Here is a 72,089-nt window from a genome sequence, read left to right on the forward strand (position 1 = left end):
TAAGTCGAGGAATACTCATGCCACGTGCACTTATATAGAGGGTGCGTCAAAAAACGGGAAAAGAACGGATAAATACACTGTAACATGACAGCAAACGTAATGTTAATAGCTTCAAAACGTCTCCACTTGTTCACCATCGTTGTCAACGCGTGGCCTGGAATCTTCTCCGGGTGGTCTCCAGAGCCCGGAGGCGGCACGTGTCACGTGGTGTTGTTGCAAATTCTCAGAATTCATCTTCTTGGTTCTTTCGGTAAAGTCACGTAGAAGGGAAATAATAAAATTATAAAAATAAAACATAATAAAATAATTCTCACGACGTTTCGGCCACAACGCAAGTAGCCGTCCTCAGGTGAAGACCAGGTCTGTCGGGGAGACAACGTCATTCAGACGCTGTCTCCCCGACTGAGGACGGCTGCTTGCGTTGTGGCCGAAACGTCGTGAGAATTATTTTATGTTTTATTTTTATTATTTTATTATTTCCCTTCTACGTGACTTTACCGAAAGAACCAAGAAGATGAATTCCTGCAGTCACGAAAGCTTTAAATCGAAAAATTATCAGAATTGTCAACATTTTTTTGAAGCACCCTGTACATTTTTTTTTATTTCATTTTAGTCATTTGCTTAACTTTCCTCTACATTGCACTCCTATCAGGGTTTTTTTGTATTGTAACTTGATGACCAGTCCCAGACTGGACGTCTGTGACAAAAACAAAGAGCTTCATAGCTTTTTCGATTTAAAGCTTTCATGACTGCAGGGATTCATCTGCTTGGTTCTTTCGGTAAAGTCAAGTAGAAGGGAAACAATAAAATAATACAAATTTAAAACAATACAATTCTCACGACGTTTCGACTGCAACACAAGCAATCGTCATCAGGTGTGAAAACCACGAAACAAATAATTATTGCTGTGTTTTTCACACCTGATGGTGATTGCTCGTGTTACAGTCGACACGTCGTGAGCATTTTATTGTTTTATATTTTTACTATTTTACCGTTTCCCTTCTACGTGACTTTACCGAAAGAACCAAGAAGAAGCTTCATAGCTCATCGGATTCCTCCTGGCCAAAATGCGGCTCTCTCCGCAGGGTTTTGCGGGCCTCAGGCTCCGTGATCGGTCGCCCGGGAGAGGCTCGGAGTCGAGCCTCTCGATCCTCCTCCTCGGGGTCGAGAGGAGCCGGTCGAGGTGGTTTGGGCACCCCGCTCAGGATGCCCCGCACAGACTCGCGCCCGGACCCTACCGGGCAGCAGCACGGCCCACTGGGTGAACACCCTGGACATTCTGGATATAGTGTAGTGTATAGTGTAGCGTAAAGTAGTGTATAGTAGTGTATAGTATAGTAGTGTATAGTGTAGTAGTGTATCGTAGTGTATAGTGTAGTGTATAGTAGTGTAGTAGTGTATAGTGTAGTGTATAGTAGTATATAAGGTAGTAGTAGTGTATAGTGTAGTAGTGTGTAGTAGTGTATAGTGTAGTAGTAGTGTATAGTGTAGTAGTGTATAGCCTAGTAGTATATGTGTAATAACAGCCATAGAGGGTTCACGTGGGGATTGGCTTGCCGGTCCTGCTTGTAGCCAATAAGGGTTGAGATAGGGACCATGGCCCATGCGTCATCACGACAGGTCATCAGGAGTGATTGGCCTGGCCATTCGGGGCCCCAGCTAATGGGGAGCCGGATGAGGGGCGTGGTCCCGGGATTGACAGGGAACCATTGAGAATGGTCGAAGCTGTCCATGAACGATGGGCTGGGGGAACCACGTGACGAAGGTATTAAGAGCGAGTGAGAGAGAACGATCGGGAGCAGACTGAAACTGACAAGAGCAGGGTCACGCGCGGACGGGGGCTCGGGTTGCCACGTGCGCGGTGGGGACTTAGTGCGTAGTCTGTCCTCTCTCCGTTGTCTGCCAGCAACGGAGAGTGAGTGAGCAAAGTGTATTGTGGAGTGGAAATAAAAGGACTGATTCCGAAGCCGTCTCCTGAAGGATTATTACATATAGTCTAGTAGTGTATAGTCGTGTATAGTGTAGTGTATAGTAGTGTATAGTGTAGTAGTGTATAGTGTAGTGTATAGTGTAGTGTATAGTGTAGTGTATAGTGTAGTAGTGTATAGTAGTGTATAGTGTAGTGTATAGTGTAGTAGTGTATAGTAGTGTATAGTGTAGTAGTGTATAGTAGTGTATAGTGTAGTCACTGTATGGTGTAGTGTATAGTGTAGTGTATAGTAGTGTATCGTGTATAGTGTAGCGTATAGTGTAGTGTATAGTAGTGTATAGTGTATGGTGTAGTGTATAGTGTCGTGTATAGTAATGTATAATGTATGAGTGTATGGTGTAGTGTATAGTGTAGTGTATAGTAGTGTATAGTGTAGTGTATGGTGTATGGTGTAGTGTGTAGTGTATAGTGTAGTGTATAGTGTAGTGTATAGTAGTGTATGGTGTAGTGTATAGTGTAGTGTATAGTGTATTAGTGTATGGTGTAGTGTATAGTAGTGTAGTGTATAGTGTAGTGTATAGTAGTGTAGTGTATAATGTAGTGTATAGTAGTGTATAGTGTATGGTGTAGTGTATAGTAGTGTAGTGTATAGTGTAGTGTATAGTAGTGTATCGTGTATAATGTAGTGTATGGTGTAGTGTATAGTAGTGTAGTGTATAGTGTAGTGTATAGTAGTGTATCGTGTATAATGTAGTGTATGGTGTAGTGTATGGTGTAGTGTATAGTAGTGTATCGTGTATTAGTGTATAGTAGTGTATAGTGTATGGTGTAGTGTATAGTGTAGTGTATAGTAATGTATAGTGTATGAGTGTATGGTGTAGTGTATAGTGTAGTGTATAGTAGTGTATAGTGTAGTGTATAGTAGTGTAGTGTATAGTGTAGTGTATAGTGTAGTGTATAGTAGTGTAGTGTATAGTGTAGTGTATAGTAGTGTATAGTGTATGGTGTAGTGTATAGTAGTGTAGTGTATAGTGTAGTGTATAGTAGTGTAGTGTATAGTGTAGTGTATAGTGTAGTGTATAGTAGTGTAAAGTGTATGGTGTAGTGTATAGTAGTGTAGTGTATAGTGTAGTGTATAGTAGTGTAGTGTATAGTGTAGTGTATAGTAGTGTAGTGTATAGTGTAGTGTATAGTGTATAATGTAGTGTATGGTGTCGTGTATAGTGTAGTGTATAGTGTAGTGTATAGTAGTGTAGTGTATAGTGTAGTGTATAGTAGTGTAGTGTATAGTGTAGTGTATAGTGTAGTGTATAGTAGTGTAGTGTATAGTGTAGTGTATAGTGTATAGTCATTCAGTGCTGGAGTCGCCAGGGAAAGGGAGGTGGGGACCACCACGACTCGCTGCTGCCGCTGCCGCAACCATCACCAGGACGAGCAGATTGAGAAACGAACAAACGGAATCCTCCTGCAGTATAAATACATCGATTACATCGATGACATCGATCCTGATTCTGAAGCGGCAGGCGGACGGGCAGCCAGCCTCGTGTGGTGGTCCAATGTGGGGGGGGGGCAGCTGTGATCTCTCCACTGCTGGATGAGGTCTCCCGCCCCCACAAATTAGTGGTCATCTCCCAAGCGGGTTCTGCGACGCGTCGGCCCGCCGCTCCATCTCCGCGTTGGATGTAACTTCTCAGGCGTGACCCCTCAGGCGTGACCCCTCAGGCGTGACCCCTCATGCGTGACCCCTCAGGCGTGACCCCTCAGGCGTGACCTCACCCCACCCCCTGCCCTCCCCTAAACTATAAACTAAACTATTTTTTTTTATTTTTAACCAGGTAAGGCCCGCACTGAGTTGTTGCAGTTCTTTTTGCAGAAGCGACCTGGACATCACAATCGATAGCTCAACCAAGTGGGCTCATCATCATCATCGTCGTCATCATCGTAATCATCATCATCATGGTCATCATCATCATCGTCGTCATCATCGTCATCATCATCGTCATCATCATCGTCATCATCATCATCATCATCGTCATCATCATCATCGTCATCATCATCGTCGTCATCGTCATCATCATCATCATCGTAATCATCATCGTCATCATCGTCATCATCATCGTGTGGAAATATCGCAGCGGCCAAATACTCTAAACGTGCGATGTTGATTTTAATGTGGAGTGAAAAACCGGAGGAGCCGGAGATAAATCCACGCGATCACGGGGAAAGAGACACGCAAACTCCAAATATACAGCAGCAGGCGTCATGGTCGTGATTGGACGCACGACCTCATGTACACAAGGCGAGGTAGTTAACATCTAGCCACCGTGATGATGATGATGATGAGAAAAAGACACGCAAACTCCAAATATACAGCAGGCATCAGGGTCGGGATCGAATCCACGAACCTCCTGCATACCTGGCGAGGTAGTTAACATCTCATAGCCACCGTGATGATAATGAGAAAGAGACACGCAAACCCCAAATATACAGCAGCAGGCGTCAGGGTCGGGATTTTAACCCACGACCTCCTGTATACCAGGCGAGGTAGTTAACATCTCCTAGCCACCGTGATGATGAGAGACACGCAAACTCCAAATATACAGCAGGCGTCAGGGTCGGGATCGAACCCACGATCTCCTGTGTACCAGGCGAGGTGGTTAACATCTCATAGCCGCCGCGGCTGCCACTCTATCTCGTGTCTCGACCGCTGGCCACCGCGGCCTCTCGTGTCCGTGCCTCGAGTCGCAGCCTGCGCCAGAGTCGTGGAGAGAGTTTCCTGTAGGGAGAGAGTTCCTGTGGGGAGCGAGCGTGGTGGAGATGGAGTGGAGACGCGTGGAGGTCGAGGAGGTCAGAAGCAGAGTGAGAGGAGGTGAGAGGAACAGGGGGTGTGGGGAGGGAGGAGGTGGTGGAGGGGTGGAGGGGAGGGAGACGAGGGGGGGGGGGGCTGCGTGCCAGAGGTCGCAACCGGGTACCCGATACCCGTACCCGTACCCGGCCGGGTACGGGTACCCGTTTGCGACCCTGGTGCGGCCGTGTCCGGGTAGGCCGTGAGTCACTGGTGAGTAACCGTTTGTCACTCATTTCCCAACGTCTTGTCTCTTCTCACAATTCAAGTTCCTAGAATCAACCCACCCGCACCTGCAACATGCTTCATCCCAGAGGTCGCAATCAGGTACCCGATACCCGTACCCTACCCGATACCCGGCCGGGTACGGGTAGGGTACGGGTACGGCCAGGTACGGGTACGGGTACCCGTTTGCGACCCTGGTGCGGCCGGGTACGGGTAAGGAATCAAAACCCGTTAGCGACCTCTGCTGCGTGGGTTGGAGGGAGGGAGACGAGGGGGGGGGGAGTGGAGGTGGTGGAGGGATGGAGGGGAGGGAGACGAGGAGGTGGAGGTGTGTGGGGTGGAGGGGAGGGAGACGAGGAGGTGGAGGTGGTGGAGGGGAGGGAGACGAGGAGGTGGAGGTGCGTGGGGTGGAGGGAGGGAGACGAGGGGGGGTGTGGGTTGGAGGGAGGGAGACGAGGGGGGGGGAGTGGAGGTGGTGGAGGGATGGAGGGGAGGGAGACGAGGGGGTGGTGGAGGTGTTGTGTGGGGTGGAGGGGAGGGAGACTAGGGGGGGGGGGGGTGGTGGAGGGATGGATGGAGGGGAGGGAGACGAGGTGGAGGTGTGTGGGATGGAGGGAGGGAGACGAGGGGGGGGTCTGCTGCTCCTGCTGCTGTTCCCCGTGACGGCTGTAATTTGGAGTCGTTCACGCGCGACAAACACCGCGCCCTTTAGCCGCCGCGCGCACTAAGTGGAGGGGGTGCGCGCGCGCGCGCGTGTTTGTGTGTTCGTGTGTTTGTACACGTGTGTTTGTGTGTATGTATGTGTGTTTGTACACGTGTGTTTGTGTGTATGTATGTGTGTTTGTAAACGTGTGTTTGTGTGTATGTGTGTGTGTTTGTACACGTGTGTTTGTGTGTATGTATGTGTGTTTGTACACGTGTGTTTGTGTGTATGTGTGTGTGTTTGTACACGTGTGTTTGTGTGTATGTATGTGTGTTTGTACACGTGTGTTTGTGTGTATGTATGTGTGTTTGTAAACGTGTATTTGTGTGTATGTGTGTGTGTATGTACACGTGTGTTTGTGTGTATGTATGTATGTGTGTACACGTGTGTTTGTGTGTATGTATGTGTGTTTGTACACGTGTGTTTGTGTGTATGTATGTGTGTTTGTACACGTGTGTTTGTATGTATGTATGTGTGTATGTATGTACACGTGTGTTTGTGTGTATGTATGTGTGTATGTACAGGTGTGTTTGTGTGTATGTGTGTGTGTTTGTACACGTGTGTTTGTGTGTATGTGTGTGTATGTACACGTGTGTTTGTGTGTATGTATGTGTGTTTGTACACGTGTGTTTGTGTGTATGTGTGTGTGTATGTACACGTGTGTTTGTGTGTATGTATGTGTGTTTGTACACGTGTGTTTGTGTGTATGTATGTGTGTTTGTACACGTGTGTTTGTGTGTATGTGTGTGTTTGTGCACGTGTGTTTGTATGTATGTATGTGTGTATGTACACGTGTGTTTGTGTGTATGTATGTGTGTTTGTACACGTGTGTTTGTGTGTATGTATGTGTGTTTGTACACGTGTGTTTGTGTGTGTGTATGTACACGTGTGTTTGTGTGTATGTATGTGTGTTTGTACACGTGTGTTTGTGTGTATGTATGTGTGTTTGTACACGTGTGTTTGTGTGTATGTATGTGTGTATGTACAGGTGTGTTTGTGTGTATGTGTGTGTGTTTGTACACGTGTGTTTGTGTGTATGTGTGTGTATGTACACGTGTGTTTGTGTGTATGTATGTGTGTTTGTACACGTGTGTTTGTGTGTATGTGTGTGTGTATGTACACGTGTGTTTGTGTGTATGTATGTGTGTTTGTACACGTGTGTTTGTGTGTATGTATGTGTGTATGTACAAGTGTGTTTGTGTGTATGTGTGTGTGTTTGTACACGTGTGTTTGTATGTATGTGTGTGTGTTTGTACACGTGTGTTTGTGTGTATGTGTGTGTATGTACACGTGTGTTTGTGTGTATGTATGTGTGTTTGTACACGTGTGTTTGTGTGTATGTGTGTGTGTATGTACACGTGTGTTTGTGTGTATGTATGTGTGTTTGTACACGTGTGTTTGTGTGTATGTATGTGTGTTTGTACACGTGTGTTTGTGTGTATGTGTGTACATGTGTTTGTACACGTGTGTTTGTGTGTATGTGTGTATGTGTAATGCGGGCGTAAACGACCTCCCGGAAGTGACGTCATGGGGGGAGGAGTTACGTCACGTGGGGGAGAGGGTAGAGGTCTATAAGGCAGTCCCTCCAGAAAAACGCGGAGTTTTTTGGTGATTGTTGCGGGCAAAAATCGTTGATTATGCGGCACGTTTTCTTAAAAAATGCGATGGAATATGCGGGATATTTATGCAATTTTATGCGATTAAATTGCGGGAACTTGCAAAAATTGCGGGAACTTGCAAAAATTGCGGGAACTTGCAAAAACTGTGGTTTGATGAAAAAGATAAAAAAAGTGATTCCCCCAACACCCTATTCACTAGGCTACTACTTTAATGTAAAGAGTCATTTCTTATTACTTCCTATGATAAGCAAGCATACTACATCACAAAGTGCTGGGAATATTTAAGTTCTCATCTTGTTTTATTTCAGACCTTAACAAACAGATGGCTCAAACTTACAAAACATTGAGTCGAACAAGTTCTGTAGCTTTACAAAATGAATATGCTACAACTTCTGTAAAAATGAATAAATAAAATATTAAAAAATAAAATGTGTGCTTCCTGTTTTACAGAGGTAGCTATACAAAACAGACATCTTCTGTTAAAATAAGTGTTTTCAGTGCACAGTAACGTAAGCAATACAGTAACAGTACAGTCTTACAGTAATGTAAATTTACATACTACTACCAAAAAAGTGCAATCTTACAACTGTAAAGTTGCATAAACTCTTCATCATGGTTTCATTGGCATCGCGGGGTTTGCAGCTTTTCAATGATGTCGTGTAATGAGTGACGTCACTTCATAACGTTCCCATGGCAACAGGGGAAATGGCTGCGCTTGTGTGAAGTAAACGCAACATTTTTCAACTTTCTGCTAAGATATATGTGACTTTTTGCAACGAAAATGCGGGGATTATGAAATCATGCAAGCCCGCATATTTTGCGCGCGGAAATCTGCAATTTATGCGGCGAAAGTGCGGCGTATTTGAAAAAACGCGCCCCCCGCATAAATATGCGGACTTTGGCTGATTTTGCGTGGAATCTTGCGATCGCATAATCGCGTTTTTCTGGAGGGACTGATAAGGGGGGTAACCGGAAGCAGTGGGGGGTGATCGGAGACTGGGAAAGTGTGAGGCCACGCAGGGCGAAGGGTGAGAGAGAGAGAGTGGCGAGATCGCCACACACCCGGGCCACGAGGATTGGCACCGTCGGCCAACGGTGACTGACCCCCGGGCAGCAGGAGCAGCGAGGAGGCTGCAGAGAGCAGCGGGTCTGCAAGGGAGGAGTTGGGCAGCAGGGGTCTGCGCGACGAGACAGCAGCGGGTCTGCTAGGAGGGAGTTGGGCTACGTGAGCGACAGCAGCCTGGGGCTGCAGAGCAGAGAGTATATAGGGGAGTGCCGTGAGGGAAAAGAGATCGAACCCAAATAAAGGACACAGGACAGAGAGAAGCGTCCGAGTCTTTTATTACACTGGTGTCAGAAGTGTAACGGCATGGCTAAACAACTGAGAGAAAAGAATATTCCGTCTCCGGCATCGGCTTCATCTTCCGACGACGATGACCTTCCTCCTGCGGTGGACCCGACTCCGGCAGAGGAGGAGATCCGTGCTGGGACGAGTGCGGGTCCAGGGGTCCAAGATGTCGCCGCGTCGGCGGACCAGTCTGCACCAAAGGACGCGGATTTGAGATGAAGTCAGATGGCGGAGCAACTTGAAACTCTCAAGAACGTACTTGCACAGTTGTGTGAGCTCGTTACGCCGAGGGCGGCGTCGGAAGGAGATGTTGGTGGTCCGCAGGAGCCCGGGTTGTCTTCGATGTCGACGCCATCAGCCACGCGGCACGAAGACGCCATCTTGGGCGTGGCGCACGACGAAAGGCGGGAAGCCGCCATTTTGGGCCCTCCGTGACGGAAGGCCGCCATCTTGTCGACACCACGCTGCGACGCCATGTTGAACATGCCACCGGATGAGTCAGCGGTTGGAGGGAGCGCGCCAAGGAGTCGCAGTCGTCACCTAACGACTGTCAAGGAATTCTCCTACGGGGGCGATTGGAGTGCGTTCGCCTGCAGATTTTTGGCAGCGGTACGCTCGGCGAGGTGGACTGACGCCGAGGCATTAGAAGTTCTTCCGACTCTCCTTGATGACGAGTCCGTTTGATTCTTTCACTCTATAAAAGCCGCGAAGAAGAAAACATTGCGTGGTGTGTTCGACGAAATGGCAGACGCTTACGAGCCGCCGGATGATGCTCATCGCCGGTTTGTGCAACGAGAACGCGCACCCGAGGAGTCTCCGGTGGCGTATAGGGGCGCGGTACTGGAGCTGGCAATGGCCGCATACCCGGAGATGGAGCCTGACCTGTTGGAACCTCTCATCCTGGGGAAGATGCTGGAGTTGTCCCGGGATCTCGGCATTCCCATGCCGGTGTGCGGTCACGAGAAGCTCACATCCCGGGCTGCGGCTAAGTGTCTGGACGCCCAGTTCAACCTGCGCAGGTGGAAGCAAGTTACGGCGTGGACGGGGGGGCCCTTCGTCGAAGGGGGAGCCGTGGGTTGGGACCCCAAGAAGGCGGTTTATGTGCCGGACGACAGGAGCCCGCAGGAGCTGTCGGCTGCCGCTGCTCCGTGGCCGGGGCCGCGGGCTGCGCCGCCGACACGGCCGCGTCGGGACGGGGCGCCCGCAGCAAGGCGCAACAACATCGACTGTTTCCGCTGCGGGCGTAAGGGCCATTATGCCAGGGACTGCTGGGCCCGCGTCCCGGGTCTGCCCCAGGAGGAGGCCTCGACAGCGGCCGCTCCAAGAAAGGATTCGCCAGCACAGGCAAGTCGGTGCGCACCAGACACCCGGCAAGGCTTGACACCTCACTCATCACCATTGTCATGCGATCCGGGTGTTGTTAATAACGGGAGGCCATTGACTGCGCCTTGTCGTTCGGTAACGCAGTGGCGTAAGTTGGCTCGGCGGGTCGTCGCGGCCGCTACCGGTTCGTCCACCGTACCTGGGTCGATACAAGGGGTGGACGTACGGATTTTGGTAGATTCCGGAGCGTCCGCGACCATTATTTCGGATGTAATATTCCATCTCTTCAACATCCCACCAGAGGCTGTGAGTCCGGCTTACGCTTCCTGCGTCGCCGCGAACGGGGGTAGCATGGGCATTGTGGGCCAGGTGTACGCTACAATCGCTATCGGGGGAGTGTCGGCCTCGGGAATTGTGTTAATTTCGAGGTCTCTTTCGGTTCCTTGTTTATTAGGGACCGATTTTCTGGCCAAAATGCCCATTCTAATTAGAATTAATGAGAACTGCATTCAATTACCGGAAGGCCGTAAAATTGCGTTTTTGCCGTCGCCCTGGGGGCGACCTGCTCCTGTCGCACAGGTGCAGGCGTTGTCCGAAGTGTCTGTTGATATTCCACCTGGCTCACAGATTCTCATTCCTTTGCGTTATCGGAAGCCTGTACCTGGTCGTCAAGGAGCGATTGGGGTTTTGTTGTCGCCGTCCGACACCATCACGGGTGGATCGGCGCTGGTTGGGGCACAAACTATTGTTCGGCCAGACCAGCAGCCGTTTTTGCAGGTGCTTAACGCGAGTGCCGAAAGCGTGTGTGTGCCAGCGGGTACCGTTGTGGCACATGCCACTACTGCGTTTACAGCTCATGATGATCTGTCCGGCCGGGAGTTTGTTGGAGGTGTTTCGGGCCCCGGAGCTGCAGATGACCGCTGGATTGCTGAATTGTGTGGGGAGAATTCAGCTCTTTCCGGGGAACAACGTTGTGCGATTCGTAAATAATTATCGAGCTATTCTGATGTGTTTAGCTCCGACGATTTGGACTTAGGACGCACCTCGTTGCTTTACCATCATATTGACACAGGGGACGCTGCCCCTATTCGGTTGAACTCGCATCGGATGAGTCCGGCTGAGCGAGAGCATGTTCGAGGGGCAGTGGATGACATGTTGGCTGCGGACATAATATCTCCGTCTAACAGCCCATGGGGCGCACCTGTTGTTTTGGTCAAGAAGAAAGATGGCAAATTGCGATTTTGTGTAGACTTTCGTAAATTAAATAAAGTGTTGGTGGCAGATGCGTATCCCCTGCCGCGTATGGACGACTCTCTCGATGCCTTGTCGGGGGCGAAGTTCTTTTCAACGCTAGACCTCTCTTCGGGCTTCTGGCAACTTCCCCTTGACGAGTCCTCGCGAGAAAAGACTGCTTTCCGTACGCCGCAGGGGTTATTCCAATTTAACTGTATTCCGATGGGGCTGAATGCGGCCCCTGCCACTTTTCAGAGGTTGATGGAGTTGGTATTAACGGGGTTGCAGTGGGAGACATGTCTTATATATTTAGACGATATTATCGTCTTCAGACGCACATTTGACGAGCATTTATCGCGGTTGGAGGCTGTGTTCATCAGGATGCGTTCTGCTAATTTGAAATTTAAGCCTAAGAAATGTCACCTACTGCAACACTCCGTGCGTTATTTGGGGCACATCGTCAGTGCGGACGGGGTGGCCACAGATCCGGACAAAACTGCGTGCGTCCGTGACTGGCCAACCCCTGCCACGGTGGGGGATGTGCGTCGGTTTTTGGGGTTCGCCTCATATTATCGGAGGTTTGTTCCAAATGTTGCTACGATCGCGAGGCCTTTGCATCTCCTGACGGGTAAAGGACACAAATTTGCTTGGGGACCGCCAGAGGAGGCGGCGTTTCGAGGCCTACGCGATCTATTGGCTACGGCACCGACGTTGGATTATCCGGATTTTGCACATCCCTTCATTCTGAATACGGACGCGAGTGACACGGGCATTGGGGCGGTGTTATCTCAGTCCAAAGGTGGTGTGGAACGCGTGGTGGCGTATGGTAGCCGGGTTTTGTCTCCCGCTGAAACCCGCTACTGCGTCACTCGCAGGGCACTTTTGGCTATTGTTTTTTTCTCCACCAATTTCTACCGTATCTGTACGGTCGTTCGTTTATTGTTCGCACGGATCATGCGGCCTTGCAGTATGCTCTTAAAATGGACCAACCATCCGGCCAGCTGGCGCGGTGGTTGGACACGCTGCAAGAATTTTCCTTCCAAATTCACCATCGGAAGGGAGTGCGTCACGCTAATGCGGACACACTTTCCAGGCTGCCGCAGCGATCCCCTTGCGCGTGTGCGTCGGGGACGCATAGGTGTGGCCCGATTCAGCACCCCCCTCCGCCTGTCGCGCTGGCAGTCGAAGTGCCTGAAGCTCCGCTTGAGCCGGGGCCGGCTGATGCGGGGCCGGCTGATGGGGGACCGGCTGATGGCATTCTACATCTCCCCCGGTCTGTGTGGATTCGGGAACAAATGTTGGATGATTCTTTGGTAACGTTACGTAAGCAGCCTGTGAAGGGGAGTGGGAGACTCTGTGCGGGAGGCGTGCCGGAAACCGCTCTTCGTGATGGCTTGCTGATGTGGAGGGAAGGGATGCAGGAACGCTGGCGTCTTGTTGTACCGGCATCATTGCGGTACAAATTGATTAGGACTCTGCATTGTGACACGCTTTTACATCTGGGGGTGCAGAAGACACTATTGACGCTGCAGCGAGACTACTATTGGCACGACATGACGACGGATGTCGTCGGGCACGTTCGCGCGTGTCCCGATTGTGCCCGCCGTAAGCCACCTAAACATCCATATGTGCCACCGATACAATCTATTCAGGTGTCTCGAGTTAATGAGTTGGTGGCGTTAGATATTTTGGGACCCTTTCCGCCATCCGCTAGGGGAAATAAATATTTGCTGGTAGGGGTGGAGTACCTCTCCCGCTGGCCGATGGCCTGGCCCTTGCCTGACCAGTCAGCGGCGTCTATCACAGACGCCTTTCTATTTGGGTATGTTATGGACAAGGGGCGCCGGAGAGGCTCCTTACAGACCAAGGCCGGAATTTTTCCTCTAAATTGTTGGGGGAGGTGTGTGCGGCTCTGGGTACAAAAAAAATACGGACATCTCCCTACCACCCACAAACGGATGGTATGGTGGAACGGCTTAATCGGACCCTGTCCGCCATGTTGTGCCATGCGGTTAGTGAAAAACAATCGGATTGGGATTTGCATATCCCTGGGGTGCTTTCAGCGTACCGGATGACGCCGCATGCGGCTACAGGATATTCGCCGTTTTTTCTAATGTACGGTCGTGAAAACGTACCGCCGATTAATGAACAGTTGGGAACCGGAGCAAGGGGACCTGTCAAGCTTCTTCCTGATTATATTCAGGACACCGTTCGCCGAGTTACTGAGGCGCGGGTAGGGGCTCGCATGGCTACGGCCAAAGCCCAGGCTCGGAACGAGCGGTGTGCGCGACATTCGAAAGGGGAATGCCCCTGGAAAACGGGGGACCTGGCCTGGCTCCATTGTCCACAGGTGCGGCCAGGTACCTCTCCTAAGTTACATAAGCCATGGCAAGGGCCGGTTCGCCTCATCGAGGTTCCCAACCCGCAGTCGGCGCGTGTTCGGTTTGGTTCTCGGCGTTGGTTCGTCCATACATCTCGGTTGAAACCATACGTGGCCCCTCGACCGGATGCGTCATCTCCTGAGGTTGCCTTGCCGGGGTCTGTTGCTGCCGACTCGCCCTTGCCTGTGCCTGCTGACTTTGCTAGAGCACCTGTCGTGCCTTTCACAGACGAGCCGGCCGTGACGCGGCAGGGGAAAGAAGACTCAGCTCGGGGTGCGCCTACCACGGCTGCGGAACCCTTGAGGCCCGCAGCCCTTCCAACCCCGCCGCGGACACGATTGCGGGACGCCTCTGATGCTGCGCCTTCGAGAATAGGGGACCGGGACGTTGCTAGGCTTCCAATAGCGACAGACGAACTTCAGCCTGTCGCTCTTAAAACCCTGTCACGTTCCCGCTCGGCGGGAGGGCCACCGACCGTCCGGGACGGCCCGGCGACCCGCACCCGCTCGAAATCCCTCACATTTCGTTAATTATTGTGTTGTGTTCTTGGTCTTTCGGTATATTATGGTGTGTTCTGTGTCCTTTTTCGTATTCGGTCGTGTTCGCTCGCATTGCTTATTGGAGTTGTGTTCAGCCGAGGTCGGCTGGATTTTCTCTACGGGGGAGGGTGGTGTAATGCGGGCGTAAACGACCTCCCGGAAGTGACGTCATGGGGGGAGGAGTTACGTCACGTGGAGGAGAGGGTAGAGGTCTATAAGGGGGGTAACCGGAAGCAGTGGGGGGTGATCGGAGACTGGGAAAGTGTGAGGCCACGCAGGGCAAAGGGTGAGAGAGAGAGAGTGGCGAGATCGCCACACACCCGGGCCACGAGGATCGTCACCGTCGGCCAACGGTGACCGACCCCCGGGCAGCAGGAGCAGCGAGGAGGCTGCAGAGAGCAGCGGGTCTGCAAGGGAGGAGTTGGGCAGCAGGGGTCTGCGCGACGAGACAGCAGCGGGTCTGCTAGGAGGGAGTTGGGCTACGTGAGCGACAGCAGCCTGGGGCTGTAGAGCAGAGAGTATATAGGGGAGTGCCGTGAGGGAAAAGAGATCGAACCCAAATAAAGGACACAGGAGAAGCGTCCGAGTCTTTTATTACATATGTACACGTGTGTTTGTGTGTTCGTGTGTATGTATGTGTGTTTGTACACGTGTGTTTGTGTGTGTGTATGTATGTGTGTTTGTACACGTGTGTTTGTGTGTTTGTGTGTATGTATGTGTGTTTGCACCTGTGTGTATGTGCCTGTGTGGGGAGCGGTGGCGCAACGGTTAGCGCGCTGCGTGACGAGCCCAGCAAACCCGAGTTCAATTCCCGCTCCCGCTCACGGCCACCAACACCGGTGATGACTATCTGAACCGGCCCTGGGCCTCCTCTAAGTCGACTCAGCCTGAAATGAGTACCTGGTGCGGTGCGTCGTAAACATCGTCACTCGGGAGACAAAGGCGGCCGGGCGTGGTGCTGGCCCGCCCGTTCGCCAACTGATTCCGTTTAAACCACGTGTTTATTTCACCAGGTAAGTCCCCACTGAGCTACATAGCTCTCTTTCAGAAGCTACCTGGTTATCATAAATGATAGCTCAACTAAGTGGAAGCAGCATTATCATCATGATCAACTCTAAACACGTCCATGTTGATTCTAAATATGGGACGGAAAACCCGGAGGATCTGGAGAAAAATCCACACAACCACCACGGAGAGAGAGACACGCAAAACTCCAGATCTACATATTCTTGGTTGTTTCGGTCAATTCACGGAGACAGAAAATGTTAAAATAATAAGTAAACATTTGAAATAAATTTCGATTTAAAGCTTTCGTGACTGCAGGGATTCATCTTCTTGGTTCTTTCGGTAAAGTCACGTGACTTTACCGAAAGAACCAAGAAGATTTTAAATGAAAGCAAAAAACCACGACGTTTCGACCTGAGGAAGACCGCTTGTGTTGCGATCGTGGTTGTTTTGCTTTTATTTTAAATTTTCATATTTTTATTTATTTAATTTTATTTATATTTTCTATCTGACTTGACGGAAACAACCAAGAATATGAATTTCCTGCAGTCACGAAAGTTTTCAGTCAAAATCCAAACGGACAGCAGGCATCGTTGGGGTTCGGGGTTGAACCCATGTCCTCCTGTGCACCAGGCGAGGGAGTTAACATCTCCTAGCCGCTGTGGTGTTCGCCTTGACCACCACTCGAGCTCACGACCCACGATGTCCGGATCACCTCTGCGCCACCGATGCCTCCCCCCACAACCTGTTTATTTTTCCATATGAAAGAGATAAAAAAAACTCAGTATATACTTAAATAACAATAATATTAATAATACATTACATTTACACGTGCATAACTATATTTGTGTTACTACGTACATGTACACGTGTTTATGGTTTAAAACAATAAAAAATATATCTCCATAACCATTTGTCAGCACGCGGATCTCATGCATTAAACATCCGTAATTCATAACCGCAACACATGGCAAAGCAATACGAGCCGAATCACCAGCCTGTGAATCACATTACTTCCTCACCGTTACATATTAGCTTCCTCCTCCCAGAACGTTGTGTGTGTGTGTGTCTGTACGTGGTGCTGGCCACCCAGCCCCTCTTGTGCCGTGCCGGCCTTCGTAGATGCTCGCTAACAGCACTTGCCCCAACAGTCTGTTACAGGCTACACGGGGGATCTTTGTCTTTGATGTGCGGTAGTGCATGCGGTAGTGCAGCGGTTAGCACGCTGAGCCGTCAACCTCACGACGATTCGCGCTCACGGCCAACACGAGTGGCGATGATTTGAACCCGTCCTGGGCCTCCCCTAGGTCGACTCAGCCTCAGCGGTGACGCTGCGCTACGAAACCTGTCGACCCGAGTTCGATTCCCGTTCACGGAGCCCTCAATTTGGGGTCGGCCTGAAATTGAGTATCTGGTGCGGTGTTTAAATAACCACCACCACCGTCACCACCGCCGAGGGAGACAAAGGCGGCCGGGCGTGGTGCTGACCAGGCATGACCTTCGCAAGGTTGCCAGCAAGCGCTCCCTTGCCCCACACGTGCCCTTGGGTTGGGGGGGGGGGGCGTGGGAGGGGGGGGCCTTGATCCGTCACTGCGCCCGTGCCGTGATGCGCGCTGCGTGTATGCGCGTGCACGCGTGCGCGTTCGACGGTAACTTATGGTAATGATTCCTTAGCGAGAGCCGTAAACAATGCAAGGATTATGAATGAAATAAACAGATTTAACGGGCAGATTTAATCCCCGAAAGACAAATTTACTCAAACAAGACGGAGGCACGAGGCGAGGAGGTGGTCACCAATCAACCCACTCAGCCGGGCAACGCAATCAGCAGGGGCAGCTGCACGCTCCCCTCACCTCCTCCTCCACCTCCCTCATCCTCTTCCTCCTCCTCCACCTCCTCCTCCACCTCCTCCTCCACCTCCTCCTCATTCTCCCCCACCTCCTGCCCCCCCTCCTCCTCCTCCCCCTCCTCCTCCTCCCTCCTCCTCCACCTCCTCTTCCTCCTCCTCCACCTGCCTCTCCACCTCCTCCTCCTCCTCCCTCCTTCTCATTCTCCCCCACCTCCTACCCCCCCTCCTCCTCCCTCCTCCTCCACCCCTTCCTCCTTCTCCACCTGGCTCTCCCTCCCCTCCTCCACCTCCACGCCCTCCTCCGTCTCCACCTTCCCCACCTCTTCCTCCTCCTCCTGCTGTTGTTTTCAACATCACTGTAAGAAAGAACAACGCTGATTAAAAACGCGTATTAAATAAATAAAGAATTCAATGAAAACGCTTTCTTTTACGTTCCACGTTTTTTATTTTATTAGAGCGGTGAGGTTCTGTTGCGACGTTGGCGTCATCACCATCACCTGCGTGTGACCAGGTGGAGGAGCAGAGCTGTTCGCGGCCAGGACGGGTTCAAATCCTGACAGCAGTCAACCCATGGCACCACCTGGGTCTGTCCCGTGACCTGCACCTAGCCTGGCACAGCAGTCAACCCATGGCGCCTGGGTCTGTCCTGTGACCTGCACCTAGCCTGGCACAGCAGTCAACCCATGGCGCCTGGGTCTGTCCTGTGACCTGCACCTAGCCTGGTACAGCAGTCAACTCATTGTACCTGGGTCTGTCCCGTGACCTGCACCTAGCCTGGTACAGCAGTCACCCCATGGTACCTGGGTCTGTCCCATGACCTGCACCTAGCCTGGCACAGCAGTCAACTCATGGCACCTGGGTCTGTCCCGTGACCTGCACCTAGCCTGGTACAGCAGTCAACCAATGGCGCCTGGGTCTGTCCCGTGACCTGCACCTAGCCTGGCACAGCAGTCAACTCATGGCGCCTGTGTCTGTCCTGTGACCTGCACCTAGCCTGGCACAGCAGTCAACTCATGGCACCTGGGTCTGTCCCGTGACCTGCACCTAGCCTGGCACAGCAGTCAACCCATGTCACCTGAGTCTGTCCCGTGACCTGCACCTAGCCTGGTACAGCAGTCAACTCATGGTACCTGGGTATGTCTCATGACCTGCACCTAGCCTGGCACAGCAGTCAACCCATGGTACCTGGGTCTGTCCCGTGACCTGCACCTAGCCTGGCACAGGAGTCAACTCATGGCACCTGGGTCTGTCCCATGACCTGCACCTAGCCTGGCACAGCAGTCAACCCATGGCACCTGGGTCTGTCCCATGACCTGCACCTAGCCTGGCACAGCAGTCAACTCATGGCACCTGGGTCTGTCCCATGACCTGTACCTAGCCTGGCACAGCAGTCAACTCATGGCACCTGGGTCTGTCCCATGACCTGCACCTAGCCTGGCACAGGAGTCAACTCATGGCACCTGGGTCTGTCCCATGACCTGTACCTAGCCTGGCACAGGAGTCAACTCATGGCACCTGGGTCTGTCCCATGACCTGTATCTAGCCTGGCAAAGCAGTCAACTCATGGCACCTGGGTCTGTCCCATGACCTGTACCTAGCCTGGCACAGGAGTCAACTCATGGCACCTGGGTCTGTCCCATGACCTGTACCTAGCCTGGCACAGCAGTCAACTCATGGCACCTGGGTCTGTCCCATGACCTGCACCTAGCCTGGCACAGGAGTCAACTCATGACACCTGGGTCTGTCCCATGACCTGTATCTAGCCTGGCACAGGAGTCAACTCATGACACCTGGGTCTGTCCCATGACCTGCACCTAGCCTGGCACAGCAGTCAACTCATGGCACTTGGGTCTGTCCCATGACCTGCACCTAGCCTGGCACAGGAGTCAACTCATGGCACCTGGGTCTGTCCCATGACCTGCACCTAGCCTGGCACAGCAGTCAACCCATGGCGCCTGGGTCTGTCCCGTGACCTGCACCTAGCCTGGTACAGCAGTCAACTCATGGCACCTGGGTCTGTCCCGTGACCTGCACCTAGCCTGGTACAGCAGTCAACTCATGGTACCTGGGTCTGTCCCGTGACCTGCACCTAGCCTGGCACAGCAGTCACCCCATGGTACCTGGGTCTGTCCCGTGATCTGCACCTAGCCTGGTACAGCAGTCAACTCATGGTACCTGGGTCTGTCCCGTGACCTGCACCTAGCCTGGCACAGCAGTCAACTCATGGCACCTGGGTCTGTCCCGTGACCTGCACCTAGCCTGGTACAGCAGTCAACCAATGGCGCCTGGGTCTGTCCCGTGACCTGCACCTAGCCTGGCACAGCAGTCAACCAATGGCGCCTGGGTCTGTCCCATGATCTGCACCTAGCCTGGCACAGCAGTCAACCAATGGCGCCTGGGTCTGTCCCGTGACCTGCACCTAGCCTGGTACAGCAGTCAACCCATGGCGCCTGGGTCTGTCCCATGACCAGCACCTAGCCTGGTACAGCAGTCAACCCATGGCGCCTGGGTCTGTCCCATGACCAGCACCTAGCCTGGTACAGCAGTCAACCCATGGCGCCTGGGTCTGTCCCGTGACCTCCTCCTGCCAGCACCAGCGCCAGCCTCAAGGCGCACCTAGCCTGGCACAAGCGCTGTGGTGACGTCACCGCCACTTCGTTGCTGCTGTTGTTGTTGACCAGATTTGTATTGTTTACTGACCCCGAGCCAGGGAGTGTTCATGGGTGCGTCTTACTTTCCGGAGCGTTGCACGATCCGGTGCAACGCGGCGATGATTCACGCCTTCTCTCTGTGCCTTTAACCCCCCTCACCCCTCCCCCCTCACCTACCCCCCTCTCACCCCCCTCACTCTCTCACCCCCTCCCCTCTCACCCCCCCTCCCCCCTCACCTACCCCCCTCTCACCCCCCTCCCTTCTCACCCCCTCCTTCCTCACCTACCCCCCTCTCACCCCCTCACCCTCTCACCCCCTCCCCTCTCACCCCCTTCCCTCTCACCCCCCTCCCCCCTCACCTACCCCCCTCTCACCCCCCTCCCTTCTCACCCCCTCCTTCCTCACCTACCCCCCTCTCACCCCCTCACCCTCTCACCCCCTCCCCTCTCACCCCCTTCCCTCTCACCCCCCTCCCCCCTCACCTACCACCCTCTCAGCCTCCTCCCTTCTCAGCCCCTCCCCCCTCACCTACCCCCCTCTCACCCCCCTCCCCTCTCAGCCCCCTCACCCTCTCACCCCCTCCCCTCTCACCCCCTCCCCTCTCACCCCCTCCCCTCTCACCCCCCTCCCCCCCCTCCCCCCACCCCCCTCACCCCCCTCCCCCACCTCGCCACCGCGGCAATGAATGTTTAAATGGCTGGTAAATCGTGAATGAAACAACCTCAACTCATCACGCGCCCTGTTGCAGCTCTGACGACCACACGGCGGAGTCAGCGGATGTCAATCAGCGATCCCCGCTCACGGCCACCAACACCGCTGACGATTTACCCGAACCGGTCCTGGGCCTCCCCTAGGTCGACTCAGCCTCAAACGAGTTAGCTGGTACGGCGCGCGCATTTGTATCGCCCACTGGGGAGACAAAGGCGGCCGGACGTTGTGTGTGCTCAACCAGCCCAATCGGCGTGATGAGAGCACCTTGCCCTAACAGGCTGCTGATAGTTCTTGACTTGACGCTTTCGTGACTGCAGGAATTCATATTGTTTGGGTCTTTCGGTAAAAGTCACGTAGATAGGTTCAAAAATAAATTTGTATTTTTGAACCTACGTGTCTCTCTCTGTGTGTTTCTGTGTTGTCTCTCTCTGTGTGTCTCTCTCTGTGTGTCTCTCTCTGTGTGTCTTTGTGTTGTCTCTCTCTGTGTCTCTCTCTGTGTGTCTCTCTCTGTGTGTCTCTCTCTGTGTGTCTCTCTCTGTGTGTCTTTGTGTTGTCTCTCTCTGTGTCTCTCTCTGTGTTGTCTCTCTCTCTGTGTCTTTGTGTTTGTCTCTCTCTGTGTGTATCTGTGTTGTCTCTCGCTGTGTGTCTCTCTTTGTGTGTTTCTCTATGTGTCTCTCTCTGCTTGTGTGTCTGTCTGTGTGTCACCGTGTCTGTGTTTTGTCTCTCTCTCAAATTTAGCAATCTTTGGAAGCATATAATCAACCAGGCGGGGTGTTGACTGTTATGTTAGCCGACTCTCTGTGTTGTATTGCATTATATTTAAGTTTACCAGGTTACATATTTTTTATTTAAAGCGTTCGTGACTGCAGGGATTTATATTCTTGGTTCTTTCGGTAAAGTCACGTAGAAGGGAAACAATAAAATAATATAAATATAAAAAATCCAATTCTCACGACGTTTCGATTTCAACACAAGCAATCATCATCAGGTGTGAAAACCACAAAAAAAAATTCTTGCCGTGTTTTTCACACCTGATGATGATTGCTTGTGTTGCAGTCGAAACGTCGTGAGAATTGTATTTTTTATATTTTTACTATTTTATTGTTTCCCTTCTACGTGACTTTACCGAAAGACCCAAAGAACAGGCTGATAATATCTGCTTGACGGGGCGTCGGGGAGGGGGAGGGGTTTTGGGAAGGGGGATCTTTGTCTTTGTAATTACCCATTAGAGTTATCCAACACGATGATGACTGTGTCCGCAGGGGGCCACTTTGACCAACACGGGGAGCACGCGGTCAGGGGGGAGAAGACGGCGCCTGACTCATCAGCCGCGCCAGCCTCCTGCCTCGTCCCGCCACGGATGTTCGTCTTCGCTGAGAGGGGGGGGGGGAGAGGCACAACTCACCACCACCAACCACCACCAACCATCAAAGACAAAGGTCCCCCGGGTAGCCTTTAGCAGACCGGTGGGCAAGTGCTGTTCGCGAGCAGCTACCTATGAAGGAGTGCACGGCGCAATATTGACACCACCCCCCTGCAGCATACACACACAGACAAAGATCACCCGTGTAGCCTTAACAGATTGGTGGGGCAAGTGCTGTTAGCGAGCTCCTACGAAGGCCTGCACGGCACACGAGCGGGTGGGTGGCCAGCACCACGCCCGGCCGCCTATGTCTCCCTAGTGGCGATGTTTTACACACCGCACCAGGTACCCATTTGAGGTTGAGTCGACCTAGGGGAGGCCCTGCAACGCTTCAAATGTCGGGTTTGCATCAGGACTGGCTGGGCCCCAGCGCCACTCCTGGTGGCGAGGAGGCGAAACGTCGCCTCTTGCATGGCAGGATATCGATCTGGAGGCGAGCAGACAGACAGAGTGGGTAGCAAGAGGCGCAGTCGACACCTCTCAACACCCCCCCCTCCCTCCACCCCTCCCTCCCTCCATCCCTCCCTCCACCCACCCCTCCCCTCCCTCCACCCCTCCCTCCCATTCTCCCTCCCTCCACCCACCCCTCCCTCCTTATCATCCCTCCCTCTCTCACCCCTCCCACCCTACCTTCTACCCCTCCCTCCCCTCCGGCACTCCCTCCCTCCACCCCTCCCCTCCCACCCACCCACCCTCCCACCCCTCCCCTCCGTCCCTCTGCTCCCTCCCTCCGCTCCATCCCCTCCCTCCCTCACTCCCTCCCACCCCTCCCTTCCCTCAAACCCTCCCTCCATACCTCCCTCCCGTCCCCTCTCCCTCCCTCCACCTCTCCCCCCCTCCCTCCCCTCTCCTCCCTCCACCCCTTCCCTCCACCCCTCCCCTCCCACCCTCCCACCCTCCCTCCCTCCCTCCTCACCACCCCCCATACCGCCCCCCACCGTACCCCCCGTACCCCCCGTACCCCCCCCCCCACGGCTACCAATCCCGGAGTCGTTAAGGATGGCGTGAATAATGCACGGGCTTCAAATCACGCGGCGCTAACAGACGGAGAGATATTCCTCGAGTGTAAGAGCCGGTGTATAAAGGCGACTTATGTAACGGCATATGGAATTAATTGAGTGATTGTAAAATATTAATTATTTCGCGCCGGGAAAATTCCGTGAAATATGTATGACTTTATTTCTGGTTAATTCCCCCCCCCCCACCACGACGCGTTTCATTAATAGGGAGAAATTGTAAATTGGTCGCAGGATGTATTTGTGTAATTATCAAACACGCGTGGTGTTTTGTGTGTGTATGTGTTTATGTGTGTGTATATATGTGTATGTATGTGTGTCTATGTGTGTTTGTATGTATGTAAGTGCGTGCTTGCGTGTGTTTGTGTGCATGTATGTGTGCATGTATGTGTGTGCTTGTGTGTGTATGTGTATGTGTGTGTATATGTGTGCGTGAATGTATGTATGTGTGTATGTATGTGTAGGGGTGTCAGGGGAAGGATTCCCACCAATAGATGGGTTAGGGGGAGGGGTGATCGAGGTGATATAAGGAGAGAACGGGCGGGAAAGGGGGGCCTTTGGCGGAAACGGGATTGGGACGGCTGGCGACAGGTGTGAATGGAAGGAAAGGAATAAAGGACGAGACCCCTGCAATCTCGTGTCGGCTCCTCTCTACATTTGGTGGCAGCGGTGGGATACTAATGGCTACAAAGAAGAATCCTCGCGGGAGGGAGCCGAGGGAGGAGGAAGCAGGGGCCGGGGATCCTTCACATCCTGGGCAACAAGGGGGCCTGCTGTCAGAAGCAGCAGAAGGGGGCCCGGATCGCCTGGAGGATCGCATGGAGGACCGCATGGCCCGCGTGGAGAGGGCGCTCCAGGAGCTCTTGCAGAGGCTCCCTATGGGGGGCCCGCCGGCACCGGGACCCCCACCCCCACGCGTACTACGGGAGGAGAGGCCACGGGAACCGGACGCCGACCAGCCGACCGGGCAGGAGCCGCAACCAACCTCGTCACGCCAGCCGCCGCCGCTCCCGCCAAAACCCCCAGGGCTAAACACCCAACACGGAGAGCAGGTGGCCGGACGGCCGCGTCGGCTGGGGCCCGTCGACAAGTTTGTGGCTGAGGAAGAAGATTGGGAGGAGTTCGTCCGCCGATTCGAGGCTGCCTTCCACGCTCTCGTGTGGACAGACGAAGAGGCCCTACGAGCGCTGCCATCTGTTCTGGGCAAAGAAGCACTCTCCTCTTACACCTCCCTTCCCTCGCACAGCAAGTCCACGCTACAGGCGGCCTACGAGGCTTTGGGGGAGATCTATTGCCCGGCGGAAGGAGCCTTTAAACGGTTCCAGGATCGCCAGCGAGGGGCTAAAGAATCCCCTTTAGCCTACAGGGGGGCGCTGCTCGTGTTGGCGAGGAGAGCTTTCCCTCGCCTGGCTGAAGAAGCGCTCGAGGACCTCGTGGTCGAGCACCTCATCGCCTACGCTTGCCGCGCCGGCGTTGTAATGCCCGTAGTGACGCCGGAAGAACGCACCTCGCTGTGGGCTGCCCGGACCATCCAAGCCCACGAGCAGGTCATGGGCCGGGCGCCACCCGTGGGCCCGGTGGCTGGCGCGGTGGGGGGGGAACAGCCGAGCCGTTGCCGCGGCGCTACTTGGTCCAGCGACACTAACCGCCGAACCTGCACCGTCACCACAGGCTGCCGGTGGGGCATCTGGGGACGGACCGCCGACGTCTGAGACGGAGCCATCGCTGCGGGAGGTGTACGCGGCGATCCGGGGACTGGCGGAGCAGAGGGACCAGCCGCCGCGTCGCTGGCAGCCGCCTCTACAACATCGCGCCGAGCCCCCCCGACGCAACGCCCCGTGGGTCTGCCACCGTTGTGGTCGCGAGGGGCATGTGGCGAGGGGGTGCCGCACGGAGCCGGAGGCCGCCAACGTCACCTGGAACCTGCCGGGGCCGAACGCCGACAGGAGCCAGGCGAGTGACGCCGTCCCACCCGGCCTCTCGGGCGGGCCGGGTAATTACAATTCCGACGCCGCGAACTCACCGGGAGTCTCCTCGGGGTGGGCGCCGGTGGTGTCGTTTCCCGGTCCCCGCTGTTCTGGTCGGGGGAAGGGGATAGCGCCGGGGCCTGTGGTCGCATCGCGACCCGGAGTGGCGTCGCGAACGGACGTGACGTTGCGTCCGGAAGTGACGTCGCGGCCGGAAGTGGTGTCGCGGATCGCGCCGGGAATTGCGCCGGGGCCGTGGACCGCGCCGGGAATCGCGCCGGGGCCAGGGACCGCGTCGGGGATCGCGCCGAGGCCGGGGACCGCGCCGGGAGTTGCGCCGACGCCGGGAGGGACGTCGCGGACGGAGGTGACGTCGCGGGCGGAGGTGACGTCGCGGGCGGAAGTGACGTCGCGGCCGGCAGCGACGTCGATGCCGGGCGTGACGTCGCGGGCGGGCGGGGTTTTGCGGGCGGGCGTGACGTCGCGGGCGGGCGGGGTTTCGCGGGCGGGCGTGACGTCGCGGGCGGGCGTGACGTCGCGGGTGGGCGTGGTTTCGCGGGCGGGCGTGGGTTCGCGGGCGGGCGTGACGTCACCGGCGGGCGTGACGTCGCCGGCGGGCGTGACGTCACCAGTTACCTGCAACGCCGGCGAGTTGCCAGGGGCAACGGCCCGGGGGCGGAGGCAGCCCACACGATTGACATTGCGCCCTGGAGCAATTCCACGACCCGCCTCACCACCGCTTTGCGACAGAGCGAGACGGAACCAGGGGGACCACGCCCCCGTGACAAAGGAAAGGGAGGGGCTCACGGGAAGGCCCACCCCCCAGTCCCCACCGCCCCCTACAATGGGGGGGCCCCCCCACACCACAAGGGGGGCCCATCCTACGTCACCTAGGGGGGGCAATTTGCACTACATAGAGAGCCCAGCCCGCAACCCAGGGGTAAGCCCACACTATGTAACAAGGGCGCGTTCACCCTGCTGTGACGCACTCCAAAGGGAGGAACCCCATCTTCAGTCCATCCACACCCATCCCCCATCATTTCACCATGCACCACAGGATAACGAGACGCCGCCTGGTCAGTGGCCGGACTCAGCCACACAATGGAGGAAGCTGGCAAGGCGGGTGGTAGCGGCCACGTCAGGAACCTCGGTCCTGGTCGGTGAAATCGCGGGAGTGTCGGTACGTATCTTGGTCGATACGGGGGCATCAGCCACGATCATCTCGAGCACCATGCATGAGATGCTGCCGGATAAAATCCGACCTTTAGTCCCCGTCAAGACAACGTTCATTGCAGCAAATGGAGGCAGCATGGGCTTCCTGGGCCAGGTTGAAGCCCCGATACAGATTGGGCAGCTTTCGGTAGCAGGACCCATCCTTGTCTCCGCAACGTTGCCCGTACCCTGCCTGTTGGGGACGGACTTTCTGAGGCGGATGCCAATGAAAATCGATCTGGCCAATGGGCGGGTGGAAGTCCAGGGAACGCATCTCCATTTCCTAAAGGCGGAGGGGGCCAGCCGGGGTGTACCCTACGTGCAGGCTCTGGTCAGTAAGTCTGTCTCCATTCCCCCGGCAGCCCAGATGCTGGTTCCGCTGCAATATCGGTCCCCCCTCGTGACAGCCCGACCAGACTCACCCATCCTGGTGTCTCCGGCGTCAGCGGCCATGGATCGTCATGCGCTGGTGGGGGCCGAAACTATTGTACAGAGGAACCAGCATCTGTTCATTCAGGTGCTGAACACCTCCGATAGAACAGCGACGGTGCAGGAGGGAACAGTTCTGGCCCACGTTAGTCCCTTGTCACTAGGAGCCCCAGGGACAGAGCCCGAGCTTGTAGGCAGCATCAGCCAGTCCGAGGACAGAGGGGCCAAATCGTGGATGGACCAGCTGGCGGGGCCTGAGCCGGGATTGCCGCCCGACCAGAAACATCAGCTGCACTCGTTATTGCAGGAGTTCTCGGACGTGTTCAGCCGGGGACCGTTCGACCTAGGGCGCACAAATCTGTCACAGCACCACATCAACACGGGAGATGCCGCACCCCTGCGCCAAAACACATATAGAATGAGCCCAATGGAAAAAGGGCACATTCAACAAGCGGTGCAGGAGATGCTGCGGGCCGACATAATTTCTCCATCCTCGAGTCCCTGGGGGGCACCGGTGGTCCTAGTCAAGAAGTCAGATGGGTCACTGAGATTCTGTGTGGACTTCCGACGCCTCAATGCCGTCACGCTGGCCGACGCATATCCCCTACCACGTATCGACGACTCATTGGATGCACTGGCGGGAGCAAAATTTTTCAGTACGCTGGATTTGTTGTCCGGGTTCTGGCAGGTCCCACTAGACGCGGACTCCCGGCCTAAAACAGCATTCCGGACACCACAGGGCCTGTTCGAGTTCAACTGCCTGCCTATGGGCCTCCAGACGGCGCCGGCAACGTTCCAACGCATAATGGAGTTGGCCTTGGCAGGCCTCCAATGGGAAACGTGCCTCATCTACCTGGACGACGTCATTGTTTTCAGCCGATCATTCGAGGAACACATTGACCGATTGCGTCAGGTGTTCCTGCGGTTCCGGAACGCGAACTTGAAGCTCAAGCCGTCGAAGTGCCACCTTATGCAGTCGTCGGTACGCTACTTGGGCCACGTCGTCAGTGAGTCGGGAGTGGCTACAGACCCGGAAAAGACGGCCTGCGTGAGGGCCTGGGCTGTTCCCACAACGGTTCCGGAGGTACGCCGGTTTGTGGGTTTCGTTTCTTACTACCGCCGGTTTGTGCCCAACTTCGCAACCATTGCCAAGCCCTTGCACGTGTTGACGGCGAAGAACCAGAGGTTTTATTGGGGCCCTCTGGAGGAAGAGGCATTCCAGCAGCTGCGCTCACGTCTGACAGATGCACCACCATTGGCATTTCCGGATTTTGGCCTCCCCTTTATCCTGGACACGGATGCCAGCGATGTGGGCATCGGCAGTGTTTTGTCGCAAGTCCAGCAGGGTCGGGAGGTGGTTATCGCCTTAGGTTAGTCGCGTGCTTTCATCAGCGGAGCAGCGCTACTGCGTCACACGTAGGGAACTCCTGGCAGTCGTTCACTTTGTGCAGCAATTCCGACCCTACCTGTATGGTCGCAAATTTACGGTCCGCACTGACCACGCGGCCTTGCAGTATTCGCTCCGCATCGACCAGCCTTCGGGCCAGCTGGCCAGATGGATAGAACGCCTGCAGGAGTACAGGTACCAAGTAGTGCATCGCAAAGGGACCAGACATGCCAACGCAGACGCATTGTCCCGACTGGTGCCCCAGGGCCCTTGTGCATGCACCACAGGCGGGGCACGCTGCAAGGAGGCGAGGCCGGAGGGGACGGTCATCGCTCCCGTACGCACGGCGGAGGGCGCACAGGGTGAGGTCCAGCTGACCGACCACGACCTGGGGCTGACCTTGGACGATTGGAGACGGCTACAGCTGGAGGAAGCCCCACTGCGAACACTACGTGCCTCAGCAGAGGCAGGGGGGGAGGAGTACATCGTATGGGAGGATCTCCTCATGCGATGGGACCCGACAGGGCGCCGGCGATGCCTGGTAGTTCCGGAGTCGCTGCGTCAACAATTGGTTATGGACGTACACGGCCGCCAGCTGCTGCACCTGGCAGGGCGGAAGACACTGCACACATTACAGGGTCGGTACTTTTGGCCAGGTATGACCGCTGACGTGCATCGATGGGTCGCTACCTGCGTCGAATGTGCGCGGCGAAAGCCGCCACCCCGGGTAAGCCGGGCGCCCCTACAGCCCATCACGGTGACCAGGGTCAACGAATTGGTTGCGTTGGACATCTTGGGACCGCTGCCGGTCACGCCACGGGGAAATAAATACCTGTTGGTCGGAGTCGAGTACTGCACGAGGTGGCCGATGGCGTGGGCCCTCCCGGACCAAACGGCACAGACCATCGCCGATGCCTTCGTGGGAGGCTATGTCCTTGATAAGGGGGCACCGGAGCGGTTGCTCACGGATCAGGGCAGGAATTTCTCCTCACAGCTATTGAAGGACGTCTGCTCTATCCTGGGCACTAAAAAGGTCCGAACATCTCCATATCATCCCCAGACCGATGGGATGGTAGAGCGGCTTAACCGCACCATAGCGGCCATGCTGTCCCAAGTGGTGGACGAAAACCATTCCGACTGGGACCTCCACATTCCATCGGTCTTAGCGGCGTACAGGGTGGCCCCACACGCGGCGACGGGGTTCTCGCCGTTTTTCCTGATGTACGGACGGGATCCCGTTCCGCCTATTGAGGTGCAGCTGACGGACATTCCGGCAAGAGCCGACGCATGGCCGAAGGCACTAAAGACCTCCCTCATTTATTTGAGAGAGGCCCGCCAAGCAGCCGAGGCCGCATCGGCCGCGAGCCAAGAGAGTAATGTACGGATACGGGAGAGGACAGTGACAGCCAAGCCCTTTAAAGTCGGGGACCAGGCATGGCTACACTGTCCTCAGGTGCCGGTTGGCCTCTCACCAAAGCTGCACCGACCCTGGAAAGGGCCGGTCGAGGTCATCAAAGCACTCCGACCGCAGTGCGTCCAGGTCCAACTGGGTAAGCGACGATGGTTTGTACACCCCACCCGCCTTAAGCCATACATCTCTCCGCCGTCATCTTCACCAACATCACCACCAACATCACTGCCAACATCATCATCATCCCTACCCAGGCCAAGGTCGCCGACCACCACGCGCCGACCGGCAGGGGGTTCGGTGCCCTGTGTTCCCTTGTCACCTACAGCACCCCATGTGAGGCCTGACGGAGCGGCGGCACGAGCGGGGGCCGGAGAGACAGCGGCGCCAGGCAAGGCGACACCGGCACCACCGAACCAGGGACCGCGACGAGAGGGCCTTCGAAGGAGGGGGCCGCCACGGTCATCTGCTGCCTGTGGATGTCCGGGCTGTTACGGGATGCTGGCTGGAGACCTGGGCAGGCCGCGCAATTGATTTGTTGTGTTATATTGCATTGTATGGTTGTGGGGGGGGGGTAAGGGCTGTCGTCACTGTCAGTGGTGGGAGGCATGGGGAGACTTAAATGGTCCATGGGGGAGGCAGAACCGAGGACGGTTATTTTTTTCTCCGGGGGGGGGGGGGGTGATGTAGGGGTGTCAGGGGAAGGATTCCCACCAATAGATGGGTTAGGGGGAGGGGTGATCGAGGTGATATAAGGAGAGAACGGGCGGGAAAGGGGGGCCTTTGGCGGAAACGGGATTGGGACGGCTGGCGACAGGTGTGAATGGAAGGAAAGGAATAAAGGACGAGACCCCTGCAATCTCGTGTCGGCTCCTCTCTACATATGTATGTGTGTATAGCCCGCATGCCCAGCCACCGCATGCCTAAACAGCTTTTGTTCGGCCGGATCGAGGGGGCTAAACGGGCGCGGCACGGGATAGAAAAGAGATGGAGTGATATGGTACAGGAGAACGTGGAGCTGAGTGGACTTGCCGATGACTGGTACCAGCGGTGTCAAGATCGGCCTCAGTGGAGGAGGCTCGTGAAGGACGCTACTGGAAAGTTGGAGGCAGTCGCCCTCCAGCAACAACGGAGGGCGGAGGAGCGACGCTCACAACAACGAGCGGAGCGCCGGGTGGCTAAAGCACAGCAAGTTGGCACAGTAGGGGGCAAAGGTGGTGCATCAGCCAGTCATCTCGGTCATCTCGGTCAGTTGACCCGTGGCACCTGCTGGGTCTGCCCCGTGACCTCCTGCCGGCGGGCGTTCGACACTTCACGTGGCTTCAAGGTGCACTTGGCCTGGCACAAGCGTCGTGGTGACGTCACCGCCACTTAGTGGCGATTGGCGGTTGTTGTTGTTGTATATGTATGTGTATGTATGTGTGTGTTTGTGTGTGTTTGTGTGTATATGTGTGTGTGTATGTGTGCATGTATGTGTGTATATGTGTGTGTATGTGTGTGTATGCGTGTGTATGTGTGTGTATGTGTGTGCATGTATGTGTGCATGTTTGTGTGTGTTTGTGTGTGTATGTATGTATGTGTGCGTGTATGTATGTGTGTATGTATGTGTGTATGTATGTGTTTGTGTGTATGTGTGTGTTTGTGTGTGTATGTATGTGTGTGTATGTGTGTGTATGTGTGCATGTATGTATATGTGTGTGTGTATGTATGTGTGCATGTATGTATGTGTGTATGTGTAATGCGAGCGTAAATGGGGTTTGCTGCTGGGCTCTGGCCCAATCACACGGCCCGGGGTATTGGGGGGCGGAACCCGGTATGGGGGGCGTGTGGGAGGGGCCGCCGTTCACCTCGGGTCCAATGGGAGGCAAGCTGAATGGGGGTGGAGCCAGCAGGGCAGTATGGGAAGGCCGGATCTGACGATCCGGAAGGGGAGGAGTCAGGGTCACGTGGGGGAGAGGATATAATTGGGAGCCCGGAAGAGATCGAGGTCAGTTGGGGGAAGTTAAGAGGCTGAGCCACGATTGGTGGTGAGAGGAGATCCGCGCCATCGGCCACGTGGCCGAAGGACCTTCAGCACGCCGTCGGCCAGCGGTGTGCGGAGTGCGGGAGTGGAGGAGCTAACAGAGGAGCGTGCGCGGCACGCGAGAGGAGCTGACGGAGGAGCGTGTGTGGCACGCGAGAGGAGACGCTGGTCCCTTGTCAGGACCAGCGGGGTGTGAGGAAGAGTGGAGGAGCTGACGAGGGAGCGCGTGCGGGGCGCGCGCGAGACGACGCTGGTCCGCGGACAGGACCAGCGGGGTGCGGAGAAAGAACCCAAATAAAAGACCAACGGAGACCAGCAGTGCCTGACGGAGTCTTTTATTACATATGTATGTATATGTGGTAGCATGGGGAGCGGTCGTGTCGTGGTTATCGCGCTGCGCTGCGAACCTGGACGACCCGGGTTCGATTCCCACTCACGGCCAACATCAGCGACGATTATCTGAACCGGCCCTGGGCCTCCCCTAGATCGACTCAGCCTCAAATGAGTACCTTGTGTGGTGTGTAGTAAACATCGCCACTGGGGAGACAAAGGCGGCCGGGCGTGGTGCTGGCCACCCACCCCCTCGTGTGCCGTGCCGGCCTTCATAGGTGCTGCTCGCTAACAGCACTTGCCCCTACAGTCTGTTACAGGTTGTATGGGGGATGGTGCCGTTGCGTCTGTTGTTACCTCCTTACGGTTTTAGCAGAGGCGACACTTTTCGTAATGTGACGCGCGTTGGGCAAAGTGCTGTTTGCGAGCACCTATTAAGCCTCACGCGGAGGATGGTGCAGGCAACATCGTCACGCACGGCCGTCTTTGTCTCTCCATTGTTGATTGTTGTTTTGCACCCCGAACTAAGTGCGCATACTAAGCCGCGGCCTCGCACATTTATACGAATCGTAATAATTATTATTCCTTAAACTATAAACTAAACTAGTTTTCATATTCTTTGGGTCTTTCGGCAAAGTCACGTAGATAGGTTCAAAGAAAATAACAAAAATAACAAAAAGCTACGACGTTTCGATCGCAACGCAGGCGGTCACCATCAGGATTTTCTTTGAACCTATCTACGTGACTTTACCGAAAGACCCAAAGAAGATGAATTCCTGCTGTCACGAAAGCTTTAAGGGGCCGTCCATAAATGACGTCACGATATTTGACCCCCCCCCCCATCGTCACACGGCGTCACAAAAAGTCAGACCCCCCTCAAATATGACGTTACAAAGCTCTGCCCCCCCCCTAAAAAAAAACATGCTTCAAATCGCTTTAAACTATTGTCATTGTAGTGCGTATTTAATGTGGCGCTGCACTCTGATGTTGGAGGAGAAAACATTGATTATAAAGTCAATTTAATTAAGTAGAACGTGTTTATATTTATTTAAAGTTGCGCATTTTGATGTGACGTCACATTTCTCAACCCCCCCCACCCTCGTCACACATCGTCCCACATCGTTACATATGTCTGACCCCCCCCCCCCTATGTGCGTGACGTCATTTATGGACGGCCCCTAAGTCAAGATTTAAACTAGTTTTTATTTTAACAGGTAAGGGGCCCACTGAGCTGCGTAGTTCTTTTTTCAGAAGCCATCACACAAATAACAGCTCAAGGTAAGGGCTTTTCATCATCATCATCGACACGTTATATTTACAGCAGCAAACAAACACTCTGAACGCGTGGCGACGTCGATTCTAAATGTGGAGGGGGAAACCGGAGGACCCGGAGAAAAATCCACGCGACCACGGGGAGAGAGAGAGAGAGAGACACGCAAACTCCAAATATACAGCAGCAGGCGTCAAGGTGGGAATCGAACCCACGACCTCCTACACACCACGGCGACCCAGATAGATACATTTATGTATCTTAGGACTCTTTTTGTTCATTACATGGTGGGTTTTTTATTTTTAAAATGTGTTTTCAGGACACCTAAACAAACCCTGGAGAAAACCCCACGTCTTGTGCGAGGGGACAACGCTATATCCCCGCCGCGTACAGATGGATTGAACAGAGGGAAATTGGTCCACAATTTTCCGTGCCGCCCTCTCCTGGCAGAGCCAGGGGTACGTCTCCTCTTCGACCCCCACCCACGGGTTAGGAATGGGGTTTTACAACACCATCTGTGTCTGAGCCACCAACCCCTCGCTGCTGCCTCCACAGCGCTGGGTTACAGGCAGCCCCTTGCAGCAGTGTGGCCACCACCGCCACCAACAACATCAACCGCCATTCGCCACGAAGTGGCGGTGCAGGCTGATGCCACGTGAAGTGTCGAACGCCCGCTGGCAGGAGGTCACGGGGCAGACCCAGCAGGTGCCACGGGTCGACTGACCGAGATGACCGAGATGACTGGCCAATGCACCACTTGTGCCCCCTACTGTGCCAACTTGCTGTGCTTTAGCCACCCGGCGCTCCGCTTGTTGTTGTGAGCGTCGCTTATCCGCCCTCTGTTGTTGTTGGAGGACGACTGCCTCCAACTGCCCAGTAGCGTCCTTCCCGAGCCTCCTCCACAGAGGCCGATCTTGACACCGCTGGTACCAGTCATCAGCAAGTCCACTCAGCTCCACGTTACGACACTCCATCTCTTCTCAAGCCCAGGCCGCGCCCGTTTAGCCCCCTCGATCAGGCCGAACAAAAGCTGTTTAGGCATGCGGTGGCTGGGCATGCGGGCAACATGACCCAGCCAACGCAGCCTTGCCTGCCGGAGGAGCTCACCGATGGGACTTTGTCCAGATCTTTCAAGGATTTGTGAGCTCCTCACAGGGCTGGATTAAGGCTGCAGCCCAGGGGCCTCCGCCAGCTGGAGGGCTTCGAGAGATGAAGTGAAAAGTTATTTCATTTGTGAATCCTGAATTATATTTGTTGTTAGCCTTGTAAAAATAAATTTCATTTTGCTTAAATTTACTTTTCCTTTTGAAAATATTACTGGGGGCCTCACAGTACATGTAGCCCAGGGGCCTACAACATATTAAACCGGCCCTGGCTCCTCACACAATCCAGCCTGGTTAAACCCAGTATGGATCGTAGGCAGGCCAGCCTAAATGTATCTAACCGGCAAAGATGTTCCATTAGGGGGGTCCACGTTTCGCAAGCGTAGAGAAGGGAGGGAATGACTGTGCCGAGAAGACCTGAAGCTTCGTGCGGAGCGACAGACCAGGTAGCATCCACACAGCGTTACGCAACCGATGAAAAGATAATGCTTTTCGACTGATTCGGGATGAGACCGCTGCTGTTAAACCGGAGCCCGTCATGAGCACACTGCCTAGGTAGGGGAAACTCTCCACTCTCTCCACAACTGCCCCATCACCAATTGGGAGTTGTGGGGGTGGAGTGTCCGATGGTACAAAATATCCAGGCAGGTGCTTAGTTTTGGTGGCGCTGATGGTAAGCTGCACCTCTTAGTGGTACACTCCAGGTTCTACAGCAGCGCCTAGAACTCCTCCTTTGAGTGAGCAGCAATCACCAGATCATCGGCATACATAACGTGGTTGAGCAATAGGGAGCCATCCCTTGATCGCACTCGGGTATCGATGAGCCTCCCATTGTGTCTGTACCAGATGTAAATTCCTCCAGTACAGCTATTGAAGGCTTCACGAACTACGTGGTCGAAATAGATGTTACATAATTTGGGAGCCAAAGGACATCCCTGTCGCATCCCAAAGTGAACAGGGAATGGCTCCGACTCCCGTCCACGTAGTTTAACCCGGGCCCGCTCACCATCATGAAGGTCCTTAATGATCGTGAGCAACGGGTCAGGGACTCTGAAAGCACGAAAAACAACACAGAGCCTAGGCCTACTTATGGTATCATTGGCCTTGACCAGGTCAATAAAGCAGATATGTAGATCTTGTTGGAATTCCTACACCTCTGCTGTAGCAGACAGACAAAATATCTCATCTGTGCAGGACCGCCCTTTCCTGAAACTGAATTGGGGCTCCGCAAGCCTCTTGCTTGTGTAATATCGTTGAGGACTCTTGGACGCCGGGGTTGGAGGCACACATATTTATTCCGCGTTAGTTGGCACAATCACGGACATACAACACTGGAGGGGGTATCGGCCCCCTCACCCGGCTAGCTGGGGATACACTTGCTAGCTATGCCTAACCTACCTCCTAGTCCTCCACTAACGGGCTAGGGGAGGCTATCTGGCCCGACACTGGTAAGTCGGGCTTACGGTACCCGGAGTCCCAGACCAGCTCTGATAAGAGCACCGGCTCTGGCTCTCGAGACCACGCCACTGGCTCGGTCCTGTGCGGCCCTGATAAGGGCGGCGATCCAGGGGAGTCCAGGGCTCTATCTGGACGATCTTCGGTCTTCACTGGTTTAGCTTAACATATCTCCCCGAGCCCTCCGGCTCATCCCCTTTTATACCAAACCCCCCGCTGAGGGGTGGGGCCCCGGGGGATCCCAGCTCCGAGTCAGCCCCCCAGGCTGCCCGATGCGGACGTCGCTGGGAGCACCTGCCCGTGCACCGACATAGCCACGCCCACTGTGTTTCTTTCCCATCTGATCCCATTGTATACAGCCCCTCCGTAACACCCCTACATCACCCCCCCCTGTACAGCTCGCAGCCGTCCCGGCTGCAAAAAAACAACAATAAAAGTGTATTTTACCCCTTGAACCCGCGTGTGCCTCACAATTTTTTTTCAACAATAACAATAACAAGAACACCAATAAGAACCGCAACAGCAAGAATAGAATTAACCCGGCGCACACCCCCTGAATAAATACGAATACCGTAAGAGCACCCTATATCCAATATGTAGGAGAACACACCACACACACAACACACAATGAACACAACATATGTACAATCCAGTGGGCAGGAACCACACCACCCACACAACACACAATGAACACAACATATGTACATTTCTCCGGCCCTCACAAAAGTCTGCGCATTTTTGCGCGTGTTCTTGCAGCGGGCCCTTCACACGGGGCAACCCCGGATGGCGGACTGTCTGGTGGCAACTGTCCGTCTCCGAGTGAGTGTCTTTTTGATGCCGCGAGACCCTCGGCATCCCCAGGAGGGGTTGTCGGGCGTGAGTCCGTCACTCCTGGTGCACCTGGGGGCGGGACAGCCGGCAACACGTTAGGTGAGAGCAGCGGAGACGGACCCTGTGAGTCGGTCGACCCCCCACATGTTTGGCCACGCGTGTGTGAAGTGGGAATTCGTACCGCAACGAAGGGTTTTAATCTGGACGGGTGCACAAACCACCGCCGCTTCCCCCATTTGATGCGTACGCACTGAGGCCGCAAAACCTCAACCACCTCCACAGGGCCCCGCCACGGCCGCACCAGTTTAGTGGAGGTTGCAAGTGGTACCTGTGGACAGTGCAGCCATGCCTTGTCCCCCGGCTTCCACTGCAGCACGTGCGCCCGTCCCAGTCTGAGCCTCTCATTAGCTTTCTGACGGAGGTCGGAATTTTGCATGGCAGCATCCCGTGCCTCTGTTAATTTAGCAAGATTAAATTTAACATGGTCGGCCAATTTAGTTTTACCATGCGGCGCGGGGATCTGCAGCTGGGCCCGAACAGGCGGGTCAGGTTCGCGGCCATACATCAGGAAGAAGGGGGAAAATCCCGTTGCCGCATGGGGGGCCATTCTATATGCTGCCAAGACCCCTTGAATTTGCAGGTCCCAATCGGTCTGTGAGTCCGAAACCTGCTGTGACAACATCGACGTGATGGTTCGATGCAGACGCTCGACCATCCCGTCAGTTTGCGGGTGATACGGGGAGGTACGAATTTTTTTCGTGCCCAGGAGCTCACAGACTTGTTGGAGTAGTTTGCCGGAAAAATGTTTGCCCTGGTCGGTCAGCAGCCGCTCCGGAGCACCTTTGTCCAGGACGTATCCCTGGGCAAAGGCCTCCACAATGGCTGCTGCCGACTTGTTGGCAAGGGGCCAGGCCATAGGCCAGCGCGTAAAGTATTCCACACCGGTCAACACATATCTATTGCCCCTGGGGGTGGCGGGGAATGGGCCCAGAATATCCAGCGCGACAAGCTCGTTGACTCTGGAGACTTTGATAGATTGCAAAGGCGGGTTAGACTCCCGTGCTGGTGGTTTCCGTTGCGCACACCGAGGGCATGACCCCAACAGATCCGCGACATCCCTTGTCATGCCCGGCCAAAAAAAATCAAGCTGGAGCAAGGCGAGGGTCTTTTGGGTCCCCAGGTGGAGGAGGCGCTCATGAGCGGCCCACACCACCTTACCCCGCAACCCAGAAGGGACCACCAGCCGGTGTCGATGGGATCTCCCGTCCCAATGCATTAGCATACCCTGGACCATTTCCCATGAGTCGGCATCACCCCTCCCCCGTCCAGCACCCCCGACGCGACGACGCAACGCGAGGAGGGAGGTATCCTCCATCTGGAGGCGCCCCCATTCAGTGACAGGCAACCCCAACAGGGAATCTTTTCCCTGTTGTGCGATCGAATTCGTCATTGACGCTGCGTCGTCGGCGGCCGCCAAGACCGGAACGGATATCTGACCCGGAGGCCTGCAACGTCCCGACCCCAGGAGGCATGCGCATTCGGAGGTGGTTGGCATGCGCGACAGAGCGTCCGCATTGGTGTGGCGAATGCCCTTACGGTACGTAGTTTCAAAATCAAAGTCCTGGAGAATCACCAACCATCGAGACAATTGTCCCGATGGTTGTTGAACTTGCAGGGCGTACTGTAGTGCCGCATGATCTGTACGGACGGTGAAACGCCGACCGTACAGATACGGGCGATACTGTTGGATGAAATTGACAATTGCCAACAGTTCCAGATGGGTGACACAATATCTTTGCTCTGCTGGAGACAACACCCGACTACCGTACGTGACTACCCGTTCTACGCCGTCAACCACCTGGAAAAGCACGCCCCCAATACCCGTGTTGCTCGCATCGGTGTCGAGCAAAAAGGGTTTAGAAAAATCGCGGTAAACCAAGGGAGGAGCTTTTACCAGAGCGTCCCGAAGGGAGATAAAAGCAGCCTCCTCCTCCTGTCCCCAATGAAACCGGACCCCCTTTGATGTCAAAGCGTGTAGGGGCTTCGCAATTGTCGCAAAATCCGCAACAAACCGTCGGTAATACGACGCGAATCCAACGAAACTCCTGACCTCTCCCACAGAGGTGGGAGTCGGCCAGGAGCTGACACACTGCGTTTTGGCGGGATCGGTAGCAATACCTAAGCGTCCGACGATATGTCCCAAATAACGCACAGATTCGCGTAACAGATGACATTTTTGGGGTTTAAATTTCAAATTAGCTGCCCGCATTTTGAGGAAAACCGCCCGCAACCTCTGGAGATGTTCGTCAAATGTTTTGCTAAAGACGATAACGTCATCTAAATAAATCAAGCACGAGTCCCATTGCAATCCAGCCAAAACCAATTCCATCAATCTCTGGAAAGTTGGCGGCGCTGAGTGGAGTCCCATCGGCAACCAGTTGAATTGGAACAGGCCGTGCGGTGTACAGAATGCAGTTTTAGGCTTTGAATCATCGTCCAGAGGAAGCTGCCAGAATCCCGAAAGCAAATCCAATGTGGAGAAGAATCGCGCTCCCGCCAAGGCGTCAAGCGATTCGTCTATCCGTGGGAGCGGGTATGCGTCGGCAACAAAAATTTTGTTGAGGCGACGAAAATCGACGCACAAATGCAACGAGCCGTCCTGTTTCTTAACCAGGACGCTCCCCAAGGGCTGGTAGAGGGAGAAATGATGTCGGCGGCTAACATGTCATCAACGGCCGATTTGATATGGTCCTTTTCGGCGGGACTTAACCAAAAAGGATTCTGGCGTATTGGCGTGCTGTCACCTGTATCAATATGGTGACGCAGCAGATGAGTACAGCCCAAATCGAATTTGTTCCGACTGAAAACGTCGGAAAATTCACACAGCAGTGTTTTAAGCTTTTGACGCTCTAAATCCGACAGGTCCGTCGATCCCGCACAAAGCGCCTCGAGCCACCCTTCATCGCTGTCCGAATGTGGTCGCGGCAGAGGGACAGTGCTTACGTGATTCGCGACGGGTTCCTCACAGGGCACCGGCGTTGCGTGAGCAAGCACGGTCTCCTGTGGAACCACCACCGTCTGCGACCCCACATTGAGGACCGCGATGAAAGGATCCCAGTCCCCTTTAACGATGGTCTGGGCCGGAATTAAATGAGGTCCGCTAACCCCGGCCCTTGACGGCCCCAGCAGAACCCCCTGGTCCCCAATGCCTTTAGCGAAGGGCCGACGAAGTTTAAGAGGCACCAACATTTGTGCCCCCGGCGGTACGCGTACCGTTCTATCGAGGAACGCCGGTACCGTCGCGAACGCCGTCCGACCCGCAGCGGGGGACGGCAGAAACGCCATGCGTCAGCCCGACGGGAGCTCAATGCAGCCCTGGTCGATCAAAATACGAATCGGCATTTTGCCCAGGAAGTCCGTCCCCAGCAGGCACGGAACCGCCAGCGAGGAGGAAACAAAAATCGGGCCAGATAATTTGATATCACCGATACAAATTTGCGCTCGAATTTGTCCAATGATGCCAAGTGAGCCCCCGTTAGCAGCATAGAATGGAACGTTAACGGGCAGCAAAGGACGGCTCTGGACAGGAAGAATATTGTAAATTAGTTCTGAAATGATGGTCGCCGATGCTCCTGTATCGACCAGGATGCGCACCTCAACCCCGTCGATGTGCCCCACAACGGCTGACGACCCCGACGATGCGGCCACAACGCGATGGGCCAACATGGACCACTGGCTGGGTTCGATATGAGTCCCCACAGTGGTGCGTGTTGGCGCGACGGTGTGCAATGTCGGCCCCCCGTTCGCTGCGGTGTGCGAGTGTGTGACGGGTATGTGCGTGGGCCAAACATGAGGGGTGCCGCGACACGCCGGGTTATGTTGATGGAGCTTGGGAGGAAGGCCGGCGTCCTGTCGAGGCGTCGTCCCGCGCTGCCGAGGAGAGCGGCACCCCGAGGCGACATGGCCCCGGATGCCGCAATTGTAACAGCGCGGAAGCGCTGGCGACGACGATGGATGGTCGAGGCGGCTCGACCCTTCCCGGCCCGCCCGTACTCCCGCTCTCTGCTGCAGTTGACGATCGACGGCGCAAATTTCCTCTGCCGGGAGTGTGGCTGCAGCCACAGCACGCCCGGTCGCTGCCTTGCTGGCCTTCCGTCGCTGCGAGAGTAGGTTGGCGTGGAGGAGTCGTGCAGCCTGGAGGGAACACATTTCTGCGTCGTCCTGTGCCACGACGACGATGTCTAAGTCGTCCGCCAGCAGGAGGATCTTCTCGGTTACCATAGCGTCCACGCCTTCGTTGTCCATTCGTGGGAAGGCCGTCTTTGCTAGTGCCAGGAGACTCGTACGATACGCCAGGGGCGACTCCTTTGCACCTCGCTGGCGATCATAAAAGAGCTGCCTGTAGTCCGACGGTGGTCCGTAGACTGCAGCCAGCAGCTGCAGTGCCATCTGCAGCGTGGAGCGTTTGTCCTTCGATGCCGATGTAAGGGTGGCGAGGGCGTCGCTGTCGAGGAGCGCCGGCAGCGCGCGGAGAGCCTCGGCATCTGTCCACTGCGCCATTTCCTAGTGCGCGAGGAAGCGCCGCTGGAAGCCGCCCCAGTCGCCATCCTCGCCAACAAACTCCTTGAGTGGAGGTAGCCGTTGGTGCAACGCAGCAGCCGCCGTGGAAGGTCGCTCTTCGTTGTCACCGTCACTCTGCTCGACTTCGGCGCGAACGACGGATGGCATCGCCGGTCGCACCAGTGGTGACGCTCTGTCCGCTGGTGATGACGCGGCAGCCACTGTACATCCGACGTCGGACGCGAGGCTCAGGCCGGCCACGCCCTCAGCAGCTGCTGCGGCGATGGCGGGAGATTCGAAGTCGGGCTCCGTCGAAATGGCGGGAAGGAGCACTGGTCGTCGGCTGTCGTCGCCCCGTGGCGGTCCACCAGCCCCCAGCCGTGTGATCTGTTCCAGCGTGGCGGCAGCAGCGTACAGCAGCTCCGCCAGTTTTGCGTGAGCCTGCCTCAGTCCATCTGTCGACGGATCTCCCTCATCCCAATGCTGCGGTGTGGATGCATCCGGCCCCGGCTGCTCGATGCCTTCTTCAGCCGTCTCGTGCTCCACAACTGCATCGGTGTCCTCCGCCTCCGGTACCCTGGCTCGAGCTGTCCGGCGCGTGTCCATGTTCGTGGTTGTTCACTTCTGTCACCAGATGTAATATCGTTGAGGACTCTTGGACGCCGGGGTTGGAGGCACACGTATTTATTCCGCGTTAGTTGGCACAATCACGGACATACAACACTGGAGGGGGTATCGGCCCCCTCACCCGGCTAGCTGGGGATACACTTGCTAGCTATGCCTAACCTACCTCCTAGTCCTCCACTAACGGGCTAGGGGAGGCTATCTGGCCCGACACTGGTAAGTCGGGCTTACGGTACCCGGAGTCCCAGACCAGCTCTGATAAGAGCACCGGCTCTGGCTCTCGGGACCACGCCGCTGGCTCGGTCCTGTGCGGCCCTGATAAGGGCGGCGATCCAGGGGAGTCCAGGGCTCTATCTGGACGATCTTCGGTCTTCACTGGTTTAGCTTAACATATCTCCCCGAGCCCTCCGGCTCATCCCCTTTTATACCAAACCCCCCGCTGAGGGGTGGGGCCCCGGGGGATCCCAGCTCCGAGTCAGCCCCCCAGGCTGCCCGATGCGGACGTCGCTGGGAGCACCTGCCCGTGCACCGACATAGCCACGCCCACTGTTTCTTTCCCATCTGATCCCATTGTATACAGCCCCTCCGTAACACCCCTACACTTGCAAGGCGATGTTGAATAATCCTTGCCAGGACCTTTCCCGGCACACTGTGCAGTGAGGTGTCCTTGTAGTTGTTACAGTCTGTGCACTCCCCTTTCTTGAAGAGGGGGGTCACCAGGGCATCCTTCTAATCCTGTGGAACCCGTCCACTGGTCTAGACTGTTGTTATGATATAATGTAGGGCAGTATGTGCACAAACGCTACCCTCCCTAAGCATTTCACTTGGCAGATCATCTCTGCCCGGTGCCTTTCCTGGTCTCAGGCTCTGGATCGCCTTCAGTACTTCCTCAACAGATGGCACCTCAGCCAGTCACTCAAAGGGGGTGACTTCTTCCAAATATTTGAGGCACTGCAGCCTCAGCAGGGTCATCCCCACTTCGTCCCACGATGTTTTCCAGGTTGAGGGATTTCCCCTCCCCCAGGACCTCACAGAAAAGCTCAGCAATTTTGCAAACCTGTTCCTGGGGGTCGGAGATTGGATCACCATCCTTTCCCCTAATGATGGTAACAGGTGTGGCGCTGCAGGTTACTTTTTTGATGAATTAAAGAGCGATTTGTGATCGCGAACCATTGAGGCAGACTCAATCTCTTTAGCAACCTGCGACCACCACCCATCCTTGCAACGCCTCACGGCTCTCCGAACCTCCGAGCGAAGACTGGTAAGCCTCCTCATTCTCTGACATAGGATGCTGTAGACGATGAGAGTGGGCCTGTCGCTTTTTTTCAGCCAGCCTGAACACCTCCTCTGTCAGCCAGGGTATCTGAGGAGGTATATACCGTGTACCCAAAGCAGCCATTGCAGCTGCATGAGCCACAGTTCTAAACCTTTCCCATTTCCCCTCGACGTCTGGAGGAGTGGGGGACAATGCCCACCCCGATTATGACATTATCGCTTGCAACTTTCATCAGCTAACTGAGACCATGTCACTATGGGTTTGAATTGGGTCCTGGGTGTACACCCAGGCGTATCTTAGAGATGACAAGTCGATGGTCAGTGGGCAGATCAGCTCCACGGTAAGTCCTGGTGTCAAGGACATGGGCCCGCACCCACTGTTCCATCACTATGTAGTCCAGCAGATGTTCTTGCTTGGACCCGGCATGCATCCATGATGTTGTGTGGATGCGCCGATGCTGGAACAGTGTGTTGGTAATTACAAGCTCATGGGCTGCACATAAATCGAGTAGCCTCCTACCGTTGTTATTGAGCTAATCGGGCCCATGTCTTCCAATCACTCCAGACCAGGTGCTAGCATCATGACCAACTCGGGCATTGAAGTCACCCAACAAGATGACTCTATTCCGATGGGCCACTTTAGTCAGCACCTGTGACAGGAGGTCATAGAAGGCATCTGAACCATTGGCCTTGCCTGCATCCTTCCACGGATGTTTGTCTTCAGTGGAGGCATAAGTAACTACGACCACCACTCCTCGCCACTGGTTGATGGGAAGGTCAGCCCAAAGTTGCCTGGGGCTTACAGCTTCCCACACCTCACCACCACGCTCCCACGCCCCCTTCATTCTTTTGTTCAGAAGAAGAGCCACTCCCTGTTGTTTGGCAGTCACCTGCCCCGTGTAGAGGACTGTCCATGGTGGCAGGAGCCAGAGCTGGTCCACCGGACCTTCTGAATACCACAGAGATCCAGGTGGTACCGGTTCAGCTCACGACAGAGGAGTGGCAGCCTCTCCTCTGCAGTGCGCGTTCGAACATTCCACGTGGCCATCCATAGTGCATTTGAGTTGTTTCTGGAGGAGCCCCGAGAGTAAGGATTCAGTCTCCTGGCTCTGCCAAATGGGGTTTGGCCAGGAGACGTCATAGACGCCTGTACCCCTGGGGCCTCCGGCACAAGATTAGTTACATTTTTAAATCGTGGTTTGGTGGTAATTAATTGAAGGTGTTACCAGCCCCTCGCACCCGTCCAGAGCCCCCATTTAGCCGCTGTGGTGGTTACAAATGCCATGCAGGGAAAGGCCAATCTAAGTTGGCCCTCCCCCCACGGCACTGCCCACCACAACGTTGCCGTCCAGCACCACGAGGAGGTAGGGGGTTGTTTTTTCCAGACACCGCCACCACCACCACCACCGCCACCCCCGCCACCACCACCCCCACCGCCACCGCCACCGCCACCACCGCCCCCACCACCACCGTCACCACCGCAACCACTACCACCACCACCGCCACCACCTCCACCGCCACCGCCGCAACCGCTACCACCACCACCGCCGCCACCACCTCCCCCGCCACCACCACCACCTCCACCACCACCGCCACCACCGCAACCGCTACCACCACCACCCCCGCCACCACCACCACCTCCACCACCACCGCCACCAACGCAACCGCTACCACCACCACCGCCACCACCACCATCCCCGCCACCACCACCGCCAGCACTACCACCACCATCGCCACCGCCACCACCGCCACCACCACAACCAACACCCCCGCCCCCGCCACCATCACCACCGCCACCACCACCCCCGCCACCACCAGCCGCACCACCACCGCCAGCACCACCACCACCGCCACCACCACCACCGCGGCGCGGCCACCACCACCTCCGCCACCACCACCACCACCCCTGCCACCACCACCACCCCCGCCACTACCACCACCTCCGCCACCACCACCACCACCGCCACCACCGCCATCACCGCCCCCGCCACCCCCGCCACCACCCCCGCCACCACCACCACCCCCGCCACCACCACCACCACCGCCGCCACCACCACCCCCGCCACCACCACCACCACCGCCGCCACCACCACCCCCGCCACCACCACCACCCCTGCCACCACCACCATCACCGCCACCACCACCGCCACCACCCCCGCCACCACCACCACCCCCGCCACCACCACCACCCCTGCCACCACCACCATCACCGCCACCACCACCGCCACCACCACCACCCCCGCCACCACCACCACCCCCGCCACCACCACCACCCCTGCCACCACCTGGCTCGCAATTAAAGAAACTCAGTCACAGCCATCGGAATGGTGATCATCATCAGCAGCAGCGGTAGCAGCGCCGCGCGAGTCGGGCTGTCACTCTGAGCCCCCTGTAATTGCGCAGCTTATTTTTAGAGGAGCCGTATTTATGGAACGAGTCAAAGGGTTTGACAAGAAATAACGAGACAAAGATCCCCCGTATCGCCTCGAACAAACAGTTGGGGGAAAGTGCCGCTCGCGCCTGGCACCTGTGAATGCCGGCACGTATGTGTGTTGAACTTCTTTCGTACCGTACGTAGCCAACCGTGCCCACCCAGCAGCGCGTGCACCCGCCCGCCTTTGTCTCCCCAGTGGTGATGTTTACCGCACACGGCACCGGGTTCTCGTTTGAGGCCGAGTCGACCTAGGGGAGGGAGAACCAGGGCCGGTGTCAGGGAATCGTCACCAGTGCTGGTGGTCGTGAGCCGGAGTCGAACTCGGGTCGCCGGGTTCGCGGCGCTAACCGCGACACTACCGCTCCCCCACAACACGAAGACAAAGATCCCCCGTGGGACACGTGTACACACACACACACACGGAACACACACACGGAACACACACACACACGGAACACACACACACACGGAACACACACACACACGGAACACACACACGGAACACACACACACACACGGAACACACAAACACACGTGTACACACACACAGGGAACACACACATGGAACACGTTTACAACAGCAACAACCGCCATTCGCCACTAAGTGGCGGTGACATCACCACGACGCTTGTGCCAGGCTATGTGCACGTTGAGGCCACGTGAAGTGTCGAACGTCCGCTGGCAGGAGGTCACGGGGCAGACCCAGGTGCCACGGGTCGACTGACTGAGATGACTGGTTGTGGTGATAGTGGTGGTAGTGATAGTAGTGGTAGTGGTGGTAGTGGTAGTAGTGGTGGTGGTAGTGGTGGTAGTGGTGGTAGGGTTAGTGGTGGTAGTGGTGGTTGGTTGTGGTGGTGGTAGTGGTGGTGGTAGTGATGGTAGTGGTGGTGGCAGTGGTGGTAGTGGTGGTGGTAGCGGTGGTAGTGGTGGTAGTGGTGGTAGTGGTAGCGGTGGTAGTGGTGGTAGTGGTAGTAGTGGTGGTAGTGGTAGTGGTGGTAGTGGTGGTAGTGGTGGTTGGTAGTGGTGGTGGTAGTGGTGGTAGTGGTGGTGGTAGTGGTGGTAGTGGTGGTGGTAGTGGTGGTAGTGGTGGTAGTGGTGGTGGTAGTGGTGGTAGGGTTAGTGGTGGTAGTGGTGGTAGTGGTGGTTGGTAGTGGTGGTGGTAGTGGTGGTGGTAGTGGTGGTAGTGGTGGTGGTAGTGGTGGTAGTGGTGGTAGTGGTAAACGAGATGGAGACGTGGCCTGATTAGTGGCGGTGGTGGCCAGCAAGGGCTGGAGTTGGTGAGTCCCTGATGCATGTTGTTGTTGTTGTTGCTGCTGCTGCTGTTGTTGTCGCTGTTGCATCGCGAGCTAATGAATGCTCCAAGTAAATACCAATGGGCCATTACGCGGCCGTGCCTCGCGCTCAACCACTTCGTTTTTCCTGTCGGGAGCAGGCGGAGGGAATGGGACATCGACTCGTCACGTGTTGCCACTTTCACGACCTGAAGCCATCGCGATCAGGGGGGCATCCCCCCCACCCCTGCGCCCCCCACCCGCCCCCCCACGCCCCCCCCCTCCCCTGCGCCCCCCCTCCCCCTCCCTAGCGCCCCCGCCCCGTCACCCCCCGGGGTCGCATCGATCGCGTGGCCCCCGCGGCGATCGATTGGTTTGAGCGAATCTCGAGTGGAGCTCTGCCCCCCTCCTAATGAACCCCGCAGCTCAACGAGTCGACGCGCTCCGTGTCAAGGGACAATGGGCGACGTTTCGGGCGACGCGCCCTTCCGATGTGTGCACGCGATGGAGACAGCGCCACGAGGAAGCGGGCCAGGCAGGTAACTTTCTAGCTGTCTGCCTTCTTTCTCTCTCTGTGTGTCTGTGCTGTGAATAAGGCCCACTGAACGAAACGTCGACTTTGTTTTTGGTGGTGTTCCTTCTAAGGCCACGCACAATTGTTGATCCGGACCGTTGTTGAGTTGGTTGTTGTTGTTGTTGTTTGTGCACCACTGTAAATGCAGCAGCGACTTACGAACACAACGCAGTCCCCGACCTACGTACACAATAACGAAGAACACAATAAACCCCGGCTTAAGAACACACCACAGGCCCCGACCTACGAACACAACAAATACCGACACCAACACAACGCACTCCCCGACTTACGCACACAATAACGAAGAACACAATAAAACCCCGGCTTAAGAACACACCCAATGCCCGTTTTACGTTAAATAACAAATCCCGAATTACGTGACGTAACAAATCTCGGCTCACGAACACAACAATCCAGTCGAGGTGACCCCAGGATTGGTCGTAGGCAGGCCAGCCGGAATGTTTCCAAACGACGCAGATGTTCCTTTAGGGAGCTCTCCGACTTGCAAGCGTGGAGAAGGGAATGCATAAGTGTGGCCGAACTGACCCGGAGCTTTGTATGGAGCGACAGACCAGGTCGCTTCCACACAGCAGCAATACGCAGCTGATGAAAAATATGGCACTCGGCTGATTCGGAGTGAGACTTCCAAAATTGAGCTGGTCACAATCACTTCTCCAGTCTCCCCAAAACTGCCCGATTACTCGTGGGGAGTTGAGGGAGGGGAGAGTTTGATGACATCAATTACCCAGGCAGGTGCTTTGTTTCGGTGGGGCTGATGGTAGGGCCCCACCTCTTCGTGGCACGCTCCAGGTTCAGCAATAGCATCTTCAACTCCTTCTTAGAGTGGGCAGTAATCACCAGATCATCAGCATAAGTAACATGGTTGACTAATAGGGAGACATTCTTTGACCGGACCCGGGCATCGACCGATATATTCATGGAAAGCTTCTCGAACTATGTAGTCAAAGAAGATGTTAAATAATGTGGGAGCCAAAGGACAAATGTGAACAGGGAATGGTTCTCACTCCCAGTCACGCGATTTCACCCGGGCCTGCCCACCATCATGTAGATCCTTAATCATTGTGAGAAGATGATACGAGACTCCGAAAGCACGAAAAACAACCCAGAGCCCTCGCCTATTAATGGCCACGTAGTTTTACCCGGACCCGCCCACCATCATGAAGGTCCTTAATGATCGTGAACAGCGGGTCAGGGACTTCGAAAGCACGAAAAACAACCCAGAGCCCAGGCCTACTGATGGTATAATAGGCCTTGACCAGGTCAATAAAGCAAAGTTGTAGGCCTTGTTGGAATTCCCTACACCTCTGCTGTAGCAGACGGACAGAAAATATGCCATCTGTGCAGGACCGCCCTTTCCTGAAACCGCATTGGGGCTCCGCAAGCCTCTCCTCAGCGTGCCTAGCAAGGCGATGTTGAATAATCCTTGCCAGGACCTTTCCCAGCACACTGAGGAGTGAGATGTCCCTGTAGTTGTTACAGTCTGTGCGGTCCCCCTTCTTAAAGAGGGGGGTCACCAGGACATCCTTCCAATCCTGCGGAACCCGTCAAGCGGTCCAGACTGTTGTGATGATGAGCAGTCCGCTGGGGAGGTCACCTCGCAGAAGTGCTCAGCAAAACCTCTGGGGTCGGAGATCGGATTACCGCTCTTACCCTTAAGTATGGTAATCGGTCTGGCCACTGCAACTCACTTCTTTGAAGGTGTTAATAAAAAAGTAATTTGTTATCGCGAGCTGCTCAAGCGAGGAGCACACGATAACAAATCCGCGTGGCTGTGTGTGGAGAAGCGCACCAAAGACAAAGATCCCCCGTGTAGCCTTAAGGGACTGTTGGGGCAAGTGCTGTTAGCGAGTAGGACCTATGAAGGGGGGCACGGCACACGACGGGTGCGTGTCCAGAACCACGCCCGGCCGCCTTTGTCTCTCCAGTGGCGATGCTCACACACTGAACCAAGATGCCCACGACCGGTTGAGAAAATCGTCACTGGTGGTGGCCGTGATCCGGAATCGAACCATGGAAGCCAGGTTTATAGCGCAGCGCACCAACCACTAACCTACCGCTCCTCACACACCACACACACCACACACACCACACACACCACACACACACATCACACACACACCACACACACACACACCACACACACACACCACACACACATCACACACCACACACACCACACACACATCATACACCACACACACCACACACACACACACCACACACACACCACACACACACATCACACACACCACACACACACACCACACACACCACACACACACACACCCCACACACACACACCACACTGCACACACACCACACACATCACTCACACACAAACCCCACACACCCCCCACACACACACACCACACACACACACCACACACATCACACACCACACACACACACCACACAGCACACACACCACACACATCACACACCACACACACACACACCCCACACACACCACACACACCCCACACACACCACACACACACCCCACACACACCACACACAGACACACCCCACACATCACACACACACCACACACACACACCCCCCACAAACACACACCACACACACACACCCCACACATACCACACACACACCACACACACCCCACACACCACACATACACACCCCACACACACACCACACACACTACACACACCCCCCACACACCCCACACATTCTTACTCACACCCCCTCTACACCCTCGCCCCCCCCCGCCTATCCGTCCGCGTGCCTCCCTCCCCTCTCTTCCCTCCCTCCCTTTCCTCCCTCCCCTCCCCTCCCTCCTTTTTTTTAAACGATCAGACGAGAAAGATGCTCAGTCTTTCGGCACTTTACTTCGTTCATCATCTCGTTTGTTTGTATTTTTCTTTTAATCAAAGATTTAACGCGAGTTTCCCGTGTAACATTAGTCCCATTGTGTGTTACTGTGTTCATAGACACCGATAAAAAACACAAATCTCCCTCAAAAACCCATCATCAGATCCCCTGCTGCTGCGCTACCAGCACCATAGCGGCGAAGGCACCTCCCCTCCCTCCCTCCCCTCCCTCCCTCCCTCCCTCTGCTCCCCTCCCCTCCCCTCCCTCCCCTCCCCTCCCTCCCTCCCTCCCTCCCTCCCTCCCCTCCCTCCCTCCACTCCCTCCCCCCCCTATTTTTTTACGATCAGAGGAATCAAGAAGATGCTCGGTATAGTCGGCACTTGGCTTCGTTCATCATTTCGTTATTTTGTGGTTTTTTTCAATGCTTTGCTTTATGTGCCCCCCCCCCCTTTTTAAATGAAAGATTTCACGAAAGATGTCACGCTCTGCTCTCCTCCTTCTTACCCCTCCCCCTCTCTCTCTACCCCCCTCTCTCTCTACCCCTCTCTCTTTACCCCCTCTCTCTCTACCCCCTCTTTCTCTACCCCCCCTCTCTCTCTACCCCCTCTCTCTACCCCCCCCTCTCTCTACCCCCCCTCTCTCTCTACCCCCTCTCTCTTTACCCCCCCCCTCTCTCTACCCCCCGCTCTCTCTACCCCCCCCTCTCTCTCCCCCCCCTCTCTCTCTACCCCCTCTACCCCACTCTCTCCCTACTCCATGTCTATGTTTTCCCTGTTTTCTATGTACAATTTTTTTTAACGACAAGTGCTGCATCTGCACCCAGCCCTTCTCGCAGTCCTACGACCTCCGACGGGTAGCTCCCTCCCCTCCCCTCCCTCCCCTCCCTCCCCACGCCCTGAGCGAGTGGCAACATCATCAGCAGCAGCTGCATTACATTCCCTCCACGTGCAGTCTCCCAGCCTCTCCTTCCCTCCCCCTTCATCTTCCCTGGCGCTCTCTCCCTCCTGCCTGACTCTCCCCTGCATCTCCCCCCCACCTCCCTCCCCTCCATCTCCCCCCCATCTCCCTCTCCTGCATCTCCCCCTCATCTCCCCCCCCATTTCCCCCTCCATCCCCCCCCATCTCCCCCCCATCTCCCTCCCCTGCATCTCCCCCCCACCTCCCTCCCCCGCAATCTCCCCCCCACCTCCCTCCCCTCCATCTCCCCCCCATCTCCCTCTCCTGCATCTCCCCCTCATCTCCCCCCCCCATTTCCCCCTCCATCTCCCCCCCCATCTCCCCCTCATCTCCCTTCCCTGCATCTCCCCCCCCATCTCCCTCCCCTGCATCTGCCCCCATCTCCCTCCCCTGCATCTCCCCCCCATCTCCCTCCCCTGCATCTCCCCCCATCTCCCCCCCATCTCCCTCCCCTGCATCTCCCACCCATCTCCCTCCCCTGCATCTCCCCCCATCTCCCTCCCCTGCATCTCCCCCCCATCTCCCCCCATCTCCCCCCCATCTCCCTCCCCTGCATCTCCCCCCCACCTCCCTCCCCTGCATTTCCCCCCATCTCCCTCCCATCTCCCCCCCATCTCCCTCCCCTGCATCTCCCCCCCCATCTCCCTCCCCTGCATCTCCCCCCCACCTCCCTCCCCTCCATCTCCCCCCCATCTCCCTCTCCTGCATCTCCCCCTCATCTCCCCCCCCATTTCCCCCTCCATCTCCCCCCCCATCTCCCCCCCATCTCCCTCCCCTCCATCTCCCCCCCATTTCCCTCTCCTGCATCTCCCCCTCATCTCCCCCCCCACCTTTTCCCCCTCCATCTCCCCCCCAATCTCCCCCCCATCTCCCTTCCCTGCATCTCCCCCCCATCTCCCTCCCCTGCATCTCCCCCCCATCTCCCTCCCCTGCATCTCCCCCCATCTCCCTCCCCTGCATCTCCCCCCCATCTCCCCCCCATCTCCCTCCCCTGCATCTCCCCCCATCTCCCTCCCCTGCATCTCCCCCCATCTCCCTCCCCCCCATCTCCCCCCCATCTCCCCCCCATCTCCCCCCCATCTCCCTCCCCCCCATCTCCCCCCCATCTCCCCCCCATCTCCCCCCCATCTCCCTCCCCTGCATCTCCCCCCCATCTCCCCCCCATCTCCCTCCCCTGCATCTCCCCCCATCTCCCTCCCCTGCATCTCCCCCCATCTCCCTCCCCTGCATCTCCCCCCCACCTCCCTCCCCTGCATCTCCCCCCCACCTCCCTCCCCCGCAATCTCCCCCCCACCTCCCTCCCCTGCATCTACCCCCCCATCTCCCTCCCCTGCATCTCCCCCCCCCCATCTCCCTCCCCTGCATCTCCCCCTCCCCACCTCTCTCCCCTGCATCTCCCACCATCCCCCCATCCCCCACTCCCCCCCTCCTCATCGCCGCGTTCACGCCGCTCACCGAAGAGACGCCGCCATCTGCTCCGCGCGAGGGGCGATGAGTTAAATAATGAATCGGGCAGGCGCACTTATTTATTTATTTAGCCGAGCCCCGAGTCGCCACGTGCAGACCCCCCCCCACCACTGCCCCCCCCACCACCACTGCCCCCCCCACCATCACTGCCCCCCCCACCACCACTGCCCCCCCCCCCCCCACCTGGGATCGAATCCGCAGCTTCAGCCACTGACCCGCGACGGTGACATGGGGGGGCGGGCGGGGGGTTCTCAAGTGCAGTGAGTTTGGGTCGCCATGGGGGGTGGCGTGGGGGGGTCAGCCGGGTCACCACGACTCACACAGAGACCTACAGACTCACACAGAGACCCACAGACTCACACAGAGACACACAGACTCACAAAGACACACAGACTCGCACAGACACACATACTCGCACAGAGACCCATAGACTCACACACAAAGACCCATAGACTCACACAGAGACCCATATACTCACACAGAGACCCATAGACTAAGATAGAGAGACCCATAGACTCACATAGGGACCCATAGACTCACACAGTCACACAGAGACACCCACAGACTCACACAGAGACACACAGAGACCCACAGACTCGCACAGAGACCCATAGCCTCGCACAGAGACCCATAGACTCACACAAACTCCCACAGAGGCACACAGAGACACACAGAGACCCACAGACTCACACAGACTCACACAGAGACACACAGAGACCCATAGACTCACACAGAGACCCATAGACTCACACAGAGACCCATAGACTCACACGGAGACCTTACAGACTCACACAGAGACCCATAGACTCCACACAGACACCCACAGACTCACATAGAGACACCCCCAGACCGAGATAAAGAGACCCATAGACTCCCACAGAGACCCACAGACTCACACAGAGACACACAGAGACCCACAGACTCACACAGAGACACACAGAGACCCATAGACTCACACAGAGACCCATAGACTCACACAGAGACACATAGACTCACACAGAGACCTATAGACTCCACACAGACACCCACAGACTCACATAGAGACACCTCCAGACCGAGATAGAGAGACCCATAGACTCACACAGAGACACACAGGGACCCACAGAGTCGCACAGAGACCCACAGACTCACATAGAGACCCACAGACTCGCACAGAGACCCACAGACTCGCACAGAGACCCACAGACACATACAGAGACCCATAGACGCACACAGAGACCCATAGACTCACACAGAGACCCCTCAAAGAGACCCACAGACTCGCGCAGACTGAGCTGAGACTCAACGAGGTTGTCAAGGGGAGCGAGTCGATGGGGTCAGCCCGGTGAGCGCTGCCCGCGGCTGCAGAGCCCCGCGGATCACCACTCACTGCCGCACTGGCGATTGACCCACATAGACACACACAGACACACACAGACACACACAGACACACACTGACACACTCATATTGACACACACACAGCCACAGACACACACACTGACACACTGACACACACACAGACACACACTGACACACACAGACACACTCATATTGACACACACACACTGTGTTGTGTGCGCGCACACACACAGACACACCTATGAAGGCTGGCACGGCACACGAGGGGGTGGGGGGGCCAGCACCACGCATGGCCGCCTTTGTCTCCCCAGGGGCGATGTTTACTACACATTGCACCAGGTACTCATTTGAGGCTGAGTCGACCTAGGGGAGGCACAGGACCGGTTTAGATGATCGTCACTGGGTGTTGACCCTGAGCGGAATCGAACTCGGGTCGCGGATTTTTAGCGCAGCGCGATAACCGCTACACTACCGTTCTCCACACACTGACACACCGACACACACACACACTGACACACTCACACCGACACACTGACACACACCGACACAGACACACACGCACACTGACACACTCACACCGACACACGCACACCGACACAGACACACACGCACACTCACACAGACACACTCACACCAACCCACTGACACACACACACACACACACCGACACACTGACACACATTCACACCGACACACTGACACGCAGACACAACAACAACCGCCATTCGTCACTAAGTGGCGGTGACGTCACCACGACGCTTGTGCCAGGCTATGTGCACCTTGAGGCCACGTTAAGTGTCGAACGCCCGCTTGCAGGAGGTCACGGGGCAGACCCAGCAGGTGCCACGGGTCGACTGACTGAGATGACTGGCTGATGCACCACCTGTGCCCCCTACTGTGCCAACTTGCTGTGCTTTAGCCACCCGGCGCGCCGCTCGTTGTTGTGAGCGTCGCTCCTCCGCCCTCCGTTGTTGTTGGAGGGCGACTGCCTCCAACTGCCCAGTAGCGTCCTTCACGAGCCTCCTCCAAAGAGGCCGATCTTGACACCGCTGGTACCAGTCATCAGCAAGTCCACTCAGCTCCACATTCTCCTGTACCACATGACTCCATCTCTTCTCTAGCCCGTGCCGCGCCCGTTTAGCCCCCTCTATCCGGCCGAACAAAAGCTGTTTAGGCATGTGGTGGCTGGGCATGCGGGCTACTTGACCCAGCCAACGAAGCCTTGCCTGCTGGAGGAGCTCAACGATGGGACTTTGCCCAGATATTTCAAGGATTTGTGAGCTCCTCACACAATCCAGCCTGCAGGTTAAACCCAGGATTGATCGTAGGCAGGCCAGCGTAATGTTTCAAACCGGCGAAGATGTTCCATTTGTGGGGTCCACGTTTCGCAAGCGTAGAGAAGGGAGGGAATGACCGTGGCCGAGAAGACCCGAAGCTTCGTGCGGAGCGATAGACCAGGTAGCTTCCACACAGCGTTACGCAACCGATGAAAAGATAATGCCGCTCGACTGATTCGGAGTGAGACCTCTGCTGTTCAACCGGAGCCGGTCACACTCATACTGGCACAAAAAAAAAAGATCCCCCGTATAGCCTTAACAGACTGTAGGGGCAAGTGCTGTTAGCGAGCACCTATGAAGGCCGGAACGGTACACGAGGGGGTGGGTGGCCAGCACCACGCCCGACCGCCTTTGTCTCCCCAGTGGCGATGTTTACACACCACACCAGGTACTCATTAAAGGCTGAGTCGACTGACACACTCACACTGACACACAGACACACACACATTGACACACACAGACACACTGACACACAGACACACAGACACACAGACACACTCACACTGACACACTGACACTGACACACAGACACTGACACACTCACACTGACACACTGACACACTCACACTGACACATACACACTGACACTCACACTGACACACAGACACACTGACACTGACACACTCACACTGACACACAGACACACTGACACACTGACACTGACACACAGACACTGACACACAGACACACTCACACTGACACGCTGACACTGACACACTGACACACTCACACTGACACACATACACACTGACACACTGACACTGACACACAGACACTGACACACAGACACTGACACATTCACACTGACACACTGACACACTCACACTGACACATACACACTGACACTCACACTGACACACAGACACACTGACACTGACACACAGACACACTGACACACTCACACCGACACACAGACACACACTCACACTGACACACACTCACACTGACACACTCACATTGACACACTCACACAGACACACAGACACACTGACACACTCACACTGACACATTCACACAGACACACAGACACACTGACACAGACACACACTGACACACTCACACTGACACACTCACACTGACACACACTCACACTGACACACTCACACTGACACACTCACACAGACACACAGACACACTGACACAGACACACACTGACACACTCACACTGACACACTCACACTGACACACACTCACACTGACACACTCACACTGACACACTCACACAGACACACAGACACACTGACACAGACACACACTGACACACACTCACGCAGAGTCTCAGGGCATGCACCGTAGAGCAGTGGTTCTCACCCAAGTTGGACGCGGACTCCCTGGGGGGGTGGGGGCTGTGTACGTGTCCTATGTGTAATAAACGACTGGACCACGATGTCTGGCTCAGTGTCCTTTATTATTCGGTTCGTGCTGTCCACCCACACGGCTGTCTTTACTCTGTAGCTTCTCCACGGTGCTGACTCCAATGTCGGCCCAATCCACAACAGCAGCTCCGCTGCTGTTTCTCTCACACAGCCCCCCTTGGCTGTACTCGCTGCTGCTCTTCTCCCTCCGCAGCTCTCACAGCTTCTTGCTCTCTCTCTCTCTCTCCGCAGCTCCTCCTGGCAGCCACACCGCTGCCTCTAACAAGCAGCCCCCTCTCTCTCTCTCTCCGCAGCTCCTCCTGGCAGCCACACCGCTGCCTCTAACACGCAGCCCTCCTGGCTGTCTCCTCTGCAGCTGCACACCACTCCGCAGCTTCCTCTTATCTTCGGGGTTGGCTCCCGATGGCCGTCGGCGCCCCCCCTCTCCACACTTGCCCGCGTGGCCTCACTCTTTTCCGCTCACACCCCGACTGACTTCTCCTTCCGGTTTACGCGCTTAAGGACCCCCTACCTTTCACCCACGTCACCTGGCTCCGCCTCCTCGTGACGTCACATCCGGAAGGTCGCTTTCGCCCGCATTACACCACCCTCCCCCATAGAAAAAACCCAGCCGACCTCGGCTTAACAACACCAAAGCGTAATGCGGTGAACCGACCTTCCCCCTTAAAGGACACTAAGCATGCAATATAACAACAAGAACAACACACAAGTAACATTGACGAACGTACGGAAGCATGCGATAAATACGACGGCAAGAACAAGAACAATAACAACATACAATCAACGAAACGTAAGCGATTTGGAACGAGTGCGGGTCGCCGGCCCGTCCCGGACGGTCGGCGGCCCGCTTGTAGAACGGGGACGCGATGGAACACGAGAAATGACAGGGGGTAATTCCCCTGCTGCGATTGGAAGTCCACCGACATCTCGTGTCCCTGACGAATCAGTCTTGGTCATATTCCGCGAATGCGCCTGCAGCGGGGTCGGAAGGGTCGCCGGGCTAGAAGGTCCCGCAGCCTTGGCAGGCGCCCTCCGAACAGGCCCACTCCTCCCCCGCGGTGTCACGGTCGGCCTGTCTGGAACAGGTACGACAGGCGCTCCAGCAAGATCAATGGACGCAGGCGGGGAAGAGTCAGAGTCAGCAGCAACAGACCCCGGCAAGGCAACATTGGGAGATGACGCATCACGTAGGGGAGCAACATATGGTTTCAACCGCGACGTATGAACAAACCAACGGCGAGAACCAAACAGAACGCGCGCCGACTGTGGATTGGGAACCTCAATGAGGCGCACAGGACCATGCCAAGGTTTGTGCAATTTAGGAGAGGTCCCCGGCCGCACCTGCGGGCAATGGAGCCAGGCCAGGTCTCCCACCTTCCAGGGGCACTCCCCCTCAGACCGCCGAGCATACCGCTCGTTCCGGGCCTGGGCTTTGGCCGTAGCCACGCGGGCGTTTTCCCGCGCCTCCGTAACCCGGCGAACCGTGTCCTGAATGTATTCAGGGAGTGGTTTACGAGGTCCCTTCACCCCAGTACCCAATTGCACATCCACCGGAGGCACGTTTTCCCGACCATACATAAGGTAAAACGGCGAATACCCTGTAGCCGCATGGGGCGTCATCCTGTACGCCGAAAGCACTCCGGGGATGTGCAGATCCCAATCCGATTGCTGTTCACTCACGGTATGGCAAAGCATGGCAGACAATGTCCTGTTCAGCCGCTCAACCATACCATCCGTCTGCGGATGGTATGGAGATGTCCGTATCTTCTTAGTCCCAAGGCCTGCGCACACTTCAGCCAATAATTTAGAAGAGAAATTTCGGCCCTGGTCCGTGAGGAGTCTCTCCGGCGCCCCCTTATCCATAATGTACCCAAACAAAAAGGCGTCGGTGATGGCCGCGGCCGACTGATCGGGCAACGGCCAGGCCATCGGCCAACGGGAGAGATACTCAACCCCTACCAGCAAATATTTATTTCCCCTCGCCGATGGTGGGAAGGGTCCCAATATGTCCAGTGCCACCAATTCATTGACTCGAGACACCTGAATCGACTGGAGAGGCGGCACGTAAGGATGTTTAGGCGGCTTACGCCGGGCGCATTCAGGGCACGCGCGCACGTGCCCTACGACATCTGTCGCCATGCCGTGCCAAAAATAATGACGTTGCAACGTCAACAAGGTCTTCTGCACCCCTAAATGTAAGAGAGTGTCACAATGGAGGGTTCTAATCAACTCGAACCGCAAGGACGTTGGTACCACCAGGCGCCAACGTTCCTGGAACCCCTCCCGCCACATAAGCAGACCATCTCGGAGAGCGGTTTGCGGCCCCACAGCCGTACTCGGACTCCCATTGTCCTTAGCAGACCGCTTCCGCAAGGACACCAATGACTCATCCATCATCTGTTCCCGGATCCAGACAGACCGCGGCAGATTCAAAACCCCGTCAGCCGGTCCCGGTTCCATCGGAGTGTCCGACTTCTCGACGGCCAACGTGAGCGGCTGAGGGGGGTTTGGAATCGGCGAACACCTATGCGTCCCCGACTCACATTTACAAGGGGCGCGCCGCGGTAATCTGGAAAGTGCGTCAGCGTTCGCATGGCGCACTCCCTTCCGATGTTGAATTTGGAAGGAAAATTCCTGTAGCGTGTCCAACCAACGTGCCAACTGTCCGGATGGCTGGTCAATTTTAAGGGCATATTGCAAGGCCGCATGATCAGTACGCACAATAAAAGAACGACCGTAGAGGTATGGTCGAAATTGCCGTAGGAAAAAAACAACCGCCAATAGTTCTCTGCGAGTGACACAGTAGCGGGTTTCCGCAGGAGACAAGACTCGGCTACCATACGCCACGACACGCTCTACACCCCCTTTAGACTGTGATAACACGGCCCCAATACCTGTGTCACTCGCGTCCGTATCAAGAATGAATGGGTGATCGAAATCGGGATAATCCAATGTTGGGGCCGTGGCCAATAGATCACGCAGACTCCGAAAGGCCGCCTCCTCCGGCTGTCCCCAAACAAACTTCCGTCCTTTACCCGTAAGGAGATGCAAAGGCCTCGCAATCGTCGCAAAACCCGGCACGAATCTTCGGTAATACGAGGCAAATCCCAAAAACCGCCGAACATCCCCCACGGTGGCCGGAGTCGGCCAATCCCGGACGCACGCCGTCTTTTCCGGATCCGTGGACACTCCCTCAGCGCTCACAATGTGCCCCAAATAGCGGACGGACCGTTGCAGTAGGTGACATTTCTTTGGTTTGAATTTCAATTTGGCAGAACGCATCCTCGTGAACACTGTCTCCAGCCGCGTCAAATGTTCATCAAATGTGCGGCTGAAGACAATGATATCGTCCAAATATATAAGACATGTCTCCCACTGCAACCCCGTCAAAACGAGCTCCATCAATCTTTGAAATGTAGCAGGGGCCGCATTCAATCCCATCGGGAGACAGTTGAATTGAAATAACCCCTGCGGCGTACGGAATGCGGTTTTCTCCCGTGAGGACTCGTCAAGGGGAAGCTGCCAAAATCCCGAAGAGAGGTCCAGTGTGGAAAAGAACTTAGCCCCCGACAATGCGTCGAGGGAGTCATCCATACGCGGCAGGGGGTACGCATCTGCCACCGATATCTTATTCAATTTGCGGAAATCAACACAAAATCGCAATTTGCCATCCTTCTTCTTAACCAAGACGACTGGAGCGCCCCATGGGCTGTTAGATGGCGATATAATGTCCGCAGCCAACATGTCTTCCACCGCCCCCCGTACGTGTTCTCGCTCCGCAGGACTCATCCGATGCGAATTTAATCGAATAGGGGCAGCATCGCCCGTCTCAATGTGATGGTAAAGCAAGGAAGTGCGGCCCAAATCCAAATCATCGGAGCTGAACACATCGGAATATGTCAACAACAATTTACGCAGCGCACCACGTTGCTCCATGGACAGGGAAGAATTTTCGTCACATAAATGAGCAACCCAACGATCATCCGAACTCCTTGGCTCGGAAACCCCAGCAACAACTCCCCGGCTATGTGGACAATCATGGGTCGCAAACGCCGTAGTGGCATGTGCCACAACCGTACCGGCCGGGACACGGACGTTTTCTCCCCCCGCATTAAGCACCTGTAAAAACGGTAATTGATCCGGCCGGACGATGGTCTGTGCCCCCACTAACGCCAACCCGGTTGTTATCGTGGCGGACGGTGACAACAAGACCCCAACTGCTCCTAGCCGATCAGGCAGGGGCTTCCGATACCGCAAGGGTATAAGCATCTGTGTACCAGGTGGGATGTCCACAGATGCGACGGACAGCGCCTGCACTTGTACGGCCGAAGCAGGTCGCCCCCAGGGCGACGGCAGAAACGAGATTTGACGGCCCCCCGGCAGTTCAATACAATTCTCATTGATTTTGATCAAAATGGGCATCTTAGCCAAAAAATCGGTGCCTAACAAACAAGGAACCGCCAAAGATCTCGATATCAACACAACACCCGAGGCCGACACATCCCCAATAGATATCTTAGCATCCACCTGACCCACGATACCCATGCTACCCCCGTTCGCAGCGACGCACGACCCATAAACCGGACGCACAGCCCCCGACGGAATGCCCAACAGATGGAAAATGACATCCGATATAATAGTCGCAGACGCCCCCGAGTCGACCAAAATGCGCACGTCCACACCTTGTATGGACCCCGGTACAGTGGACGAACCCGTAGCGGCCGCGACAACTCTCCGTGCCAATTTGCGCCACTGCGTAACTGAATGACAAGGCCCCGTCGATGGCCTTTCTTTAACAACAACAATAGGATCGCGCAACACAGGTGGTGGGTGAGGTGGAAAGCCTTGCCGAGTGTCTGGTGCGTGCCGACATGCCTGTTTCGGAGGATCTTTAGCCGACTTGACCGGTGCCGAGGCCTCCTGCTGCGGCGGAGCCGGGAAGCGGGCCCAGCAGTCTCTGGCGTAGTGGCCCCTACGCCCGCAGCGGAAACATTCGGCCTCGTTGCGCCGAAGCGCAGGCCTCGCCTCCTGACGGCCCCGTTCTGGTAGCACCGCGCGCGGTCTCGGCCCGCCGCGTCCCGTCCATGGAGCGGAGGCGGCCGTCAGTTGTTGAGGGCCCCGGTCATCCGGAACATAGACGGCCTGCGCAGGGTTCCACCCCAGCGCATCCCCTTCTTTGACGGGCCCCCCCGTCCACGCCGTCACTTGTTTCCAGCGACGGAGGTTGAATTGCGCATCGAGACACTTAGCAGCCGTCCGGGAAGTTAGCTTCTCATGCCCACACACAGGCATGGGGATCCCTAGATCCCGAGACAGCTCCAACATTTTCCCTAATATGAGAGGCTCGAGCAGGTCCTGTGGCGTCTCAGGATAAGCTGCCATGGCCAGCTCCAGCACCGCACCCCTGAACGCCACGGGCGACTCCTCTGGTGCTCGTTGTCGTTGAGCGAATCGCCGATGCGCATCATCTGGTGGCTCATAAGCATCGGCCATTTCTTGAAAAACACCACATAAAGTTCCCTTCTTATCGGTCGTTATGGAACGGAAGAATCGGACAGATTCGTCGTCCAGGAGAGTCGGCAACACCTCCAAAGCCTCCGCATCGGTCCATCTTGCTGTGCGTACCGCCGCCAAGAAGCGGCAGGCGAACGCGCTCCAGTCCCCACCGACGGAAAATTCTTTAACCGTTGTAAGGTGGCGACTCCGACTCCTCTTCCCGCCGTCTTCCAATGGTGGTGGTTGTGATGGCAAATTCAAAATGGCGTCGGCCCGCGGCGTGGCCAAGATGGCGGTTTGGCGCCACGGAGCGCGCAAAATGGCGGCCTCTTGCCGCGTGGGCAATGGCGGCGGCAGGACAGGCAACGTGGCGGCCCGCGGAGCACCACTTGCATCATCCATCGTCCCTGGCGCGACGAGATGGCATAGATGCGCCAGGACGTCCTTAAGTGCCTCCAGTTGTACCGCCATCGCTTGCCATCGTTGATCCGCGTCTGATGATGTCGACGGACCCGCCACCGCGCCAACATCCTCCACTCCCGTTCCCGTGGTCGCCTCAGCCGGGCTCTCCTCCACCACCCCAACAGGATCCGTGGTTGGAGGGAGTTCGTCGTCGTCGGACGAAGAAGCCGATGCAGGCGCCGGATTAACTTTCTTCCTCACTTGTTTCGACATGCCGTTGCACTTCCGACACCAGTGTAATAAACGACTGGACCACGATGTCTGGCTCAGTGTCCTTTATTATTCGGTTCGTGCTGTCCACCCACACGGCTGTCTTTACTCTGTAGCTTCTCCACGGTGCTGACTCCAATGTCGGCCCAATCCACAACAGCAGCTCCGCTGCTGTTTCTCTCACACAGCCCCCCTTGGCTGTACTCGCTGCTGCTCTTCTCCCTCCGCAGCTCTCACAGCTTCTTGCTCTCTCTCTCTCTCTCCGCAGCTCCTCCTGGCAGCCACACCGCTGCCTCTAACAAGCAGCCCCCTCTCTCTCTCTCTCCGCAGCTCCTCCTGGCAGCCACACCGCTGCCTCTAACACGCAGCCCTCCTGGCTGTCTCCTCTGCAGCTGCACACCACTCCGCAGCTTCCTCTTATCTTCGGGGTTGGCTCCCGATGGCCGTCGGCGCCCCCCCTCTCCACACTTGCCCGCGTGGCCTCACTCTTTTCCGCTCACACCCCGACTGACTTCTCCTTCCGGTTTACGCGCTTAAGGACCCCCTACCTTTCACCCACGTCACCTGGCTCCGCCTCCTCGTGACGTCACATCCGGAAGGTCGCTTTCGCCCGCATTACATATGTACCAGAGGGGGTGCCCGAGTTGATTTATAAACGTGTGCAATGATATCGTGAACGTGAGAGTCGTTGGTGAATGATCACGTTGTATGCATCTGCCGATGTGAAAAAAAGAACTGCGCTTAAAATGTAAATGCGTACGGTGTCCCTAGAACGATATAAAATACCTTTCTAAAACACATTGATCGTCAACAATGTTGGTTTCCAAGAGTAACCAGCGAGCCGCAACTAATTGTGTCACGCGTAGCAGAGCGTCCCTTTAATTAGCTTTTAACTCGCTCGCAAATTCAGAGTATCAGAATCAGAATCGATGCTATTGACACTGAAGGAGAACTCCGATGAGCTATGAAGCTCTTTCTTCACAGAGGGTCCAGCACGGAACGTCGCAACAAACACAGGACAACATCAGGGCAGGAGTGCAAAGCGCAACAAAGGTAAACACATCACCCAACACAAACACAAACAAATACAACACAAAACCATCCCGATCCTTCTAGATTTGAAGCTTTCGTGACTGCAAGGATTCATACTCTTTGGATTTTTCGGTAAAGTCACGTAGGTACCTACATACCAATCCTAGCAGACAAAGTCCCACTGGGGTTACATTTCGATTTAAAGCTTTCGTGACTGCAGGGATTCATCTCCTTGGTTCTTTCTGTAAAGTCACGTAGAAGGGAAATAATAAAAGAATACAAATTAAACATAATAAAATAAAATTCTCACGACGTTTCGGCCACAACGCAAGCAGCCGTCCTCAGGTGAAGAACAGGTCCTGTTCTTCACCTGAGGACGGCTGTTCTTCACCTGAGGACGGCTGCTTGCGCTGTGGCCGAAACGTCGTGAGAATTGTATTTTATTATGTTTTATTTTCATTATTGTATTATTTCCCTTCTACGTGACTTTACCGAAAGAACCAAGGAGATGAATCCCACTGGGGTGTTCACTTTCGTTGTTGTTATTGCAGAAGCGACCTGGCAGCAAAACGACAGCTCGATAAAGTGGCCCATCATTTTGACATTCATAGCAGCGAATAAATCGTCAGCAGTTACACAGAGAGTCAGGGATGCGTCACAGAATGGACATCTGGGTTAGCATGTTGACGTTCACAACAGAGGTATTTTTGGGGTGAGATCGCGTAAATGTGTAAATGTGTCGTTAAACCCGCCACCACCCGACACAGACAACTAGTAAGGGTTGTCACGTAAACAGAACGCGCCAATTCGTCACTAGTACAGCACTAGTGTATAGTGTAGTGTATAGTGTAGTGTATAGTGTAGTGTATAGTGTAGTGTATAGTGTAGTGTATAGTGTAGTGTGTAGTGTATAGTGTAGTGTATCTTCTTCTTTAGTGCTGCCTAACGGCGTGTGCGACTTCACGATGATATTGGTCCCGGTCTCGCACGGCGTGTAGAGTTTGTGCTGCTGTTGTTAATTGTAGCCATGTTTTGATGTTACTGAGCCGTGTCGTTTTTGGCCGTCCTGGTCGTTTTTTCCCTTCGATTTTTCCTTCCAGGATTTGCTTTAGTAGCTGGTATTTGTGGTCGTTTCGGGCAATGTGGCCTAGGTAGTAACACTTCCTGCTAATGATGGTCTTCAGCAGTTGCCTGTCAGTGCCCATATCTTGCAGAACTTGTGTATTGGTGGTTTTGGCTGTCCATGGGATTTTCAGCATTCTTCGATACAGCCACATCTCGAAAGCTTCGAGCCTTTTTGTTGCTGTTGTTGTCAGTGTCCACGTCTCTACTCCGTACAGCAAAATTGACCAGATGTAGCATTTCAGTGTGCGCAGTTTCAGTGATGTACTCAAGTTGCGGTCTGCAAGGAGTGTTTTCCATTTAATAAATGCTTGCCTTGCTTGTTCAATTCTGCTCTTCATTTCGACTTCATGGTTCAACTGATCGTCAATGATTACACCAAGGTATTTAAATCGGTGTACTTGTTCCAATTTTTCGTTGCCAAGCTTGATTGTTATTTCGCTTGTAGTTCGGCTGACCTTCATAACCTTTGTTTTCTTTTTATTAATTCGTAAGCCCCATATTTGACTCTCTGTGGCAACCTCGTCCAAAATTTGTTGTAGGTCTTGTTCCGAATCGGCCAGCAGTGCAGTGTCGTCGGCATACCTGATGTTGTTGATGTATTGTCCATTGACTTTAATACCAATGTTTTTATCTGCTAGTGTTCGATCAAAAATCTGCTCCGAGTAGATGTTGAAAAGACTGGGTGAAAGTGGGCAGCCTTGTCGTACACGTTTTTGTATTGGTGTTGGGTCTGTCAATTCGTTGTCATATCGGAGTTGGGCTGTTTGCTTCCAGTAAAGAGCAATGATGAAGTTGATGTCGTTTTTATCTAGTCCCAGTTGTTTTAATAGAGCTGCTAGTCGGTCGTGGTCGACTGAGTCAAAGGCTTTCTCGTAATCTATGAAGCAGATGTACACTTCTTTCTGATGTTCGTAGCATCGCTGTAGTAGTATTTGTAGACAGAAGATTGCTTCTCTTGTGCCTAGTCCTTTGCAGAAGCCAAACTGTGTTCTTCAATGCATTTTCGCATGTGGAGCGTATGCGCTGTTGGATCACCTTCAGGAAGACTTTCAGCACGTGGCTCATCAAGCTTATCAGTCTGTAGTCCTCGCATTTCCGGCTTGTTGCTTTCTTTGGTATGACCACAAAGATGGATTGTAGCCAGTCGGATGGAATTTTATTGCCATTGTATATTTGATTGTACCAATTAGTCAGTTGTCGTATGTTGTTACTGTCTAATAGTTTGAGCAATTCTACATGGATTGTGTCGGGCCCGCACGCTTTGCCTGACTTAGCTGTTTTGATTGCATGTTCTACTTCTGATGTTAAAATGTGTAGAGCGTCTTTCGACATCTGTTGGTCTTTTTCTGCAGGTGTTCTCATGGCGCCATAGAGCTTGTGTATATAGTTTGTCCAGGTGTCCATTTTTTCTTGTTTGTTTAGGATTGGTTGGTTGTTGTCCGCATACAAGGTAGCTGTTGGGGCTGGTCTGTAGATGTTACCAGCTTCTTTGAGCTTCTTGTGCAGAGTAAAATTGTCATGTTTTTTAATTAGTTCTTCAATCTCGGCGCATTGTTCTTCCATCCACTTTTCTTTTGCCTGTCGGATTGCTTCTCTGATCTTCCGTTGCATTTGTTTGTACTTCTCCAAGTTGTTGTTTTTGTACATTCTTCGTTGGCTCATTAGATCGAGAATACAATGTGTCATCCATCGTTGTTTCTTTTTCGGTGGCTGATGTCCCAGCATGACTTCTGTTGTTTCTGTGATGCATTGTTTGAACGAGCGCCAGTACTCCTGAACATCTGCTGTTTCTGTTGTTATTGAGCGGATGCTATCGTTGAGATGTTGCTGTACTTGTCTTTTATCGGCGCTGTTCTTCAGTTTCTCCAGGTCTGCTCGTCTCGTCTTTGTACATTGTATTGATCGCAATTTGAGTCTTATTGTAGCTGTTACTGGGTTATGATCTGACAATATATCGGCTCCAGGGTAGGTTTTTGCTGTAATCACACTGGACTTAAACCTGATGTTAATTAGGATATAATCGATTTGGTTCCTGACGATGTTGTTGTCGGAGTCTTGCGGCCAGGTCCACGTGTACAGTCGTCGAGGTGGTAATTGGAACCACGTGTTAGCAATACTGAAACGGTCTTCTTGGCAGAATTGAACCAGTCTGTCGCCTCGTTCATTCCGTGTTGCTAGTCCGTGTTCTCCGACAAGGTTCTGCATTCGACCGTGGCCAACCTTGGCGTTGAAATCGCCGAGGATTATAGTGATGTCTTGCTTCTTCAGCGGCTTCAGCGTGTTGGTTAGTTGCTCATAGAACGATTCGATTTCATGATCTTGTTTATCTGCTGTTGGAGCATAAACCTGTAGAATGTTCACGTTGACTTTGTTGCCTGCTAATTGTAGTAGTGCTATTCGTTCTGATACTGGGGTAAAGTTGTTGACTTTATTCGCTAATTTATTGTGTACTATAAAGGCAACACCGTATGTTTGTTTGGTGTTTTCTTCTCCTCCGGAGCAGAATATGTGGTGTTCGCTCGATATAAACTTTTTTGTTCCAGGCCATTTAGTTTCGCTTAGACCGATTATGTTGATTTTAAGTCGATCCATTTCTTGTATGACATTGGCTAGTTTTCCTGCTTGAAGTAAACTTCTAACGTTCCAAGTTGCTACTTTGAAAGGGTTATTTGACACAAGCTCGGAGATTCTTAGCACCCCTGTCCTATTTAAAGGACGCCGATACTCAGGGCCTTTGTTGATTTTGCTTGTCATCATTGAAGTTTTCAAGGGAGAAATAATCCAAGTAGTTTCCCGTTGCTTTCTTGGATCACCATTTATTTGAAAAGGTCATGTGGGGACCTTTCGAAACGGGTTTTGTCTGACGTCTCCACTGAAGTCTTCCCGCCTTGGGTGACCCTTCTGAGAGCACTAGGCTCTCGACGGTATAGCGATCAGCTTCTCAGACGTACACAAACTCTCTCGCCGCGTTAAGGCACCGTTTCTCGAGAGAGAGTGTAGTGTATAGTGTAGTGTATAGTATTGTAGTGTATAGTGTAGTGTATAGTGTAGTGTATAGTGTAGTGTATAGTAGTGAAGTGTAAAGTAGTGCAGTGTATAGCGTAGTATACTAGTACAGCTCTAGTGTATAGTGTAGTGTATAGTGTAGTGTATAGTGAGTGTAGTGTATAGTAGTGTAGTGTAAAGTAGTGCAGTGTATAGCGTAGTATTATAGTACAGCACTAGTGTATAGTGTAGTGTATAGTGTAGTGTACAGTAGTGTAGTGTATAGTGTAGTTTATAGTGTAGTATACTAGTACAGCACTAGTGTATAGTGTAGTGTATAGTAGTGTAGTGTAGAGTGTAGTGTATAGTAGTGTAGTGTATAGTGTAGTGTATAGTAATGTAGTGTATAGTGTAGTGTATAGTAGTGTAGTGTATTGTAGTGTATAGTAGTGTAGTGTAAAGTAGTGCAGTGTATAGCGTAGTACACTAGTACAGCACTTACCGGTGTGTTGGAGAGCCAAGCCACAACATTTACAATCTGAATACGACGTTTCGCCAGTAAATACAACAAATCTGGCTGTCGCCTGATGAAGCTGGTTGTAATCATATTCTATGGGTCTTTCGGTAAAGCCACGTAGATAGAAAAAATTATTTTAAAAATATCACGACGTTTTGATCGCAAAACAAGCAATCGTCATCAGGTGAAATTATATATTTTATTCACCTGATGACGATTGCTTGTGTTGTGATCGAAACGTCGTGATATCTTTTTTTCTATCTACGTGGCTTTACGGACAGACCGAAATAATATGAATTCCTGCAGCCATGAAGGCTTTAAGTCAAGACCTATTTGCAATTAGTGGCGAAATGTCGCACTCAGATTTGTAAATGTTGTGGCTTGGCTCTCCAACACACCAGTTAGTGCTGTACTAGTATACTACGCTATACACTGCACTACTTTACACCACTATACACTACACTATACACTACACTATACACTAGTGCTGTACTAGTATACTACGTTATACACTGCACTACTTTACACTACACTACTATACACTACACTATACACTACACTATTATACACTACACGATACACTACACTACTATACACTACACTATACACTACAATACTTTACACTACATTACTTTACAATACTTTACACTACACTATACACTGCACTACTTTACACTACACTACTATACACTGCACTACTTTACACTACACTACTATGCACTGCACTACTTTACACTACTATACACTACACTACTATACACTGCACTACTTTACACTGCACTACTTTACACTACACTACTATACACTACACTACTATACACTACACTACTATACACTACTTTACTTTACACTACACTACTATACACTGCACTAATTTACACTACACTACTATACACTACACTACTATACACTACACTACTATACACTACACTACTATACAATACTTTACTTTACACTACACTACTATACACTACACTACTATACACTACACTACTATACACTGCACAACTTTACACTATACTATTTTACACTACTATGCACTACACTATACACTACACTATACACTACTATACACTACACCAGAGGTGGGACAAAGTCATTGTTATGCAAGTCCAAGTCGAGTCGCAAGTCATCAAATTCATGACTCGAGTCTGACTCGAGTCCAAGTCACATGACTCGAGTCCACACCTCTGCACTACACTATACACTAGTGCTGTACTAGTGACGAATTGGCCACGTTCTGTTTACGTGACAACCCTTACTAGTTGGCTGTGTCGGGTGGTGGCGGGTTTAACGACGCATTTATATATTTACGCGATCTAACCCAAAGCAAAACCTCTGTTATGGATGATATTGGTCGCGAAAGCCTCCTCCCACGTGTTCAAATATTGACGTTCATTCCTCGAACCGTTTATTTCTCACAACCATAATTGGGCGAGGCAAGGGGGTAGCTGCTACTCGGTTTAAACTAAATTCAATAAAGTGGTGGGGGGGGGGGGATGGGAGGGGGGCTACAGCAGCAGGAGGCTAAGAACCACTGGAGCAGAGAGAGAAGTCATCGCCTTTCAATGTCTGGCATTCGTTTTCTTGCCATTTACTTTTTATAAAATTATATACCAGGTGTAAGTCCCCCGCCGATGTGTGTAGCTGATTTTTATTTTATTGTTACACGCTTTTATTTAACTCACTCTGTCTGTTGTATCTCCAACTCTGTCTGTTGTCGTATCCTCAAATCTTGTAACTCAATTTTAACCCACTTACCAATGTCGTATCGACTGTAACCTTGGTATACGTATGTCATACTGATGACAATACTATATTCTTCCATTAAAAATAAAAAATATATATTTCAAAGCAATATTTTTGAAATCTTATGTTTCGGCTTGGGTCTAATTGTCCACGCTCATCTGACGTTGGCTGTAAATCACCACGGCCCCCTTACGCTATGGCAAGCTTCGGGGCCACTTCCTGGAGCCGTGGAGTTCTGCCATTACTCGTACGGTACATTTCATTAAAGCGTGTTTTTAAAAAAGCATATTTAAATATTACTTTTATTTTTTTGTGTTTGGTTTCAGAAGCGACGTGGCCCACCGCAAATGCCAGCTCGAGGAAGCGGCTTATCGCCGTGTGGAAATGTGCTTGCGGCCAAACGCTCACCGCTCCAGGTACTCGTTTGAGGCTGAGTCGACCTAGGGGAGGACCAGGAAAACGGTTCGGATAATCTCCGCCGGGTGTCGGTAACCGTGAGCGGGAATCGGAACTCTGGACTCGGCGGGTTCGTAGCGCAGCACGCTAACCACCGCGCCACCGCTCCCCATACGAACACACACTAATGCTGAACTAGTTAAACTGCGTTTTTTTATGTTACCAGGTAAGGACCCCACTGAGCTGAGTAGCTCTTTTCAGAAGCGGCCTGGCCATCACAAATGGGAGCTCAAGGAAGGGGCTGAAGTCATCATCGTCTGGACGTTTACAGCGGCAGCTTCATTACTCTGAACGTGATAAGCCACTTCGTTGAGGTCTCATTTGCAATCATAATAATTATCATCATCACTGTCATCATCATGGTCGGAGCCAGGGTGTGGCTGGAGTTCCGCCATGCGCGGCTGACCCACGCCGTGCCGGCCTTCAAGGAGCAGTGGGCGATGGAGGAGGCCGTGTGCTCGGTGGCAGATGACGGGGAGCTCTGCGTGCAGTTGTGAGCTACCCGTCGGAGGCCGTCGGACTGCGAGAAGGGCTGCGTGCAGAACGAGAGCGAGCGAGAGAGTGAGCGAGAAGTGGAGGTTTACATAAAGCAAAGTTATTAAAAAAAAATACGAAATGATGAATGAAGCAAAGTGCCGACTACACTGAGCATCTTCTTGTTTCCACTGATCGAAAAAAAGAGGGGGTAGGGAGAGAGGGGGGGGGGGTAGAGAGAGAGAGGGGTAGAGAGAGGAGGTAGAGAGAGGGAGGGGGTAGAGAGAGAGAGGGGTAGAGGGAGGGGGTAGAGAGAGGGAGGGGGTAGAGAGAGAGGGGGTAGAGAGGGGGTAGAGAGAGAGGGGGTAGAGAGAGAGGAGGTAGAGAGAGAGGAGGTAGAGAGAGGAGGTAGAGAGAGAGGAGGTAGAGAGAGGGGGTAGAGAGAGGAGGTAGAGAGATAGGGAAGGGGTAAGGATGAGGAGCAGAGCGTGCTTCTTCGTGTTGATGTTTGCGTCCACGAAGAAAGTAGCACAGATTGATTTTGTTGCACAATGGTCAAACACGTACTATCTTTCATTTAAACAGGGGACGGGGGGGGGCACATCCAGCAAAGCAATGGAAGAAAAACCCGAAATGATGAACGACGCTGAGTCTCCACTAACCCGGGCATCATCTTGAGTCCTTTGATCGTAAAAAAAGAGAGAGGGAGCGATAGAGAGAGAGAGGGGAGAGTGCGTGAGCCGATGCATTTAATCACATATTTGCCGATTATAATATTTAATATTTTAATATTGTATATTATAATATTTACATTATAATATTTTATATTATAATATTTAATATTATAGTATTTTACATTATAATATTTTACATTATAATATTTTTTATTATAATATTATTTACATTATAATATTTTACATTATAATATTTTTTTAATGAAACACACGGCGATGTTGCTTGACGAATGTGTTGACTTTAACGCCTCCGTCCTGGTGACGACGACGCGTTCGCTGTTTACTTTACACCGTCGCCTCGCGGAGCCCTTTGCACCATTCTCACACGAGGGTTCCGCACGGTTTTATTTCGAAATTAAAGTAATAATTAAGGATTAATTATTATTTTAATAAGTAATTATTATGTAAATTATTATTTGAATAATGAATGATTAATTAATGATTAATAATTGATTATGATGAATTAATAATAAGCGATCCAAATCAATATTTAAACGTGAATAATTATCATCATCATCATCATCACCACTACCACCATCACTATCATCATCACCACTATCAT

The 72,089-nt window shown here is 54.2% G+C and overlaps 1 protein-coding gene and 1 long non-coding RNA gene across 4 annotated transcripts; one reads left to right on the forward strand and one right to left on the reverse strand.

Annotated features, from left to right (window-relative positions):
• Window positions 1-15,773: 15,773 nt before the first annotated feature.
• Window positions 15,774-52,250, reverse strand: LOC144949148 (uncharacterized). 3 transcript variants are annotated; one of them, XR_013640249.1, is made up of 3 exons: window positions 52,224-52,250; window positions 45,246-45,358; window positions 15,774-15,896 (listed from the first exon to the last, which is right to left on the reverse strand). It is a non-coding gene; the product is annotated as an uncharacterized LOC144949148 (long non-coding RNA). The 3 variants fall into 3 exon arrangements; XR_013640248.1 differs by lacking the exon at window positions 15,774-15,896 and adding an exon at window positions 21,653-21,736; XR_013640247.1 differs by lacking the exon at window positions 15,774-15,896 and adding an exon at window positions 36,124-36,286.
• LOC144949146 (uncharacterized) lies at window positions 23,282-29,670 on the forward strand. Its single transcript, XM_078879023.1, has 2 exons — window positions 23,282-24,755; window positions 29,534-29,670. The coding sequence occupies exon 1, from the start codon at window positions 23,483-23,485 to the stop codon at window positions 24,512-24,514; it is 1,032 nt and encodes a 343-aa protein (XP_078735149.1). The 5' UTR covers window positions 23,282-23,482; the 3' UTR covers window positions 24,515-24,755; window positions 29,534-29,670.
• Window positions 52,251-72,089: the final 19,839 nt, after the last annotated feature.

The sequence above is a fragment of the Lampetra fluviatilis genome, chromosome 52 (genome assembly GCF_964198595.1).
Source record: "Lampetra fluviatilis chromosome 52, kcLamFluv1.1, whole genome shotgun sequence".
In the NCBI taxonomy this organism is placed as follows: domain Eukaryota; kingdom Metazoa; phylum Chordata; class Hyperoartia; order Petromyzontiformes; family Petromyzontidae; genus Lampetra; species Lampetra fluviatilis.

Coding starts and splice junctions, on each gene's coding strand:
- LOC144949146 (XM_078879023.1), top strand. CDS start 23,483: ATGGCTACAAAGAAGAATCCTCGCGGGAGGGAGCCGAGGGAGGAGGAA.